Below are 72,089 nucleotides of genomic sequence, written 5' to 3'. Positions count from 1 at the left end.
CCAAAATGGGTGCTAGTGAGAGCCTATGTGCCAGGGAAAGCGTCATCAATTCCGTTTCGAAAGTGCGCTAGCCAAATAGCTGCCTGATCGGTGTCAAAACCAATGTCAAAACGGCTAATCATCGATGCTTGAGGTTAATGCCAAGCTGATGCAAAACACTAAGAAGAACACTAAAGGCGGGCCGTTAAATGAGTGTCATAAACGGATGCCAATAGCCGGTGCTCAAAGCCGTAGAGGAGGAATGCCGAGAAAATCATCAAAATCGGTGTCAAAATTGATGCCGATGCCGCCTCCCGCCGGCGGGCGGGAGTCTCCAATGCTGAGGAGAATGTCGAGGAAATTGGGAAAATGCTAGAAATTCCTGCTTTCACTCTCTCTCCACTCACTCGCTCTCTCTCACAGCTTTCTATCTCTCAAACTCTCTCTCTCTCATAGCTCTTTCTCTCTCTCTCACAGCTTTCTATCTCTCTATCTCTATCAGGCTCTCTTGGCTTGTGTGTGTGAGAGCAGTGTGTGAGAGTCGAAGGGTCGGGCTGTTGGGGGTGGCGGGGGGGGGGGGTCGAGGGCCTTTGGCCACAAGAACAAGGTCTTGCACACAATAGCATGTTAAGTTCAATTTAAAATATTAAAAAAATGATTCCTACGCCCTCTGACGACTGTGGCCGAATTCTGCACTCACAATGCTTGCTGCTCAATGCCAACGCGTGTGTGTGTGTGTGGAAGCACCACACACTCAAGAAAACAAACTTTGCTTGCTCCTAATGCTTGATGTTGGTAGTGTCCACTCCTGTTGTGGCTGCCCACAGGTTCAAATTCTTACCTTATTGAGCAGCGAGTTGCTCAAGTGTGTGCTTTCCTTGTCACTATATGGCACGGCTCTAGCCAGGGGGGATCTAAGGCCCAAATTTGGCGGCGCGAGGCGGCTTTAATCTCGGCCGTCAGATCATGTAGTAAACTGGGGGTGAACTCGGGGTGAACTAGGGGTGAACTCGGGGCAAAAATGGCACCCCAAGTTCACTCCTAGTTCACCCCCCCTAGTTCACTCCTATTTCACCTGCCTCGCGGGGTGTGGGTCGAACCTAGGATGTCTCGGTTGCCGCACGAATGTCCTACCACCACGCTAGCGCGTCACTATCCATGTTGGCATGGCACATGATCGTATCATAGTTTAGGCGCCCCTAGTTCACCCCCAGTTCACCCACCCCTAGCTTACCCGCCCCTAGTTACCGTGAGTTCACCCTCAGTTCACCCACCCCTAGTTCACCCCTAGTTCACTGTGTGATCCGATGGCGGAGATTAAAGCCGCCTTGCCCCCCAAATTTGGGCCCTAGATCCCCTCTGACCCGGAGCCGTGCCATATAGTGACGAGGGTGTGCTTTGCCTACTTACTATCAAAAACTTGTTGCCAAAAATTCCTTGGCTTTTGGTCAACTACACAGAGCTTGCTTTGCCCCCAATTGCCTCCAAACTTGCTTGGCATTCAACTCAGTTGCCCGGTTCTTGGCCTTGTATCCTTGCTTCGACTTCAAGCTTTTGAAATTTGATGCTTGGCTTGGATCCCCAAATTGCCTGCATAGATTCTATTGCTTGCATAAGCACCTGCTGAGACCTGCCAAGGTTCTCTAACTGCCCCTTCTCTCAATGGATTCAATTCCTTCCTGACTCAAGCCAGAAATGCATGGCTTGATTGCCTAGTGGTGTCTTGCTTCAAGCCTTCAATGCTCCTGATCCTTTGTCAACTCTGTCTTGCCTTCGATTGCTTGCACCTCCAAGCCTTTGCACACAAGCATTGACTGTCTTGCCTCCAGAGCTTCCAGAATCTCCAAGATCCCCTTTTTGATGGAGTCATTACACACGCCATGTAATCGAGATCCACCCGATCTCCTCCGAGTGCTCGATGGGCTCCGATCCCGACGTTGTCTAGCCGTATCTGCTTTCGCCGAGCTCAAGCCGCCATGGTCAAGCTCTGTCGCTATCGTGTCTATCGTCGAGAAGCAATCGTGCGCACGTCGTTTGCCGTCGTCGCTCTGATACCACTTATGAGTGCGTGCGTCTGCGGTGAGTGCGAGGAAGGGGAGAAGCACGAGACCTTGTGTGGGTGGAGCAGTCTCTGAAACTTAGTGAGTGAGGTGCTCCTTATTCATATATGTATAATGAATAAGGGCATGTGCACACATGGCAGGTGGCTAGACATTGGACGTCCGGCTCGAGCAAAAGATCTTGCCTTTATCCCAACAAGGTTTCCAAGTAACATTGTGAGTGATCATGATTCCAAGTTTAACAGCCATTTTTGGAGGGTTGTGTTTAACGGATTGGGTACACAACTCAATATAAGTACTGCAAATCATCCTAAAATGGATGGTCAGACTGAATGGGTCAACCAAGTGCTAGAGGATATGCTACGAGCATACATTAGCAAGAAGCAGTTTGATTGGGAAGATTATCTTCCTATTCTTGAGTTTTCTTACAATAGTGCTAAGCATGTGACAACTGGTTTTAGTCCTTTCATGCTTATGTAAAGTTTTCGACCTAGGTCATTGATTACAATGGGGTTGGTGACTGAAAAGCTTCAATATGTCAAGGATTTCCTCCAAGACCATATGGAAATGCTGATACTGCTCATCAAAAAGTTTGACAAGCACATGATCGGTATAAAAAGTATGCTGATGAGAAATGCTGGCAAGTTAGCTTCACGAAAGAGAAAGAGGTTTTTTGTGTGTTCCACAACATTCAAAAAGTCTGAAGACTAGGCCAACACCTAAATTATCTCCAGGGTATTGTGGGCCTTTTAACATACTCAAGCGAGTTGGTGATATGTCCTACAGACTGTCATTATCTGCACTCTCTTGCATTATCCTATGTAAGTTGTTTCTGCAAATGCTTATGTAAGGATTACAATGTTATTGATCAACAAACTTTGGTTGAATTCATTGAATCTCCAACTTAGTCGCATGAACCTGAGTGTATTCCTGACTATCACAATCTACGTACATGTCATCGTGTACATCAATAAGCATTAGTCAGGCAGAAAGACAGACCTGAGGAAGGTGCCACTTGAGAAAACTTTAGTATTCTTAAGAAAAACTTTCCCACTTTTGTTTTTAAGGACAAAAACGCTTCTCCAAGGGGGGAGTAATGTTAGGCCAAGGGCCAATCTGAACGCAGCTCAAGGGGTGCCTATAAAGATTACAGTTGGGTGGGCAGGCTTCCTGTGGTCTCACACATAGTGCTCTTAGTTGGACTATTTCGTAAACCACAGAAAATCAAATGGTTGTCCATTTTTTCATACCAAGCATGAGAGGATTGCTTTAAACCATACAAAGCTTTATCACATCTGCACACTTTCTTTTACTATACTTTCTTCATGTAAGACAAAGGGAACTGGAACATGCTAATCTCCACCCAGCCATGCCCTATATAGACCCTTGGACTGCTAAATATAGGGACCCCCTTGACTGCATGTCCATCCTGGCCCTTGGCTGTGATTGGTCCTACCCTTGTCCTGCCATTACTCCCCCCTTGGAGAAGCGTTTTCGTCCACAAAAACACAAGTGATGATATCTTCATAAGAACACTAATGTCTTCTACCGTAACATCCCTCATAGATCCAACAGTTCATTTGAGCGGAACCCGATTCAGTAGGAGGTTCAAAGAAACCAAGAGTAACATCTTGATTTTCTACATTGTTGTCCATTTGTAACCATCTGATGGTACCGATTCCTATCCAAAGATAGTGTGTAGACTCCATTTAGAACGCTCATGAGCATGGTAAACGAGTTTATCACAACAAAGATGTACCAAAAAGAGTACCTCTTGTCACTTTCCATGAAAGTAACTTGCTGACATAACTCATCAGCCAAGTTTAAGTCCTTGACTCGTTCCCAATTTTCATCATCAGTAAACAACCCCACCCTAATGAGTGTTCAAGGTTGAGAACCTGACTTATACATGAAGAGACTACCTAGTCGCAACATGCATTAACTGGTAGTAAGTAAACTCCAAGAAGAGAAATAAATGCTTATGAATTGGATTGGTTGGTGCTAATGTATGCACTTTGCATATCCTTTTAGCCCAAGGTTACACTTTGTAATCTGCCAATCCCCTTGGATACTGACAGTACTATGGTGTGTTTCCCCCACGGTTTACAGACAGTCTTTCCAGACGACTGGTAAACGAGGAATCACAATAGCGTATAACATTGTTGAGGAATCAACAATGTCCGGAATAACTGTCATGGTTAACTTGAAAAATCCACAAACACCCAAACTGAGCCATGACCTCTATTGGTGATTAGTAGACCCAAAAGTAATCTCATAGACATAGTGCACATAGAGTGCAAAATGCTTCATAAGCAACAACCTGAGGAATATGCATGCCATTCCAAATCAACCTTTGCTAAACACTAGGGCCCATAACACCTAGTGTACATGCAATTAGCAAAAAGCATATCCGAACCTGTATATCCATGGTGATCCTTGCCAATACTTATGGAAAATGTGATGCGCTAGCACACATTAAAAAGGAATGTAAATAGTTTTGAAAAGAAAGTAAATACTTTCAGTTGCAATCTCTTGCAAGCCTTGCTGAAATGTCTGAATCACAATAGAAGGTGAAACATTGATCACTTCTTGGTACAGACAATGAAACTTTTTCATTAACAACTTATAGCCTTGCTATATGTATAAACAACTATCTGTAATGTTGTTTAGCAATACTTGTAGCTGACCAAGTCATTCTAAGTATCCAACAATTTCTGGCCACTGAAATTGCTCCTAATACGTCGTGCTAAAAAATGGTCTAGAAAACAGATTTGACCAGCACGTAGGGACTTTGTCGTGACACATATTTGAAATAGGGGGCGCTAGTGTCAGTCCCAGAGACTCATATTCGCCACATGTGGAATATGTCTCAACTAAGGATGTCTGAAAAAAGAACATCCTTCAAGTACAAGATATACTTGTGTGTGGAGGTAACTCTAAACACTCTGCGACAAGAGTGAGAGGGACCCTCATTCATTGCTCCACACTAGCTAAACCGAACTCCTTGAGTTCCTAGACCATGTTGTATCCCATGTGACAACATGTGCCAAATTGAACCCTACAAGTAGGTTCGTAACAGCATAAGGCAAAAAGATAGATTGGACACTTGGCCCAAAATACTTTGTGCCGACATGCCCTTGGCATGGCTCTGTAACATTCAAGCGTACTTATACGTCTTGAAAAACCAAGCAAAGCATACTAAAAATGGAATAACACCAAATCAATAGATGCGTCCCTGGAGATTTGAACGTAATGTTCACTTACCCATATTCAAATGGAGAGGAGCACGTCCCCTGCCTGAAAAAACAAATAGCATTGCACTGGGAACCCTCGGTGTTGCCTTTGCAATCCAAGCCCTTGGATTAGAATCTAGGTAGTCAAACCCCTTGGTAAGACTCTTTGTAGAAACTGCTCAACTAGCAGATAACGGTAACCAACATAGTCAACCGTGTACAGAATGATTGGAATCAACGTGAAAAGTGTGTTGGTCCACTACCGCGTGGGAGATTGTGGAATTCTTTCCTTGAAAGTATAAGTAGGGGAGATCAACTATGATCCTCAATGCAGATCAAACTGTGATCCTTAATGCCTATGGGGTGATGTAGCAATCACCCGCCGGGTCTTACCCCAAAACAGTATGTTCATAGACACTCCGTAGTGCTATAGTGAGAGCAGGAGACCCACACAAGTGAACTGCCAAGCTCTTATGGACAGCCATGTTGTCGCAACTGATTGCTGCATCTATACTTTCTTATAGAGATCAGCTGTTGTGAGTTGAAGATTATCAAAAACTCAACTTGAGTGTCGCACTGAAAACATGTAGTGCAAAAAATGATACCCTAAACATCCGTAATGACAAGACTCTTGCATGTCCATTAACGTCGATGTGTACTTCCTTGGGTAGATCTTGAAAACAATCACACAAAGAATCCCAATAGTTGGGTCCTACCCTTGGCCTGACAACGGCTCTTAGCCTGTTTGGCTCATAGCCCTTATGCAAAATAGTGTTCAATCGATGAACTGATGAAGAATAATTTGAGTAGCATCTTAACCACGTGCTGGGTGTGAGTTAGAGCACATTGGCTCAAGCTGACTCACGAGCAAAACATGTATCAAAAGCTTCTTAGAAGAGTTTCATTTTTTTCTTAGAGAGAGAGATAGAGAATGAAAAGAAGTGCATGCTAGGCTGAGGAACTTTCCTTAAATTTCTAGTGTGTGTGTGCCCATAATGTGTGCTCTTAGACATCTTATGCCTGACTGGCAGCTTATCCTATAAGCATGCAATAATCTGCCTATATAATGTTGTCATCAAGAGAGGAAAGAGAAAAAACAAGCCACATCTTGCCCCACTTACCATGTATGGGGTCGTGACTTTACAAAAATTACTTAATATGGCACTTCGCTTGTGAAATAAGTCGAAAGTTTAGGTTCATAACTTATCTTGTCCATGTCAAAGTGTCTGGTGTTATAGCGGAAGCTTATTGCATAAGGTGGTAAAATTGAATCTACCTAGCTATCATGTCGTGCATGCAGAAACGAAAGGCCTTGGCAAAAGTGATGGCCTCAAACATGAGAGCCAAAACCATAAGTTCCTTGCACATATGTATTGGTAGGGAGTGATATGCCATATTTTGGCAGTTCCCCAAACTTGTGTGCCACTGCCCGTGATGCCAAGTCATTGAGCAGTATCTTGGCACAAGGGAGAAGCCTTGCTTCGTATTAAATTGGCAAAGCACTTTGGTTTTCACAAAAACAATAATTTCCAAGTAAACATGGAAAAATAAGAAGAACTTAAAATTGGCTAACCTGGTCGTTGCAGTAACCAGTGGTCCAGAGATTTGGAAGGAAAAAAAACTCATTCCGAACCAGCTCTTAGCCATATCTGCTTTGCGAGAGATTGTTGCAAGAGAGTTATTGTATATACACATACACCCCTTTGTATCATATACGTCTGTCTTGTACATAATGAGACAACTTGCAAGCATATTATCAAATCCTTCCCAAGTGTCTATGCTCACAGCATATGCCCAAAGTGGGAAGGCTCAATGCAAAATGCAGAAATGGAAGCCTTGCTTCATGTAAGGAAGGATTAGTTAGCCAACAGATGTTGCTGTTGACGTACAGATATCATGGTAAACTTCATTTGACCTTGTCGATGGAAATTGGCTAGTGCTATGTGGCTAGCGTCTTTGCCGGTTTCTGAAAGTGGTGACAAGAAGTTGGCCACGCCGAGCCCTATGTACTTTTCATCAAATCAAGCCACATGTTGTTCCGATCTCCTTGAAAGTCCATTGGCACAAAAATGAACTGCTGATGATCTGTGCAGTAGATCAGTGTGGCAGGTACCCAATCCATGCTTGATTCGATTTCGCAAGCTCAACATTGAGGTGATTTCAACCATGAATGCCAAGAACACCCTACTAGGCGCACACCTTACTGGGTGTGGAGGTACCTCAACTACCACTTAGCACTTGAAGAGGCAATACAAGCCGTGCTTGTAAGAGACAATCAAGCCGTGCTTGTTACTTGTCAACAAACCATAATTAAAAAAAAATTTGATTGCATAACTAATTCAAAAAGTAATGCCAAAATGTAGTCAGATTTACCTGGAATCATGTCAAAAATCTATGAAGGCAGCACAGTACTGGAAGGCTCCTGCTCTTAGTCGATCATGCCAAACATCTTGACTGTCTTCATCAATCCTTGTTGGCATTTCTTTTGCTCTCGAAAGCTTTTTGCCACGAGCATAATCCTTGGTTGACGTGCAATCGTCGTTGATTTTGGAATAAAAGCACCCTTGGAAATCTCTTTCTGATGAGATGCGGGAGCACTTTGCTTCCTCGCTATTGCCATGGCCCCTTTGCCGATGATGAGATGCGGGAGCACTTTGCTTCCTTGCTATTGCCATGGCCCCTTTGCCAAGGCTTGAGCATGAGCATGCATGACACGTCATGCATACTTTGGAAAAGCCGCCTTTGCCTCCCTTCGAGGCAAAGCTCACATGTATCCTGGCAAACCGGGCAGGGCGTCCTTGAGTGGCCCTTACACCTTTTTGAGGCTCCTGCATCTCGGCAAGCTGAACAAGGAGTTCGTGAGCGGCCTTCCCGCCCCTTCAATCCTCGTATGCATCCAAGGTGGCCCAGTAGCCGGCTCTTGATGGGGCGGGCCGCTAGTATAACAAAAATTTGTTTTTGTTTTTTAATAAAAGAAATAAAAAATAAAAATTCACTTACTTTTTGTTGTTGTGAGCGATGGCGCTACGAGCAGAGCCGCCGAGAGGAGAAAAGAGAGAGAGAGAGAGAGAGAGAGAGGGTCCTCGTTCCTCGACTCGACCCGTCCTTGTGACGGCTTTTTCACAGCTCCCTTGCACGCTCCTTCTGAGTCCACCAGTGCACCGTTTTGTGTCGGCCAAAACTCATGCCTTCCCCTCGCTTAGGGTTGATGCCCACAGTCCTGCGGGATTTGATTTTACCTCCCCGACTTGGGACAACAGCACACGATGCTGCGTCTTCGGGTTCCATGCCTGCCTCGTCGGAGGAGAGCCATACAATCGCATGCAATTCCATGCACAAACGCCATGGCTATGAGAGAGATCAAGAGGGATGCCTTGCAAAAGAGATCGAGAAAGAAAGCGAGAACGAGAGGAATCAAACCGAGCCATGCCTCACCATGCGAGAACACCATCTCCGTGATCCTCCTCCATAGCTGCTTTCCTCCCCTAAGCTCTGATACCAGTGTAAGACAAAGGGAACTGGAACATGCTAATCTCCACCGAGCCATGCCCTATATAGACCCTTGACCTGCTAAATATAGGGACCCCCTTAACTGCATGTCCATCCTGGCCCTTGGCCGTGACTGGTCCTACCCTTGTTCTGGCACTTCACAAAACTAGAAGGGCACATTAGATACACTTCCTCATACAAGTCATACACTTATCACATCTACACACTTTATTTTACTATACTTTCTTCACAAAACTAGAAGGGCACATTAGATACACTTACTCATACAAGTCACCATACAAGAAAGCGGTTTTGATGTTACTAATGTACATCCCACCCAAAAGAAGTTTCCAATACACAAATGAAATGAATAGTTGTCATAGGAAAAGTGGGAGCAAAAAATTATTTATAATTAGTAGAGCATAACCTTTTGCAACAAGCCTGCCTTGCTTTGTAGCAATCAATACTACCATTCGGCTTGTATTTTAGCTTATAATCCCACTTTGTACCGATGGCCTTCATGCCAAGAAGCAAGTCACATAAAGACCAAGTATTATTCTTCATAAGTGTATCATATTCATTTTGCATAGTAGCCATCCAATTCTCTAATTTTTGAGCATCATCAAATATATTATCCTCGTCACACATACTTGACATAGCCAAAGTATACCAATCTGATGCATAAGAAGCATGAATAGAAGCTAAACAAGTATGACTAGACAAAGGTGCATCCAATTTGCTATCACGCAAAGTATGCCACATTCATTTTTTCATAGGTCTAGCTTCCCATTTTCAACCCTATCCTCATCAATTTATAATTGCATCATAAATATGTTGATCTATGACACCACTTGAAACTTGCGTAGCTGAATTGGGGCTGAATATTCACCTCATTTTGGATTGCATTTGTATTCCCACCTTTGGAAAGATGCAACAAGGTATCAAAAACGCCATGTTAGCTTACACATATCTCTTTAGTACATGACAATAAGGAGTGAATTGAATCTTCCACAAAAACAACATCTCAAAAAATCAAGATATGTTTTGATTGTGGATGATATAACTTGTAACCCTTGCTTTCAACACTCTAACTTCTTATTATGCCATTCCTCATATCGAGTCATAGACTGCAAAGATTTGGTGGGACGCACATTAAGTATGTAAGCAACACACATCTAGCAAAAAAACATAAGGGAAAGCTTGACTTTTGACCATACATCATGCCATTTCCCATTGCCTCATTTTTATTCTCAGCAGCACCCTTTTGCTTATCTGTGTAAGGCAATTTACATTGGTGTTTTATCCCACGACCAACCAGAAATGCATCAAATTCTTTTGATGTATACTCCTCCTCGATTAGAATGGTGGATACTTATGGTACAATAGGATACATTTTCAATCAAAAACAGTTTCTTTTTGAAGCACATAATCACGTAAATGGATATACCCATGTATTCCATGTGTAATTTTCAATGAAAGTCATGAAGTACAACTTATTCCTAAAAGAAGAAGTGTGCGTTGAGTCACAAACTGTGAACAAGCTGCAACTTGTAAGTAACCCACACTAAACCATTTGAAAACTTAGAATGCTACATTTATAGCCTTCATGAACATGCTTAGATGATGCCTTCAAAGGGGGCGATGAGGCAACCATATCAATTTTTTGCAAATGCATCAAACTGGCAATATTCAAATGTCCAAAACATGCATGCCATACTAAAACAACTTTATAAATTGTAATTGCATTTGAAATTTTTTCTTCACATGTGTCCTAAGAATTAAGCTTGTATAGCCAACGAGACAAGGTACCTAATGCCACGATAGTATCTTGAAGTAATATCATGAACAATGCATTTGCCATCCATAAACTTAACAACAAGATTAAGTCTTGCTAATGCAAAAACAAACAATTGATTCTTCTTGATCCAAGGCATAAAAGTACTTTAGAAACTGTGAAAAAGCTACCATTAATTGTAAAGACTCTTGAACTGGATAAGGGGCATTGTTGGCACAAGTGATCATTCCCATTGGGACATCAAGAGAAGTGAACAAGTCGCGATGAGATGTAATGTGCTTTGTAGCACTAGTGTCAAAATACCACACATATGAATCTATAGCCTCAATCATGCATGCATCATGGACAAAAGGTTCATATTGACCCTGCGCACTCAAATCCCGTTCTGGATGAACAACAAGATTTGCAGATTTTGCTGCATTAGAAGAAGATTCACTTTCTTTTTTACGTGCCTCTTTAGACTTTAGCTTTGGACATTGCTTTATCAAACGATCAATAGATCTATAATATCTAGAACACATTTTTATCTTTCCTTTGTTAGTAGATTTTCCATATGTACCACTATTATGGGAGGCATTTGTCGTGGATGATTTGCTGCTTGAAGAAAGAACATTGGAAGTAGCAGCATTGTTAGTGTGCTACCTCTTCTTTGTGCAACAACAAAAGCCTAATCACCAACATGTTGCTTAGCCGCATTTTTCCTTCACATAGCCTCTTGTAATAACAAATTTATCAACCCATCAAACTTAACAACATTATCGTATCCATGTGCAACCACCTCAAAGTTGAAGCAAAAGTCTAATACAAATCTGGTAATGCACTCAACATGGTCTGCACAAGTGAATGGTCGAAATGACCACGAGTAGCAATATGTTACTCATTGATATCCTTGATTTCATTGTAAAAATCTCCATTTCATCTTCCTTAATGCATGATCTGTGATTCTAGATGTTTGTGCAGATATGCTATTTTTGTCTCAGTATGAGTTGCATACCACCCAACTAGAATGTCCCAAGCATGGGTTGCTATCTTTGTTAAGCAAATGTAGGAATTAATGGTGTGCTTTACAAATAGCACAATCAATGCATGTGCCTATGCATCTCTATTTTCCTGTTATGTAACATTTAATGGTCTAAAAACTTATGTGTAGCGGAAATTAGCATGAACATAGTGGGCATTTCATTAGAATAGATTCCTGATGAGAATTACAAGAGTGCTTGGGTGGAGAGAGCAACAAAAATCATAACACCTAGTTAGATAGAATCAACAATACTTTCAAAAGAGAGAGAAATTAAGCTATTGACAACAGTTGAGGACCGGATTTGCATGGAGCCGGTCCCCCCTCCAAAAGGCTTTGTATTATGGTTTCTCCCATCAAGAGAGACATTTTACAATACAATTCTTTGTGTTCCTTCAAGACTAGCTAGTGCAATGAAGATGAAAGCTTCATGCACTAAGCAAAACACTTAGTAAACACAACTTTAATTATCCTCGTTCTCAGACCCAAGACCTCACACACCTTCGAAGATGGTGAGAGCTAGCAGGGTATGAGAGTAGATTGAGAGGAAGAAGGAGTATCTTACGAGAAAGATGTACATCTCCTCACATAATCACTCATATTAGCATAGCTTAGCTTAGTAATTAGCTTGGTAGAGGAGATGAGCATGCATTGAAGCTTGGCTCTTGGTTGGATTTGCATCCACATGCCAAGAGTGTGTTGATGTAGGCTTCTATCTCACAAGCTTGGAGTAGGTGATGAGCTCTCCATTAAAGCTTGGGAAGAGATAGTCTTCTCTTTCTTCACACATGAGATTGTATGAGTGTGTGTGTGATAATGCCTTGCAAAAATCAGCCCCCTCTCTCTCTTGGGCGAGCCCTCTTGCTATTTGCTCTTGCAGGCTCCCCATTGGACCTCCCCAAGTCAAGCCAATGGCTATTAAGCAGCATAAGTGATAGCCTTCTGACAGGTGTCCCCGTTTCCCCTTTTGTGAGAGCTTTAGGTAATTTAATAATTAAACTAAACTCTCATTGGACCCCTTTGCCTCCTGGCCAATAGGAATCAGGCAAGCCATTGGGCTCCTGAATGCTCATTGGACCCCTTGGGAGACTGTCCAATAGTCTTCTAGGAGCTTAATTCTCATTGGTTCTTTTATTAAGTGTTTTTAAATTAATTAAACTAGATTTACTCTAGCCTAATTCTCATTGGTCCACCTCCAAGGCCATCCAATAGGAATTGGGCACACCTTGTGGGCATCTGGGCTAGGGAGCTGACATGTGTCCCTAATTCCCTTTGTGTAAAGGGGGCCTCTCTGTGTGTGTGTGTGTGTGTGTGTGTGTGTGTGTGTGTGTGTGTGTGTGTGTGTGTGTGTGTGTGTGACTTTCTCTCTCATCCCCTAGAAGAAAGGCTCGCCCCCTCCCATGTAGGGATATGCAAAGGCTTTTTAGTTACACACAAAGCATCCAATTTCCCCTAGGGTTGACCTTTGGACACAACCTTTGAATTTTGGAACCTTAGTATTTTGGAAGTCTTAATGGGCTGAACCTTAGGGTCTTTTTAGCCCATTGTTGCACATTGCTCTTTTGCATATGGCCCCCCCTTTGGATCCCTATTTAAGCCGGTCTGCTAGCTTAACCAATATTCTAGCTTTTTCTCCCCTGGCACTTCCCCACATTAAATGATCAGTTTAATATGAGAAAATCATTTAGGAGAATTAGATATTGATTATTATGACATGTTACCATATACATGTGGTAGTGATGTGTGTGACACACTAGGACCGCCGGGACATTTTTTCCCCCTTTAGGAGGTCTTTTCCCTGTGCATTATATATACACCCATCACTCTAGGGCTTTCCATCTTTCTGTTACACACTAAGTAACACACTCTCTGTTGTGTAACTTGAGCTTCCTTCATCTTCTCCAAGCTATGTGCATTTCTTTGCAACCCTAATTCCAACAATTGGTATCAGAGTAGGTTGCGTCCTCCCGGGCTTAGTCGCCAGCTGCTCCAGCACACGCCTGCTCACTTTCTCCCATTTTAGTGAGCTTTGGCAAGCGTTTGTAGGTGGACAATAATTTTGGGGTAGCTCGTAGAGCTTAGTCCCCTCAGATTTCTGCATAAAAGGTGCCTTACAGCCTTCTGCGGTTTGTGCTATATAGCACGTGTTGTTCCCGCTTCCTTTCTCCCCTTTTCAGGCAGTTTTCACATCAAGTGCAGCATTTACCATGGCTGACAACAACGCAGAAAGTGTGTTCAAGATGTTTGCTGTTGAGGACAGGTTGGATGGGGACAATTACCCTATGTGGGCTTACATGATGCAACATGTTCTTGTGTCAAAGGGCGTTTGGCATATTGTGCAGGGTAGTGATGTACATCCTGGTTCTGAGGATGCAGGCGATGTTGAGGATGTTGCAGGTCTTGCCGCAAGGATTGTTGTTATTAGAATTGTTTTGTCTACGGTAGAACAATCTAGTTGGGATGTAAAGGATGCGTAGGCTCATGCATTGATAGCGTTGTCTGTGAAGCGCACCATTGTTCCTCACATTCGTTCAACAAAATCTACAAAACAAGCTTGGGATATATTGGCTGGTCTTTATGCAAGTCGTAATGAGGCTAAAATTGCTTTGCTGCATAAAGAGCTGGAGTCGAAGATTATGCATAAGGAAGATGATATGGACACTTTCCTTGCTGGTGTCAAGGATATCAATGAGCAACTAATTTCTGCAGGTGAAGTCATTTCAGATAGTTCCCTTGTGCAAACTGTTCTTGATGCCTTACGAGATTCATACCAGACTTTTGCTAGTACTTGCAGACTGATGACCCAAGGAAATCCTAAAGTTGTCAAGTTTGATGCATTATGCACATTGCTGTTGCAAGAGTCACTTTCCAGAAGAAACAAGACTAGGCAGCGTGCAGTTGAACAGGCTTTTATTTCTTCTCAAAGAAAGGGTGATAATAGCAATGCAGCCACTTCTTATGGTTCTACTGCGAGTGGCAAAACTTTTGTTCCTAATGCTTCTGCTGGAAGCAATTTGTCTGTAAATTTTGGTGATAAGGGCAAAAAGAAGATGCGTTGCCGTTATTGTAAAGCTAATGATCACTTGATCAAGCAGTGTCCTAAGTTGAAGGCCAAAGAGGCTAAGAAGAAAGAGGGTGCTTCCACTGCAAATGCTAGTTCCACTACAAATGCATCCATTGTTGAGTCTTCTATGAAAGGAGACTGTGATGCTGATGTTCATGCAGAATCGGATTTTAGCACAGAGTGTACTTACAATCTTGCTTCCCATAATGCATGCTTGTCAGTTGCTGCAGATTCACATGTGTGGTGTTTCGACAGTGGTGCTACAAAACACATTACCTCACATTGTGAATTGTTCACCTCTCTCGAGTCTGTCCCTCATGGGAACTTAGTTGCTTGTGCAACAATGCCTCTTATCCGGTTACGAATGTCGGAAATATTGTGCTTACTGCTGCAAATGGCAGTTCTTTCACACTTGTTGATGCACTTTATGTACCTGGGATCAAGAAGAATCTTTTGTCTGTATCTGCACTTGCTAGACTTGGACTTGTAGTCAAATTTGTGGATGATAGATGTACAGTTCATGATCTTAGTTTTGGTGATGAAATTGTTGCATCTGGGCTTTTGTGCCGTGGGCTATATAATCTCACTTTGTATGACAAGTGTGGACAAAATCTTGCAAATGCAGTTGCAGATTCAAGGGCTATTTCAGATGCAAAACTTTGGCATGCACATTTTGGTCATCTGAATTTTGCCAATTTGCTGCGTTTGCAGAAATTTGATATGGTTTCTTCTTTTCCGCCTCTTGAAGCACCTGTCAAACATGTTTGTGAAGGTTGTATTTTGGGTAAAATGCAGTGTTCTAAGTTTCCAAAGGATGGTTCACTTAGGGCCACATGCAAGTTGCAGCTTGTGCATAGTGATGTTTGTGGGCCCATGCAAACTCCGTCCTTGGGCAATTACGTGTACTTCGTGAATTTCATTGATGATTACTGCAGGCATGCATGGGATTTCCGCTTAAAGCGAAGTGCAAAGTTTTTATGTGCTTCAAACAATTTTTGGCTATGGCTGAAAATGTATACAAATGTAGTATAGGCACCCTCCATTCCGATCGAAGGGGGGAGTATATGTCTCATGAATTTAATGCATTTCTGGGTAGTCGTGGGATAAAACACCAATGAACATTGCCTTATACACCTCAGCAAAACGGTGTTGCTAAGAGGAGAAACAGGCCACTTACGGAAATGGCACGATGTATGGTCAAAAGTCAAGCTTTGCCGCATTCTTTTTGGCTTGAGGCCATCTTGTGCGCCACTTATGTACTTAACAGGTGTCTTACGAAAGATTTGCAGTCTATTACTCCATATGAAGCATGGCATGATAGAAAGCCTTCTATTGAGCAGATGCGTGTTTTTGGTTGTTTCGCATATGCTTTGGTGCCACAAACACAACACAAAAATTTGGATGATAAGGCTGTCAAATGTATTTTTGTTGGTTATAGTGCTGAAAGCAAAGGTTACAGGTTGTATCATCCGCAAACAAAGCGTATTTTGGTTTTTACAAGATGTAGTGTTTGTGGAAGATTCTGTTTAGCCCTTGCTGTCATGTACTAGAGACAATAATGTAAGCTCACAGAACATTTATGACACTTTGTTGCCTCTTTTCAGTGGTGGGAATACGAATGTAAATTCCAATGAGGCAAATGTACAGCCTATGGGCGTTTCAAAAAATGTTATAGATTAGCCTATTACTTATGCAGATGCACATGATGTACTTGATGAGGAAAGGGCTGAAAATGAGCAGGCTAGAGGTATGCCAAGATGGTTGGTTCATACATCACATGACTGTAAATTGGATGCACCTTTGTCTAGTCGTACTCGTTCAGGCTCTCGCCATGCATCTTATGCATCAGATTGTTATGCTTTGGCCGTGTCTAGCTTACATGATGTTGAGGAACCTCTGTCTTTTGATGAAGCACAAAATTCGGAAGATTGGATGGCTGCCATGCAATCAAAATATGATGCACTTATGAAAAATGACACATGGAATTTATGTGATTTTCCTCCTGGCAAAAAGTCCATTGGTACAAAGTGGGTTTACAAGTTGAAACGCAAGGCAGGTGGTGAGATCGATTGCCACAAGGCTCGACTTGTTGTAGAGGGTTATGCATAGCAAAAAGGCATAGATTAGGAAGAGCCTTTTTCTCCCACTTGTCGTATGACTACTGTGCGTTTTCTATGTGCATTGGCAACTCATTTTGGTTGGGATGTACATCAATCAGACATTGTTACTGCTTTCTTCAATGGTGACATATTTGAGGAAGTTTATGTAACACAGCCTTGCAGTTTTGTCAAGAAAGTACAAGAGGACAAAGTGTGCAGGTGTAAGAAGGCTTTGTATGGGTTGAAGCAATCTCCTCGTGCTTGGTATGAGAAAGATGACACTCATGGTCAAACCAGGATTTCGTAACAGTCCAACAGAAAGCGCATTGTATGTAAAGCATGAGGGTGATGTACTTGTCATTGTGGTTCTTTATGTCGATGATTTGCTGATCACTGGACCAAATGAGAGACATATTGCTGAATTTAAGGCTGATTTGAATGCTACTTTCAAGATGAAAGATTTGGGGTTGTTGCATCATTACTTGGGTATATAGTTTAAGCAGTGTGATGGTGGTATTGCCTTGTGTCAGAAAAGTTACATAGAGACATTGCTATGTAAGTTTGGACTTGAGGATTGCAAACCTATTGCCACTCCCATGGACACAGGTTTGAAGTTGATTCTACATGATGCTGGTGATCTTGCTGATGTCACTCTTTACCAAACTACTATTGGCTGCCTCATATACATATGCAACACGAGGTCAGATATTCAGTTTGCAGTCTCACAGGTCAGCAGATTTATGCATAGCCCAGGGTCTAAGCATTGGCAGGCTGTCAAGAGGATTTTCTGCTACCTTAGTGGCACTTTACATATTGGCTTGTTTTATCCCAAGGGGGGATCATTGCCGCCGAAATTACATGCTTTTTCAAACTCAGATTGGGCTGGTTGTTTTGACATGCGATGTCCACAAACGATTTTTGTTTCATGATTGGCAGTTCATGTATATCATGGTTGAGCAAGAAGCAACCTACTGTGGCCACTTTGAGTTGTGAGGCTGAGTACAGGGCAGTCTTCACAGCTACGGTTGAGTGTGTATGGCTCAGACGCCTTATGGCTGATTTGGGTGTTGGACAGGACACTACCAACACTATCTACACTGACAGTTAGAGCGCATTGGAAGTTGCGAGGAACCCAATTTTTCATGCTCGCACAAAGCACATTGAGGTGCATTACCACTATGTCAGGGAGAGGCTCTCAACAAGAGAGATCAGCTTGGCTTATGTGCCAACACAGGACAACCTTGCAGATCTTTTCACAAAGGCATTGTCTCGTGAGAAGCTTGAAGCTTTCCACAAAGCTTTAGGCTTACTCCCCTTTGTGGACTAATCATGTCCTTAGGGCATGGCACTTCCCTTTACTCATGTGCCAGCTCTCGTTCACCGCATCACTCCAGGGGGGATTTGTTACCATATACATGTGGTAGTGATGTGTGTGAACACACTAGGACCGCCGGGGCATTTTTTCCCTCTTTAGGAGGTTTTTTTCCCCCGTGCATAATATATACGCCCATCACTCTAGGGCTATCCATCTTTCCATTACACACTAAGTAACACACTCTCTATTGTGTGCCTTGAGCTTCCTTCGTCTTCTCCAAGCCGTGTGCATTTCCTTGCAACCCTAATTCCAACATATCCCAATCAACAAGCCTGTTCATAAAGCAATATGAGCAGAACCGCTAGAACCTACAATATCCTCCACAAAACGTGGGAGTACAAAACATTTAGCAATGGTCCATACATCCTTGGAAATAAGTACATGCTGCATCATGTAAGCCCACAACGGATAGTTGTCTCCATCCGATTTTTCATCAGCAAACAACATCTTGAAAACGTCATTTCTCTCAACCATAGTGAAAGACTAAACTTGATGTAGAAAATGCCCAAACTAAGTAGAAACTTAAGGGAAATTTCTTGTGCTATACATATATATATATAGCACAAACCACAATAGATTTCCAAAGACTTGTTATGCAAAAATTTAGAATGGACAGAATTCTGCACAAAGGATGAAATAGCTTGTGGAGTACCCGTAGTAGTTGAAACAGAGGCCAAGACAAGTCCAAATCAAAATTCTAAGGACACCCAGATCTATGAGCTATCCAAAACTATTTATCAACCTACTGACACTCACCAAAGCTCACCCAAAGCAAATAAAGTGAGGGAATGCTGGAAAAGCTAGCAAGTATGCCTGAGGGATGCAATCTACACTGATACTAATTGTTGGAATTAGGGTTGCAAGAATGCACACATAGCTTGGACACAGAGAAGAAGCTCAAGGCACACAATAGAGAGTGTATTACTAAGTGTGTGAATACATAATAAAATAGCCCTAGAGTGATGAGCATATATAAAAAGCACAAGGGAAAAAAAACTCCTAGTGAGGGTATGATCCTAGAGATCTATAAAGCAATGCAAATAGAGTTTTAATTTAAAGATTTTTTTCTATCTTGACTTTCTCTTTATCTTTATATATCTGTATCAACACTCTCTCTCTCTCTCTCTCTCTCTCTCTCTCTCTCTCTCTCTCTCTCTCTCTCTCTCTCTCTCTCTCCGCCTACAACTTGCGGAGCTCTAAAAGATAATAGGAGGAATATATGTTGCATAGATGGAAGAGTGAGCACAAACTTATAGGAGGAATAGATGGAAGAGTGAGCACAAGGACAAGAACTATTCCTTCTCTTACCTTATTCTTTTGAAGTGAAGAATATCAAATTTATCCCCACTATAGCAGACATGGTAGCAAAATGGACCCCCTTAGATTTGACTCTATGTCCAAGAGAAAGAGTACCTTGAATGACTCAAGGTAACCATGTGTAAACCTTCACAAAAGTGGGTTGATAAGAGTATAGCACCCAAAAAACATAGTGAAACCGTGAAAGAAGACTCTAAAAATTGGAGAAAAAGACAACTGGGCCAAAGTGAAGAAAAGTAATACTAGAGTGCAAAGGAGATTAGGGGCTACATGTGTGTGAAGTAAAAATATAGTGCCCAAAAATATAGTGATTTTTGGGCTCATCTATTGTAAGCATATTTAGGGTTATAGCATATTTTGGATAGAGGATCCTTTGATAAAGTTATCCTATGAAGAAAATGAATCAAAATGATCTAAAACTCGAATTGAAGCTTAAACTGAAGAAAAAGCTTTTTGTTTGTTGAGTTTGGGTTCTTCGTAAAATTCAGTTGAGGTAAAGGAACTTTGCATTTGCATATTCTTCAAAGAATTGACTAACCAATAGTTCTTAAGGGACTAAGCGTTGGGAACTTCTCAAGAGTTGTTTTGTAAGGATGGAGTTGGTCGATTGCTTGGAGAATGTGTCGCAATCTAGGTAATGGGTTGGAATACTGTTGAGCTTGAACAAAAAAAACCATTGGTAGCATGAGCATCGAGTGGGGGTCTACTTAAAATTAGTAATATGCCCCTCATTTGATCCAAAGATCAACATGTCATCAACACACAACAGAACAATTATAAATAGATCATCTGCACACTTGACACACAAAGTTCTTGGAATTGAACTATTTTCAAAACCATATGCACCCAGACTAAGCATGTATATTAATTTTAATACCAAGCATGTGGAGCTTGCTTCAAACCATAGAATTCCTTTTTAAGTCTGTTGTAAAGCCCTAAGGAATTTCCCATATGAATCCTCCTCCCTACCTCCCTATTTATAGGTCCTTGGCCTTGTAGGATTCCATGCTCATTACTAGTTGCCTCTTGGTCAGGTCTGTGACCCCCTAGGGTTGCCCTTGGCATGACATTACTCCCTCCTTGGAGAAGTGTTTTCGTCCACAAAAACAAAAGTGGTTTTATCTTCATAAAACACTAATGTTTTCCATAGTGGCATCCTTCATGGATCCAGTTGTTCATTTGACCGGAACATGGTTCAATAGGAAGTTCAATGAAATCAAGAATATTATCTTGATTTTCTACATTTTTGTTCCTTTGCAACCGTTTTGTGTAGTTGGCCCATATCCAACATAGCATGTAGACTCTATTTAGAACTCACGTGAGTATGATAAACAAGTTATCACAACTAAGATGTACCCAAAAGAGTACCTCTTTTCACTTTCCATGAAAGTAATTGGCTGACGTAACTCATCAGCAAACTATAAGTCTTTGACTTGTTATAAATTTTCATCAGTAATGAGAGTTTGTAAGCTCAATCACCAACTTGCTTGAGTATCTTGAAAGGCCCACAGTATCTCAGAGAGAGTTAGGTGTCGGCCCAGTCTTCAAACTTTTTGAATGCTCTAGCACACACAAAATTACCTCTTTCCCCTCCATGAAGGTAACCTCCTGACGTTTCTCATCAACGTACTTATATCGATCGTGCACTTTTTGGACATTTTGATGAGCCAATTTCACCATATCCATATGGTCTTGGATAAAATCCTTGACCTGTTGGAGTTTTTCAGGCGCCAATCCCACCATAACTAGTGTGACTTGGTTGAAAACCATACATTAGCATGAAAGGATTTACATGCTTAGCACTGTTATAAGAAAACTCAAGAAGAGGTAGATAATCTTCCCATTTTGATTGCTTCTTGCTAATGTATGCTCGTAGCATATCCTCTAGCACTTGATTGACTCTTTCAGCATGACCATCTGTTTCAGGATGATTTTCTATACTTAGGTTGAGTTATGTGCCCAATTGTTTAAACACAACCCTCCAGAAATGACAGTTGAATTTGGGATCACAATCACTCACAGTGTTACTTGGAAATCCATACAACCTGTACAAATTGTCCACAAATAGCTTAGCTAACTCTGGAGTCTTAATGGTTGACTTGGTTGGAATAAACGTGCATAGTCTAGTCAATTGGTCTACAACCACCCATACCGAGTCATGACCTCGTACAGTGGTTGGTAAACCCATAGTAAATATCATAGAGATACTGCACCTGTGGTGCAAAATTCTTTGTAATCTATCAACTTCATGAATTTGCATGCCGCTTGAAGTAAGTCTTTGCTAAACACTAGGGCCCATAACACCTAGTGTGCATGTCTTTAGCAAAAATGTACTCAAACTTGCATTTTCATGATTTTAATTGCCAATGCATATGGTGAATGTTATTCTTATAGCACAATGGATAAATAACCCATTGTAATCACTTGAAAGCCTTGCTAAACCATTGGACCATAATAGACTATGAAAAATAACCACATCTAGGTACCAAGCATGAAACATTTTCATTAATAGAGCATAACCTTGCTATAAGTGTAAACAATCATCCGTCAATGTTGTTTACAATATCTGTAACCTCAACAAGTTTGTACTTAGTAGTCGACAATTTCTGGCCATTGAAATTGTTTCTAATATTGTGTGCTCAAAATGGTCAAACCAATGGATGTGATCAAAACCTAGGGACTCTGTCATGACACATCATTAGTAAATAGGGTCAGTGTCAGTCCCAGAGACTCATATTCCCCACATGTGGAATATGTCTCCCAAGATGATGTCAGAAAAGTGATATCTAGCAAGTACGAGATATACTAGTGTGTGGAGATAATTGCAAACACTCAGCAACATGAATGAGAGGGACCCTTATATATTGTGCACCACACTGGCTAAACCAAAGTGCATGAGTTTCTGGACCATATTGCACACCTTGTGACTAACAACATGTGTCAAATAGAACGCTACCATGTAGATCTGTAACTTTTCATTAGAAGATGAATTCGTCATGATATCCTTACGAACTAATAAGAGAGAAATTCACACTACTTTCTCAAAATGCTATGCTCTTACATGACCTTGTCATGTAACTGAAGAGAAAATTGGAATAAAATTACTAAAAAACACATCCCACTTGTAGAATGTAACCAAACTGAACCAAATCAGATGCGTATGATGAGGTTGAAATAGGTTATATTTACCCTGATGGCCATTGCATCTTTCCACTTGGAAGGATATATCACCAAAATTCCTTTAACTTGTTAAACACAAAAAATAGATATTAGTGAAGATAAAGAAATTTAAACTGTTTATCGTGGATGTTGCCTCAACAATTCCAAACCCCTTGGCTGGATCTTGGTAATCCAAATCCCTGGGTGAGGGTTTGGAAGAAACTTATGAACTACCCCTTGGTAGATTTTAAACCCCTTTCCTTGAAATTACAGTTGTAAAGAGGCGAATAAATGACCAACAACACATATAAAGTCATTTATAAATCACAAGGTCATAACCCCTGGAAACGGTGCTCCTAGAGATACATTTAGTGCCTAGAAACACGAGATCCTTTCAAGTTGGAATCATATTCACAACTGGATATGTACTAGACATAAAAGTATATACCCTTGGGTTCTTGTGGACAGTCGTGCTGTTTGAAACACTTATCGCATCCATACATCGTGGTATAGAGAAGCATGTACAATTTCTAAATTATCAAAAACTCAGCTTGATCTTCGCACTTAAAGTACGTGGTGCAAAAGTGACACCTAGAACATTATTAATGGAAAGACACTTGCCTATCCATTAGAAGCGATGGAAATCAATTGGGTAGATCTTGCCAAAATTTAAAACAATCTCTGATGGATTACAAGCAAATGGCTCTCATCCATTCCAAAATAGATAGCTCGTAGCCCTTCAAAAATAGATGGATCTTAGCTTTTGTGGCTCTTATCCTTTAAGTCAATTTGAAATTAGTATTCAATCTACTGACCAATGAATACTTATTTTTATGGCATCATTGCCGCTTTCTTGCCGAGAGTTAGCCTACACCTTGGCTCATAACTACGCAAAGCCAAAACATGCATCAAAATCCTACCTGGAAATGATGTTGTGCATTGTATGCCTCGTTAGTAGCTTATCCTATAAGTATATCATAGGCTACTTGTACGACGCTCTCATAGAAAGAGGAAATGTAAGTCACATCCCGATCCACCTACCTTGTATGTGGTCGTGACTGTACAAGGGTGACTCAAGTATGGTACTTTGCCTGTGAATTACGTCCCTGATTTAGGTTCCTTATAGGGTTGTTGTTTATTGACAACCACATAATAAACATAAATTAAAAATGTTTTAAGACATCATTAAATTACCTCGTCTTGCAGTGTTAGAGCGGAAGCGTAAACAGTAATGAGATGGAATTATGTCTACCTCACTAGCATGTCGTGCACGCAGAGATGAAAGCCCTTGGCGACAATGACGCCCCCTATAGATTGAGCTGATACCAAAAGTTCCTTGCACAATCAGGCATGGATACATCGCAATTCTTTGTTGTCATACGTAAATGGTGAGCCTATATCCTCACTTTGCTAAATTTCCACAAATGTGTACCAACTTTTGTTGATTCAAAGTCAACGATAGGATCTTGGCACTTGTTAGAAGCCTTGCTTCTCATGAATGTTGTCAAAGCACTTTGCTTTGTACAATAGGCAATCCTTGCCAACTTAAATCCTTGCTTCTTATGAATGTTGTCAAAGCACTTTGCTTTGTACAATAGGCAATCCTTAAAGGTTAAAATGTAGAAAAAAGGAAAAAATACCATGTTAGAGAGTTTAAAACTTTAGAGCAATTTGGGAATCACCAATGTTTTGAAGATTTGGCCATATGGAAAAATCTCAAACTAGTTTTAAGGCCAAAACCCCCTTCACAAGATAGTACTTGAAAATCTCTTTCGAGCCATGCTCTCTAATTTTTTTTCATATGGTCAAATCTTAAGATAATCTGTAAAGTGGGAATTGGGACATTCCCAAATTCACTAATATGGTGTTAAAACTTAAAATTTTCTAGCCTGGTTTCTCTACTTTGGCCTTGTCTTGAGTTTTCAAAATAAAAACTTGCATGAATCTGGTTCATAGTCATATGTGCTGCTAAAGTAAGAACTGATGTATGATACGCCTTCTTGGCACTGATTATACTAACCTACAAACGTCTTCAAAGTTTCCCATGTTTGTATGCTCATAGCATATTCCCAACTTGGGAACGTCAAGGCAATATCCTAAATTGAAGCCTTGCTTCACATAAGTAATTTTGTGCTCATAGCTATCAGATACGTTTGTCAACATATATATGTCATGACAAAATATAATCGACCTTGTCGAGTAGTTATTGCCAATTGACTTTGTCAAGTTGTACACCTTGTTGCCCTTCATAAAGGTAGCTTAAGATGCCCAACATGGAAAGGAGATAGTTCACAAGATGTGACTATCCACTGCATCTAACTGTCAAATCGTTCTTAAATGAAGCAACATTTGCTTGCCAAGCGACAAGTTGGAACCAATGCCCATGGATTTGGAATCCATATTGTGTTTTTGTATACCCACCTTGATGGGTATGTAGGCCCCTTGATCTCAGAAGGCCCTTGCACAAGCCTTGCTTGAAGGAATTAAAATGCCAACCTTATGGCCATTTTGCGGTCGATATACTCAACAGGATGTCAAGCATAACCGCTAGTTGTCCCACCCTTTCAACTTCGTGTGGGTACGGAGCTATTGCGTGTCTTACGCTTATACCAAACCGGTGACAATATTGAAACACGTAAACTCAAAAATTTCAATATCATGATGCTTACTAGTCAATGGAAATCCTCCTCTTGAATTCCCGCAAGACTCTTCTTGAATTCCCGCTTGCCAAATAATTGTTGAGAATTTTTGAGATTTACAAAAATTAGGCAAGTAGAAAACCTCTTTTTCTCCGTCGTATGCTCACCCTAATTAGGCGGCTTTCCGTGGTGCCGAGAACCGAGGTCAAATGGGTGAAAGCCCCGTCTTTGCCCATGGGCACCCTCCCAACAGTGGGAAAGAAGAAGCTCTATTGAGTTATGGCATCGAGACAACGGCATCGCATGAGAGAAAGAGAGAGAGAGAGAGCACCCAGCATGGTGGGTTTTGGCATGCGCGTCAGTAAACGAGAATTACCTCCATCACCAATGATGGCCCACAAGTAGTCCCTACATTGTGGCTTGATGTGGACAACCTTGCACTCATATTGTTAGAGAAAATCTTGAAACTCTAAATGATAAAGAACAAGAAGAGATAACACAACATACCAACAATCTCTCCAAGACCAGGATAGTCATGCACAGTCCACATAAGGATACCCCTCACAATGGCCTCTCTCCTCTACTTTGGAAGTGAAACATTGACAACCAAGATGCCCCTCCATAACTCCTCCAACTCCTTGATGAGAGGCTCAAGGTAGACATCAATATTTTCTACTTTGTATCTCCTTGGCACAAGCAAAGAAAGAAGTATATTGCCCTTCTTTGTTGTCTCGCATGGTGGAATATTGTAGTGGATGATCACCACAAACCAATTGCTCCATGATGTAAACTTGGTGCCAAAGGGATTGACACCATCATTTTCCAACCCAATCCTCAAGTGACAAGGCTCTAGCCAAAACTTTGGCCACTGAGTCTTGATGTGCCTCCATGTAGGTGAATCAACAGGGACACACGTCATTCCATCATTTGAGCGGTGGTTGGTATGCCATGTGAGAAGCCAAAGTTGCAATGTGCATGTAGCCCTTACTGAAACATCCTTTGGAAACTTCATCTTATCCAAAATACAACCTTCACAAACATGCTTAACGGGTGCTTCAAGAGGCGGCAAAGAAGCAACCATATCAGATTTTTGCAAACGCAGCAAACTGGCAAAATTAAGATGCCCACCAAAACATGCATGCCAAAGTTTTCATCTGAAACAACCTTTGAATCCACAACTGCATTTGTAAAATTTTTCCCACACTTGCATACAAAGTGAGTTTATACAGCTCAAGACACAAAATACTAGATGCAACAATTGTATCACCAAAACTAAGATCATGAATTGTACATTTGTCATCCACTATTTTCACAACAAGATCAAGTCTAGTAAGTGTAGATACAAACAAATGGTTCTTCTTGATTCAAGGTACATAAAGTGCATCAACAAGTATGAAAGAACTCACATTTGCAAAGCAGTCAACACAATCTTTCCAACTCCCTTGACTAGATATAAGAGGCATTGTTGGCACAAGTGTTTGTATTTCCATGAGGGACATCCTTGAGAGAGATAACAAGTCATGATGAGAGGTAATGTGCATTGTAGCACCACTATCAAAGTACCACACATGAATCTGCAGCATCTGACATACATGCATCATGGAAAGAAGGATCATAAGTGCATTCAACACTAAATGACCACTCTTCATCTACATCAACATCACAATCTCCTTTCACAAAAGATTCTACAATAGCTGCACTTGTAGTGGAACTAGCCTCTTTCTTCTTGGTCTCTTTTCCCTTCAATTTAGGACACTTCTTGATCAAGTGATCATTTTCTTTACAATAATGGCAACGCATCTTCTTTTTGGCCTTTTCACCAGAATTCCCAGACGAGGTGCTACTAGCAGAATCATTAGGAACATGTGATTTGCCACTCGTTGAAGAACCATGAGAAGTGGCTACATTGTTGTTACCACCTTTTCTTTAAGCAGTAATAAAAGCCTGCTCAAATGGAGGAACCCCAAGTTGCAAGCACATATTCTCGAGCAAAGGAAAAAGCGAGGAAGTGCCAACGCTTACAAATAGTCCTCTTAATAGAATAAACCTCTAATATCATTTTGTCCCCCGTAGTCTATCTTGACATTCTAAAACATAGAAAGTAATAAATAATTACATTAAAAAGGTGAAATTGATATCAATTTTCCAAATCTGTGATCTGAGATCAAACTATTCTATCTACTTAGATTGAGCATCAAACCACGAAGTGCCTGAAATAACTCCCTCTTGCACATTATTGTCCAAGCCTAGGATCTGAAGAGAAATATGGTAGATATGTTTGCATGGCACATATATAAGGTGCTTCCCAATCTAAAAAATACTCATAGGTTCAATGAGGCCAATTCTTCATTCTGACAAACTATGTCACTTCTTCCGCAATGGAATCTTTCTGTGCTCACATATAAGATATGTCTTCCATTGTACACCACAATTGCTTCTTTCACAACTTATATAGCCGTGCTTTTGCCAAGATCTTCTATTCTACAATGGAATTATTTGGTTATTTTTTATCTCCACACCACAAGCTTTCCATCTCTATACCTTGGTGGGAAGGAACTAGCTACCCTATACTTATGTTGAGATGGCACTGTCTACATATGGCTATTATGCCTTAGCTCCATTTCGTACGTTTTGTATGTGGTACATGAATGTTGTTACTCAAAAGCTATGTAGCCATCATAGTGCACATGCATTTTTCCAACGTACACAATCCTTGTTCCATGTCCTAGAGCCACACCCAAGTTACCTTACCTTTGGCTTATTTTGGATAAAACTATGAACATTGGGAAGTTTGGAGTTAATCTGTTGCTCGTGTTTTTTTTTTGGGTCACCTAGCTCCCCCTTGTTGATAAGTGACACAGACACAACTCATGGGATCAACGGCACGGGCAGGATCAGTCATTGATCGCATGTCTAGGTAAATAAAAAATCTACGATCTCCTGCTACGCATCCGGCCCTTCAAACCCACGACCTCCCGCTCCGCAGCCTACAGCCTTAACCACCTGCGCTATCGCTCGTTGTTGATAGCTATGCGAATTTGCGCAATGAAAAACCTGCCCCCCCCCTCTGCGTCGATCCGACGGCCCAAATCGCATGCCCGGTCGTTAATTTGCCCCTGCCGTAGATCCCGCGAGTCAGACCCTTGTCACTTATAAACGAGGCTAGCTCCCCTCCTTTTAGTGCCCCTGTTGCAAGTGCAAACTTTGAAGAAGAAATGCATTTCATGATTCAAGACATAAGCATCCCCTTTTTTCTACCAACGGTCCCATTTTCACCTATTCGCCCATCAAACATAAAGATGAAGTGTGAACACATCAATTAGATCTGTGATGTCTCTTGGGGTTGTTCCTTCGACATTAGAATTTCTCTTCTTCTTCTTCTTCTTCTTCTTCTTCTTCTTCATTTTGGTTCACGTCTTCTTTGTGATCCCAAATGTGACGATCTCCTCTCCCCCGATTTCCATACAGTCATGCACGTCTCGGTTCATAAAGGTGGGAGAACAGCTAAATGCATTGCACAACATTATTGTCGTTTTGCAACTTTCTAGCCCCTATATCTTTTCCACAACAATGCCGACAACCTCTACACCTAATGTGCGGTGCTTATGTGTGAACTTAGTACGTGCATTCAATTGCTTATGTGTGAACTTAGTACGTGCATTCAACTGCTTGAATTGCCTCCTTGATGAGGGTGTGCATGTGCCCCCACTATGTCAATCATCCACAAGTGGCCCTGCATAAGATGAGTCTCAATCAATGCCGCTATCACAAGAAACTAGTACGGCCGGTCGCCTTCGACGGCCTCTCTCTCTTTTTCTTTCTCTCTCTTTATCGCGTGCACATGGGCTCTCTCAGTTTTGGAGTTTGACCTTTATTTCGCAGATTTCGACACGTGTAAAAGTCTCCCCCTTTCGCCATATTATGTTCGTCTAGATAGGAAGAAACAAAGCGTGCCAATAAAATATTAACTTGCCATGTGACACTAACTGACAAGCTTAACCGGACGGTCTACAATTGCTCCTAACTTCTCATTGTTTGGGAAAATCCATTATCCTAAACATATAGAAATCCTTTCAGCCAAGCTTTAGCATCAATTTGGCAAATTAAAATGCATCTTTAGCTATATTTACACCAAAAGCTAAGAGGAATTTTTCCTTTTCTCTCCTCTCAAGTGGCTATCTTGAACTAAGTTGAGACACACTTTCCCCAAAGGAACGCCTAAGAGTTCAATACTATACTAAGGCATTTTTAAACGCCAAAACCTTAGGTATTTAGAACACCACTAGAGTGGAAACAAGGTGGAGAATCACGATGACCTGTTAAGGAAATATAATGCAAAAGTAGATGAAAGTTGTGTTTGTAAAATTTATTTTTTTGCAACAAATATTTTGAAAGTTGTAGACAGAGTATAAATTATAAAGTGACTAATAGATATATGACAAAATGTGACCAATAAGTCAAGTTATTTCAGTGGTAAACATGGAGAAATTGCTTGTTGATCAAATTTTACTAAGATTGAAAGTTTAGTTTGTTGTTTTTTGAAATAAATGTTAAACCAATATGATTATTTCAATATAAGCTAGATTTTAGAGTTAATATCGATATTATAATGACATCGAAATATGATCACATGACATAGATCATTGGATTATAGAAACATTTCGAAAAAATGATGGGCCTAAGTAATTGTGTGAAAATTTAAATTAATAATAGTAATATTCCATAAAAATGACACTTATTAATGCCATATTTTTTCTTGCAACATTCTCTTGATGAAATGTTGCTTGTGATATGTATACATGAAGTTTTTGTTTGAAATGTATTTTATCAATACTAAGAATGTGTAAACTTAACCCCTAATAATATATATGTGGCACTAAAGTAACAATGTAACATTTTCACATTAAAATCAAAAGTTGAAAAAAAAAATCTTAGTTGTGAAAAATTCTTTCATTTAAGGAAAATTTACAAATTTTTAATTATAAATTGTGTATAAACAAAAAAAAAAGTTACAATTAAAAAATATGTTTTAAATGAAAAGGTTCAAAAGGAAGTCATTCGATTTTTAAATTAAAGGACTCATTTACAAATTAAACAAAGACAAAAAAAAAAAAAGGGAAGTCAAATGAGCATTAAATCAAGGACCAAGTTTCAATGATGGAAAGACCATTAACATTATAAAAAGAGGATATAATCTTTATAAACTTTTCTTAAAGAAGAAAACAAGTAACTCAAGTGAGTATTAAAAGAAGAGACCAAAATACAATGATGGAAAGACTTGTTTACATTATAAAAGAAAGATATAATCTTTATAAAACCCTTCTTTTTAACAAAAAAGGATACGTGTCCACCATCGGCAACCTCTACATAAACGGTTGAAAATTGCACCATTTTTTCGCAGTGCTATGGCCTTATACAGGCCAGAAATCACATTGAGTCAACATGCGTGGGGACCATCATAATGCTTTATGTTGATTACGTAGTCACACCCCTTTTCGTACTAGCTATGAGATGGTTGCTCACCACCTAGAAGGGGCCACCTTGCGATGGGCGACACCCTTCACCCAGTGCACACGCCTACCTTGCCCTTGTCGTGGGAGCAGCTCGGGTTGCAGGCAGCCTCTCATGTCAAATCGCAAGCCCCCCTAGACCCAGCTCTCTCACAACCAGTCCTTTTACCCTAAGTTAGGGATCCATTTTGTTGGCTTCCCTTACCTACATTGTTTTATCGACAGGGTGCACTGAACATAAGTAGACCAAGCAGCAATAAAGTCCTCACTGTAATACCAATGATGGATTAAGATGAAATCCCTTTCTCAGAGGATTGGCAAGAAGAGAGAATAAGGTTGTGGTATTGAAGCTCTGTCGATGCAATGTGTAGCAATAAGCTTTCTATCCAAGTTGTGGACACCCTAACCTTCTACACGCATCTAGTACAGTAAGCCATACTACAAAATCCGGATGGCAGGGTAAGCCCTTAATCCTGAACATGGCCTGATGTAAATTACCCATCCGGGCAAATAGGTCAATCATGCATGTGTGGTGCTGGTAAGTTGGGACGATGCCAAAATCCTTGCTCATGGATTCAAAAAACAGCTCGCCTCTCTTCACCAACGTTGCCTGACTACGCGCATAAGAAATAATCCCAAACGTACTTGAATCTGGAGTTTGACCCTCTCTTCTCATTTTATCAAGGAGGACAAATGCTCCTTCATTATCTCCCAATTGCGCATGTCCTGATATCAAGACATTCCATGATATTACATCAAGATCATTAAATATTTCTTCAGCTTTGCAAAGCCAGCCACACTTTGCATACATGTCCATCAAAGCATTGCACACTGTAATGTCTGCTTTGAGTAAACCTCTCCTAGCTATTTCCACATGTAAGTCTTCACCCTTGTCAATTGCACCTGCACTGCCGCAAGCCTTCAAGCTGCTAACAAAGGTTGGAAGGATTCCTTCTTCTTGCATGTGTTGCAACCAGTCTAGAGCATCTTCATTGTGTTCCTGCTGTGCAAATCCTGAGATTAGAGCATTCCAGGAGATATTGTTGGGAGTAGGAAGACTGTAAGAGCTTTTGAAAACCAACCTAACTTTGCATATATATTCACCAAGGTGCTGCTAAGCAAGAGATTGCCTCCAAAAGATTTGACATCTGAATACAAAATTTCCTCGACCTGGAGTAATGCACGAACATTAAAAGAGACTCTCAAATTGCAGAGTAATGTGATTACATCTGGCTGTATACCCTCTAATCTCATCTCCTCAACACAATTCAACACCTCCTTGCGACGTTCATACTTGGTGTAACCTGCAATCAAAGTGTTCCATGGTACAAGATCCCGTCTTACAAGGAATGCCATTTGTGCTTCTTTAAGAAGACCACAATTGGCATATATATCGACCAATGCACTGCCAGCAACGGGATCTTTTTCAAAGAACCCAGTCTCTGCAAATTTTGTGTGCAGTGACTTGCCCTGTTGTGCTGCTCCAATACTACCACAAGCTTTCAAGGAGCAAGCCAACAGAACGCCATCAGGAAAAGTCCCCTCAAGTTGCATCTGCTCAAGGCACATCAGTGCTTCTTCACCAAAGCCAATGTCATTATACCCCATGATTAAGGCAGTCCATGGAACTAAATCATGGACCAAAACCTTGTCAAACACTTCCTGCGCTAACATCATTAAACCACACTTGGCATACATGTCCACCAATGCAAATCCAAGAAGATTGTCAGAATTTGGCAACCCTTTTCGAGAGATCTCTGCATAAAGGTCACAACCCTTTTCAGACATTCTCAAAATGCCACACACCTTCAAGCAACAAGCATATGTAATAGAATTTGGAGAGATCCTTTCCCTGTGCATTTGCTCTAGGCAATTCAATGCTTCCCTGCCACACTCATGGTCAACATAGCCTGTAATCAAGGCGTTCCATGAGACAAGATCTCGAGTTAGAAGGCCGTCAAACACTTCTTGAGCATGGATGAGCCAGCCACAGTTGGCATACATGTCAAGCAATGCAGTGGAAACAACGAGATTTTTTAGAGTCGGCCCTCTTCTTTCAATCTCAGAATGTATATCTTTGCCCTTTATTGCATTTCCCATGCTGCCACAAGCCTTTATGCTTGACGCATATGTGACCGCATCTAGAACAACACCACAATGTTGCATTTTCTCTAAACATTTCATTGCGTGCTCACCATATTCAAGCTCGGGATACCCTGAGATCATCGCATTCCAGGAGTTTACATCTCTTACAGAAAGCTTGTCAAACACCTCTCGAGATTTCGTAATCAAGCCCCACTTGGCATACATATCTACAAGTGAATTACCAATCACAAGGTTCTTTTGAAGTAAAGCGTGTCTGCTAATATGAGCATGGATCTCTTGACCTTTGATTATCGCTCTAGTGAGTCCACAAGCTTTCACAATACAAACAAATGTGACAGCATTTGGAGAGACATCATCCCGTTGCATTTCTTGGTAACACTGCAATGCCTTATCGCCTTGTTCATCTTTGAGATGGTATCTCGAACTTCCAAAGTGTCAAACACTTCTTGCGCTTTTGATGGAAATCCACACTTGGCATACATATCTAATAGTGCGTTTCCAACAATAAGATTCCTTTTCAACAAGCCTTTATTGGCAATGTCAGCATGTAAATTTCTACCCTTGTCCACAGCTCCAATACGACGACAAGCTTGTAGCATACACACGTAAGTGATTGCATCTGGAGACAATCCTTCGACTTGCATGTGTTCATACCACTCCAGTGCTGCCTCGGCGCACTCATGCTTGACAAGGCCTCCAAGGAGTACATTCCAAGAGACAACATCTCGAATTCAAAGCTCATCAAATATTTCTTGTGCTTTCTCAAAAACCCACATTTTGCATACATGTTGATTAGGTTGTTGCCAATCAAGAGGTGTTGCCCTAATAACCCTCTTTCTGCAATCTGTGCATGAATATTGCTGCCCCTAACCACGTCTTTTAAGTCAGTGCAAGCCTTCAGTAAGGCTAAAAAAGTACCTTCATCTATAGGCAGGGATTCCTCAGACAATTTTTGATACATGGTAAAAGCATGCTGAAAGTCGCCATGGAGAAGTGGCCATTGACAACAGTGTGGAGGATCCTCCAAGCCTTGGACCTGCAGCCAAGCCCATTAAGTAGTAAGTAGAAGCTCCCAATCTAGTGTATACCATTGGCCTATTCAATGATGCGAGTTCAATGAAGGAGGCAATTATATGACTAGTTGAGTCACCTCTGCATGTGATGATGAGGCTCCATTCCTGCACAGACACAAACATAGGTGCATGCAAGCCTGTTTGTACCCCTTTCCTTCTTTACTGTTTGTTCCGATTGCTCACAACCGCAATGAAGGTGGCCTCAATGCTTTCAAAGGCCTCAACAGTCATTCTTTCATCTCTCTCTCTCTCTCTCTCTCTCTCTCTCTCTCTCGTCTCAGGCAATTGAGGATTTGAGGGAGGGTACTCGCAGGACACAGCCCGCATTTTGATGAAGTAGAGGCACAGCCAGTAGGGAGGGTACTCGCATTTGAGTTAAGGTACACAACCAGTAGGGAGGGTACTTGCATTTTGATGAAGTGCAGGACTCGCACGTATGCTCAGATGCTAGAGCTTTGACAAGCCCCAGCCCGTCTGCGTTCCGCCTCGCGACTCTCGAGTGGGCGTGCTTACTCTCTTCATCTGCAACTATGAGACGGCTCCAAACAAAGTTTCACACGCCTTCTCACCTCGAAAAATGATGGCCGTCCACGTGGACGCCATTGGTGAAAGGTCGCCTAACCCAGCCCGATACTAAGGCCTTTCCTTAGCAGGCGTGCTTACTCTCTTCAGCTGCAACTATGAGACGGCTCCAAACAAAGTTTCACACGCCTTCTCACCTCGAAAAATGATGGCCGTCCACGTGGACGCCATTGGTGAAAGGTCGCCTAACCCAGCCCGATACTAAGGCCTTTCCTTAGCAGGCCAAAAAAATAGTGAAGGGCCAAAGAGGAGATGAGAGGAGAGTGAAGAAGATGGCAAAGGAGATGATGGCACAGGTCTACTTCTTATAGTACAACACCAGTCTTGCTCTGTGGATGCCCCACAAGGTAGACCTCTCTCTCTCTCTCTCTCTCTCTCTCTCTCTCTCTCTCTCTCACACACGCACGCACACATTCATCTCTAGTGTTTGGGAAAAATCATTTTTGCAACCATAATCAATTCATTTTTATAAATTTTGTGACAAAAATTAGAGATATCAAGCTAAGTTTTTTTTTCTCAAAATTAAGATGGGATTTTCCCTTTTACTCTTCCTCTCAATTAGCATTTTTTAATTTCACAGGGCACAAGTATAATCTGAGACACTTTTCCCAAACACTAATGCTCTCTCTCTCTCTCTCTCTCTCTCTCTCTCTCTCATAATAGGTCTTGAGTTCAACTCTCCTCGTAGAATAGATATTTGAGGTCTCTTGGGATAGTTTCCTACAACGTTAAAATTCTCTTCTTCTTCTTCTTCTTCTTCTCTCTCTCTCTCTCTCTCTCTCTCTCTCTCTCTCTCTCTCTCACATACCACCTGTTTTTGCATCACCAAATAATGGCTATTTGCACAATGATGTGGCTCTCTTGCTCGGGGAGCGTTTAGAAACTTCCTTATTGCTTAAGAAAAGCTAGTTGAAATTGCCAGAAGAGCAACGATTGCATTTTCATAAGCTCATGAGTTTTGTCAAAGACATCTATACTATATATGAAGGAGCTTAAATTTTTAAGGAAGGAGAGACCCTCCATGTGTCACTCACTGCTTCACTTAAGAGAAAACCTTTCAAAACAAAAGTGAAGGGTTATATTTTTAAATCCAAAAGTAAAGGGTAAGATTATAAGAAGTGAGATGCTTTGTAGAATGTAAAGTCAATAGATTTTCTACTTTCTACTTTGCATAGAATAAATGTTTCAATTTAGATGCACATAGCAAAAAAGGGATAATTTTAGTGAAGATTTTATTATTTAAAAAGAATCTAATTTTTGAATATATATATTTGGCTTTATATTTTCAAGGGATTTTTTTCAAAACCAGTATTGACATTTCCCAGAGATTTCTAAAAGTTTGTCTTTTTTGAAGAGATCAAGAAAAAAAAAAGCTCGCCTCACGTGGACTTGGTGATATCTTGCTTTGAGGACATGCATGCAAATAAAGAGGTCGATCCACGTTATTGGCTAAGAGAGAGAGAGAGAGAGAGAGAGAGAGAGAGAGAGAGAGAGAGAGAGATCTTGCTTTGAGAACATGCATGCAAACAAAGAGGTTGATCCACGTTATTGGCTATGAGTGAGAGAGAGAGAGAGAGAGAGAGAGAGAGAGAGAGATTTAATTATTGTCCACGGAGGTCAGATATGACCCATGGGACCAAAACAAAACATTACATCTGTTCTTTCGGTGGAAGCGTTAGATACATATCAGTTAGGGACTGAGGGTCCATCAGGGGTAAAGGAAAAGGAAAGGATACGGACAAAAACAAAACCTAGAGGGGGTCAGGTAGAGGGGGAGCTGGCTTGGGAGTTCGAAACTCTTGAATGATGGCTTTACCGCCACGATAGACTGCCCATTTACCTTGTTTATGAGCTTCATGCATCTTTTTGAGCTGGCTTGCTTTGTGCTTCAGTTGGTTTGTAGTCAATTCCTCGGCAATCCAAAGCTTTGTCCCCTTGAGGTGATAAGATTGGCGTAGCAACCGCGTCCGTTCTTCTTTGTTCTTGAAAGTGAGGATGCATTGGCCAAGAGGCACACGCCTATGTGTGTCGTTGATCCACGAGACAGTGTCGGGCTCGACATTGATTGGTTGAAGAATTTCATTGAGCTTGACGATGGATTTTTCGAGGGAATCCTCCTCGGTGCACCATGGTGAGGAGAGTCCTCCAATCCTAATTTTGAGGGCAAGGGATTCTTGTATCCGGCATTCTTGTAAGGCTGTTTGTATGTCGTTCTCAATCTTCTTATGCGATGCCTCATTGGCTTCTTTCTGAGTTATCTTGACAGTCTCGATGAGAGAAGCTTCAACAATGAGGGACACATGTCAATTCCCTAGCCCAGATGCCCACAAGGTGTACTCAATTCCTATTGGATGGCCTTGGAGGTAGACCAATGAGAATTGAGCTAGAGTAAATCTAGTTTAATTAATTTAAAAACACTTAATAAAAGTACCAATAAGAATTAAGCTCTCTAGAAGACTATTGGCCAGTCTCTCAAGGGGTCCAATGAGCATTCGGCAGCCCAATGGCTTGCCTGATTCCTATTGGCCAAGAGGCAAAGGGGTCCAATGAGAGTTTAGTTGAATTAAGTAATTACCTAAAGCTCTCACAAAAGGGGAAGGGAACACATGTCAGAAGACTATCACTTATGCTGCTTAATTTCCATTGGCTAAGCCTGGGGAGATCCAATGAGGTGTGAGGATCAGCAAATAGCAAGAGGGGTCGACCAAGAGAGAGAGGGGGCTGATTTCTGCAAGGCATTAACACACACACACTCACACAATCTCATGTGTGAAGCAAAGAAGACTCTCTCTCCTTCTCAAGCTTTAATGGAAAGCTTACCACCTACTCTAAGCTTGTGACAAGGGAGGCCTACACCAACAACTCTTGGCTTTGTGATGCAAATCCAACCAAGAGCCAAGCTTCAATGCATGCTCATCTCCTCTACCATGCTAATTACTAAGCTAAGCTATGCTAATATGACTGAATATGTGAGGAGATGTACATCTTTCTCGTAGGAATACTCCTTCTTCCTCTCAATCTACTCTCATACCCCACTAGCTCTCACCATCTTCGAAGGTGTGTGAGGTCTTGGGTCTGAGACCGTGAGGGAATTGATGTTGTGTTTGATAAGTGTTTTGCTTAGAGCATGAAGTTTCCATCTTCATTGCACTAGCTAGTACTGAAGGAACACAAAGAATTGTATTGTAAAATGTCTCTCTTGATGGGAGAAACCATAATACAAAGCCTTTTGGAGAGGGGACCGGCTCAAAGGAAATCCGGTTCTCAATTGTTGTCAATTGCTTAATTTCTCTCTCTTTTGAAGTATTGTTCATGCTATCTAACTAGGTGTTATACTTTTTGTTGCTCTCTCCACCCAAGCACTCTTGTTATTCTCAATTTGAAGCTATTCTAATGAAATGCTTACTATGTTCATACTATTTTCCGCTACACACAAGTTACTAGACCATTAAATCTTACAAAGTATCTGTCTTTTATTTGGTGAGATTGTTTTTGTTTTTGCTTAGTTTACAGGGAAAACTCTGCTATATTTTTCACAAATTCTTGCCATGGTTTTATGTGTATCCGCAGTTTGCTCTCTGATGGTTTAGTGGTCGAGCGTGACTCCCACTTTTGACAGGTTTTGTCAATTTGGACACGGTTTGGTGTTCTTGTACCCACTCTTGCAGTAAGAGTGAGGATTGCATATGCTTGTGTGGCTACAGATAGACAGTCACACATTACACAGGTTTTTGCAGACAGTTTCTCTTGTGGGATGCGTTTTGAGCTAGTTTGCTCTCTACTTGCGTATATGGTTATGCGCTTTATGCTCGGTTAAGCAGTTTGTCCCAAGTTGTGTGCTTGCAGATAGCAAATTGTGGAGTTGTTTTATGCATATGTGAGCATCAGTTTCGATGTGATTGATCATGGTTTTCATGATTGTGTAGTGGTCGATATATTCCCACTTTTGTTGTCATTTTGGCATTCACTTATGGCAGCATACGTGTGTGACAGTGAGAGACGACGGTCTCATTTTTGTTGATACTTGCGTTGTTGGCATTGTGGTCACACAGGGCGCATTAGGTGTCGTTGTGTCAGGCATATGAGACAGCAGCGGAGATCTATACATGGTGCACATGAGGTTTTGACACATGCTAGAGCAGTGGCTTCATATGCCAGTGACAGTGATGTCACATTTGCCTTTAGCGTTCCTCCTTATTACATGTCTTTGAGGAGTGATAGTTCTCTATGTTGGTTGCTAAATGAGGATGCAGTTTTCCATGTCATGCCACATCGTGATGGTTTAGCACCTTCTCTAGTGGGAGTTTTGGTTGTCTACACTTGGCCGATGGTTCGTCATTTGGCATAGAGGGTGCAGGAGATGTTTGTTTGTCTTTGCCTGGTGGTGCATCATACACGCTATGACATGTGCGTTATGACATACTTTGGTTGTCAGATACTACTTAGAGAGCAGTCTTTCCAGATGCATTGTGGCTCATTAGTGATTACCAAAGGAGCCCGCAACGGCCTGGTATATCCTATGCATGTGTATGAGGTACGAGACGACATTAGGAAAATTTTGAACTCATTTTTGGGCCTTTTAAGAGTGCCACATCATCAAAGTTGTACAAAAGAAAGCAACCCGGTAGACCCCTCTAAATATTGCTTAGAACCCCATGATATGACCTATCATTGGAAAGTTCTTGAAAAATGGATTCTAAAGAACCAAGGTCCGAAAAGTTTGGATGACTTCTATGAAAGTTATGCCATTTTTTTTCAATCAGCCAGGTTTTGTTACCGTTACGGTAATCTAAAATCACCTTTTTCTATATCTACATGAAGGCAATGTCCGATACATGCATGCTATATATCAATAGATAGCATTTGAAGAGTAGATTCTAAATATCCAACCTCCGACAAGTTTGGATCTTATTTGCAAAAAATTTACCGATCCCCACTTTTTGAAAGCTATGCCACATCAACAATTCTTACAAGGCCCATTTTTGAGTCCAAACTTTTCCTAATGTGTAGTCTTGGTTTTGTTACTGGCATGCTTTGAGCGAGAGACGAGACGTGTCATTTAGCTGTGCATTTAGCTGTGCAGGTCATGCCAGTAGACTCTGTAGAGACAGAGATAGAGAGGCAGTGCTCTAGTGAAACACAACAGGTGTTGTTAGAGTTTGTGCAAGCAGAGGTAGAGCAGGTATGCTCCCTAGAGACACACACATAGATGACATACATGGTGTTCTTTGATATGCTCATGTTAGAGGCTGATGAGTTGGTGCCAGGACGCACAATTTTTCCTATGGGTGATAGGGACATAGGTTTCCCAGTGTCGGTGTTGACACATCCATACGCGATGGGTAGTCTTGATGATGCAGTGGTTGCAAATAGTGCAAGGGAGGTGATTACAACCAGGTTTTGGCAGATTTTGTCAGAGTTCGGGCGTCTCATGTTCGACTTGTTAGTGTCAAGACCCGATCTAGCAAGCTGTAGTGGGAGCATTTGCAGCAAGGGTTGTCAGTCATGCAATGGCTGACACTAGCATGATGCATAGTGGAGTTTTGCAGACCATACAGAGTAGTCTACAGGATTTACATGCAGGCTCTAGCGTATGTACGCACACTCGCCTACCACCAGAGCCGATATGGTTGCATATAGATTGACAGAGTGAGCGAGTGGGCATAGGTTGAGAGAGTCTCTCACCTAGTTTCTTGTACATACTAGTAGTTTAGCTAGTAGGTCTCACTTATCGGTGCATCGCCTTCAAGTGGGAGATTGTTGGAGTAAAGGCGCGAGACGCTTTTGCCCGGGCCGAACGTTTGGTGTCCGATCGCCCGTCCACATGTGTACATGCCCTTATTCATTATACATATATGAATAAGGAGCACCTCACTCACTAGTTCCAGAGACTGCTCCATCCACACACAGTCTCGTGCTTCTCCCCTTCCCCGCACGCACCACACATGCACGCATGCATCCGTGCACACACGCAATCACAAACCCATACAGCCTATGTAGATTGTCCACAAATAACTTAGCTAACTCTGGAGTTTTGAACTGTGGATTTTGTTGGAATAAACTTGCAAAGGTTAGTCAACCAATCTATGAGTGCTTCAACACATTCTCTAGTGGGAGCTTTGGTTGTGTGCACTTGGCCGATGGTTGGGCGTTTGACATTCAGGTGTAGGAGATGTTTTCTTGTGATGCATCATATATGCTACGACATGTGTGCTATGTTCTTCAGCTGAGATAGAGCTTGATCTAAATGAGACACCTAGCAGATTGTTGGTGTGAGACATTGCGGATTGCCAAGGGAGCCCACAACGGCTTGGTTTACCCTATGCATGTATCTAAGGTTCAAGATAACATAGTCTCGGTTTTGTTACTAGCATGCATTGAGCGAGAGACGAGACATGTCTCCTTCATGGGTGAGCTCCATCATGCTCACGAACAAAGCATTTAGCTACGCAGGGCATGTCAGTAGAGTCTGCAGAGATAGAAGTAGAGTGACAGTGCTCTAGTGATACACATCACGTGTTGTCAAAGTCTATGCAAGCAGAGGTAGGTTGTGTCTTCTCCCTAGAAACACATGAAGAGATGACATACATGGAGTTCTTTGATATGCTCATGCTAGAGGCTGATGAGTTGATGCCAAGACACACAGTTCCACCTACGGTGAGAGGGATGTAGCCATCCCAGTGTCGATGATTTATATGTGATGATTAGTCCTGATGGTGCAGTGCATGCAGATAGTGTAGGGGAGGCTAGGACATCCAAGTTTGCACAGATTTTTGTCAGCATTCAAGCATCTCATGTATGACCTACTAGTGTCGAGGCCCGACCTAGCAACTGCAGTGGGAGCATTTGCAACAGAGATTGTCAGTCGTACGGTGATTGGCACTAGCATGATGCACTGTGGAGCTTTGCAACATATAGAGTTGTCTGCGGGATATACATGCAAGCTCTAGTGTGGATACGCATGCTCGCCTATCCCTAGAGCAAATACGGCTCCATGTAGATTGGCTGAGTGAGCCAGTGGGCATAGGTTCAGAGAGTCTCTCACTAGTTTCTTTCTACATACTAGTAGTTTAGCTAGTAGCACTCACTTATCAGCGCATCCCCTTTGAGTGGGAGTTTGTTGAGGTAAAGGCACTGGCCTTTTCCCGGGGTCGAACGTCCGGTGTTCGACTACCAACGGTGTTTACATACACGTTCCTTATTCTTGATATACACAAAGAATAAGAAGCCCTTCACACGCATTCCTTAAGGCTTTCTCCACCCACATAGTGTGTCTTTCACTCTTCTCCTCCCTCGCACTCCGCATGCACCGTGCTCGTTTCCGCCCTAGCACTCTCATAACAACATTTGATCTATGGCTTTGTAATTTTCATCCATTTGATCCCTCCTCTTGATGAGCGCTTGTACATGTGCTACATATTCCTCAGCGTCTACTGGCTCTGTTACTCCTAGATAAAGCACTGGGTAGAGCCTCAAGAGGGGGTGGTATGGCATATAGCACTGCCAGGTTGTCTGGGAGATTTTCTATGCAGGTATCCAAGAAATGCACATGTTCTTTAGTCAGATTATGCCATGTTTACAAGAGAGTTATGATTTCAATCAAACAAACTTCTTATAGCGCTATTTTGCTTGTCCCTCAATATTCTACTGCTCTTTTTCCAAGTCTATTATTCTGATTTTGGCTTGCATTTTGATCTCTTGAATGTCCCATCAACAGTCCTCCATACATTCACACTTAAGCATGTTCCCCAAAAATAGCTCTACCTATATTGCCAGGCTTTGCAAGTTGAATGTTGTCCATCTAGGTCTTGGCCCCATTTCTTCTGTTATCATCACTTCAGGGGGACTTTCTAGTACCTGGATGCATGTTGGATGAGGTGCCCCCTGACATCTATTTTTGTTGTGCGGGCATTGGCCAAGCTATTTGCTAAGGAAGCTCTTGATTATTTGTTTCAACTCCTTCAACATATCTTCATATGTGATGCCCTCTCTAGTGAGCTGATTGATTTTAAAGTCCCTTTTGATCCTTTTCAATTCCATGTGCTCTTCAATCAGTTTCTTGATCATCTTGACAACCAGGGGCTTTTTCTCAAGCCAGACATCTGCCTAAGCCCTCTTGAGTTGATCGGTTGTTTGCTTTGGTCATTTTGAACACTCCGGGTTCCCTCTTGAGATGTTCTTTCCTCCCTCTTCCTATTTTTCTGGTTCCTCTTTTGACTTTGCCCCTTCTGCTTGTTGACTCCCTACTCCTCCTAACCATCCTCGTCATTGTCCTTGCTAGAGTCTGTCTCGTTTTTTTCATCATCCTCATCTTCATTCTCACCGTCCTCCTGATCCTCTTCCTTCTCAGGCTGCCTGAGTGGTGACTCAATTGTCTTCCAGCTGAGTTATTGTAGGGGTTCGTGGCTATGTTGGTTTATCAGCTCCAAGGAGTTTTCCATGGGACCCTGCAATTGGTCACCATTCACCCAGATTCCTTCCTCAAGGAGTGCCTTGAAGCTTTCTAGTACTTGGAGTAGTACCGCCAAATTGAAATGTTGTATACAGTCCTTGACCTTGGCAGTCTCCTTCTATGCTGCCCCTTTCTGCCTCTCTGCATCCTTTTCAGCCTAGGCCACTTGTTTCTTCAGCTCCCTTTTGGTCTTGGCCCACTTCTTCTTCTTCTTGACCTCCCAAATCTTCTTATTGATTGAATGTGAGTTGTTCCTTCAGTTTTGCTCTCTATTAGTCCAATTGTTTGTGTCTTTGTGCCAGTTCCTCCATTTCTTCTGTAACATTTAATGCACTAGTAACTTGTGTGTAGCGGAAATTGATAACATACTGAGCATTTCATTAAGAGCAAGTTCTTAATGAGCATAGATAGAGTACTTAATTTGAGAAAGCAACCTAGTAATTTACACCTAGCTAATTTGGCATTGACAATACTTGAAAAGAGAGAGAAATTGAACAATTAACAACAGTTGAGGACCGGATTTACATGGAGCCAGTCCTCCCTCCATAAAGGCTTTGTATTATAGCTTCTCCCATCAAAGGAGACTTTTGTACAATACAATTCTTGTGTTCCTTGATAGAACTCGTTGGTACAATGAAGATGGAAGCTTCATGCACCAAATTATGCTTGAAAAACACACCTAGTGTCCCTAGCCTCAGTCCCAAGACCTCACACACCTTCAAAAATGGTGAGAGCTAGAAGTGAATGAGGAAAGATTGAGAGGAAGAAGGTGTATCTTACGAGAAAGAAGTATTCTCCTCACATAATCACTCGAATAGCATAGCTTAGCTTAGTAATTAGCATGGTAGAGGAGATGAGCATGCCATTGAAGGTTGGCTCTTGGTTGGATTTGCATTCCATAGCAAGAGTTGTTGGTGTAAGCCTCTACTTCTCAATGCTTGGACAAGGAGATGGAGTTCTTCTTGCACACATGAGTTGTGTGTGTGTGTGTAGCATTGTGTTAGAGTAAAATGCATCCCTCTCTCTCATCCTGGTCGACCCCTCTTGCTATTTGCTCATGCTGGCCTCCCATTGGCTCTTGTAAAGCTTAGCCAATTACAAATTAGAAGCATAATTGATAGCCTTTTGACAAATGTCCCCCTTTTCCCTTTTGTGAGAGCTTTAGGTAATTAGATAATTCAATTAAACTCTTATTAGACCTCTTAGTCTTCTGGCCAACAGGAATCAGGCAACCAATTAGGCTGCTGGATGCTCACTGAACCCCTTGGTAGACTGTCTAATAGTCTTCTAGGGAGCTTAATTTCTATTGGTTCTTTTATCAAGAATTTTGTTAAATTGATTAGACTAACTTTACTCTAGCCTAATTCTCATTGGTCCACCTTTATGGCCATCCAATAGAATTTGAGGGGAGATTGGGAGCAACTAGGCTAGGAGCCTGACATGTGTCCAGTATTCCCTTTGTGTAAAGGGGGAGCTTTGGTGTGTGTGTGTGTGTGTGTGTGTGTGTGTGTGTGTGTGTGTGTGTGTGTGTGTTTTTCTCTCTCATCCCCTACTAAAAGGGCTCGCCCCCTCCTTCCTAGGGATGTGGGAAGACTTTTTAGTCTTCCCATGACCATCCAATTTTCCCTTTGCTTTGGCCATTGGATAAATGAGTTAATTTTTGGAACCTTAGCCTATGGAAGTCTTGATGGAGTTGAATCTTAGGTCTTTTAAGCCCCATTGAAGCACATTTCTCTTTTGCAGATTGTCCCCCTTTGGATCCCTATTTTCCCTCCTTTGGATCCTTGATAGAGATGGCAGCCTTGTCAATATTCTAGCTTTTACTCTCCTGGTACTTCCCCATATTAAATGGTCAGTTTAACATGAGAAATCATTTGGGAGTATTAGATATTAATTTTTATGACATCTTCCTTAAACTTGTCACCCGAAGATCCTTTAGTGGCTGCTTCACTTGGAAGGTTAATGTGTTTATGGCCACCATGCTTGCCCTGAGCCTTGCATCTAATGCCCTGGCTAAGTCAGTTTCCTCTTCTTTGAGGGTCATTATAGGAAACCTATCAAAGTTAATCCATAAGGCTCTTCCAATGCTTTGCTTCTTAAAGTTGCAGTTGGCTGCGGTATTTGTGCTTGATGTTCTTCCCATGTTTTCATTGGCCTCATTTCATTTTGTTCCAACTAATGCCCTTGCTTCATTTTCTCTAAGTGGCTTGGTTGTTTTTGTGATGCACCAAGGGGAGTCATGATCTTTTTTATCAGGTCCTTCAGAGTATATTTAGCAGTCTGTTTGAGCTAGCTCGTCCCATCCATCTTCAGGTTTTGTAATATTGTTAGTGCTCCCTTATGAGCACTAACCTAGATGTACTTTTGGTCTCCTGGATCATGCTTGACCCTAAAGGCTTCACCGCAGCCTATGTGTGGCTTGTCTTTGTTGCTCCCATCTTTGCCTTTTTGGACTTTGATCGTGAGCTTCTCTTTGCATCTTTGAGACTACGAGGCCTCTTATGGTCTATCTCACTTTTCTTCATCTGGATGTAGAGTTCTTGCCAGATGGGAGCATATGTGTACAGTTTCTAGCCCTTGTCCTTAATGGATACCATGTGATTGTTTGTGGCCTTTGCCAATATTCTGGTCCAATCATACTTTCCCTACTGAAAACCCTTAGAGCTTCCTTGAACACATGCTCAGATAGATACATGTCATCTTTCTTTGAGCACACTGCCTAGGCCACAAACTTCATCAATTTGGCATGTTCCTTGATTGTTGTGTAGGAACACTCTGAGCACCTTGCTTTCTCTGGTCACATCCTCCTTTGTCTCTCCTAGGCATTGGGACAACATTTTAGGTGTTCAAAATTTTCGTATTACTTCCACCGTCAGGCCCAAGTGATGGCTTAAGGACTCCTTATTGGTTTTTCACAATTTATCGTTTGCTATAGGTCTTTGTCATAGTTTTGCACTACCTCTTTAGCTATAATATCATTCACTTATTGCTGCATGATACAATACAAACCCATTAGCCTTGCTGCTTCAAACTCTGCTTGCTCTTCTACCTCAAGCTCGACTATCTTGATGCATGTGGCTTTAGGGCTTCTTGATGAAGATGCCACGGTGCAGCTTTGTAAAATCAAACTTGTAGCAAACACCGAGGAAGAGTATTGCAAGGAGTGTAGAGAAGACAATGTGTGCTATGAATGTAGAGAAGGACAATGTTTAGAAATGCTAGGACGGTTATACTCCCTTTGTTGGTCACTTTGGTTAGCATATTTTCCCTTTGCCATCGATGCTCGTGTCAAGAATCATGTTGCTGTCAATAAAATCATTAGTGTGATGATGCATGAGTAGTGGTTCTTAACTTCTAGCCTCCTTCCTTTTAATTCCCCATCTCTCTTTATTCCAACCATTTGTAGGCTTGCCACATCAACATTCCCGTGTGAACCTTTTGTTTCTTGGTTGGTCTTTTTTTGCCGATGCTAAGCCCCGGTCATTACACCCTCTCTTAGCATGTCCATGTGTGGCCTTCCCTGGTCTACTTCTCATGGGGCTTGCCTTAGCCCTTGGTCTTCTTGTAAGTTCTGGTCTAGATTATCATGGTCTTATGCTTCAGTCACTTCTTGATTGTGGGGTCTGGTGTAATACTTTCCAAGTTTTGCCACATTTACTCATTCAGGAAGTTCCAGTCCGTGAAGACCCCTAAGCCTGGTTGAACCATTCTCATGCAGTCTAAACAACCCATAGGGTCTAGCCCAGCTCATGGTAAGATTTTTCTTTTTTTCATTCTTTTTCCCATGGAACCATATCACCATGTCACCTTCTTTGAACCTTATCCTCTTTATTTTTTTTATCATGGCAAACTTTCATTTGTTTTTAGGCTACCTCTTGTTCCCATAGAGCCCTTTGGCACTGTTCGTGTAGGTTCTCTAGCTCTAGCAGCTTTCTCTGAAGATTTGCTTCTAGATTGAGTTGATGTACATAGTGTTGGGATGGTGAACTCAAATGGCTCAATGAGATCTTGACCAAATTCCACGTAAAAGGGTGTCTGCTTGGTGGTGACTTTGAATGCCATCATGTATGCTCATAATGCTGTGTAAATGCATATCCTAGGATCCCGTGTCATTTGCGCCATTTTGGTAAGTATGACCTTTCAGTGTTTTGTTGGTGCTTTTTCCTTGACCATTGCATTTTGGGCAATAGGTATCGCTTTTCAATGTTTGATGCGGAACACCTCTGATAATGCCTCTACAATTGCATTCAAAAAATGGGTACCCTAGTCGCTAACTAACTTGAGCGAGCAACCATACCTAGAAATAATGTATGTAAGATGATCCAGATGGGATGGCAGGTCAAGTTGTCCGAAATGCCAAGTCAGTGTCCTAAAATGTAGTGTTCAGTGTGCTCTAGAAGCCGGTCCAGACGGCTCGTCAAATGGAGCTCGGATGTGCAAGATATGGCCAGTTGAAGTGGGATGTGTTTGCAGATCCTCGCCGGATTGGGCGGGCACAGGTGGTTGGTCAAGGCGGGTGTGATATCATACACGGGAAGTGCTCGAGTTGTGGAGCATGCCGGTCTTTTCGGTTCGCCATTCGGAGCTCAAATGGGCAAGTTATGGGCCGACGAACATTTGCTGGGGGGTAGTTTTGGTGTGGTTTGACCGTCTTGGTGGACGTGCCATGTGGAGGTCTCTTATCCTTGCGAGAGTTCTAGAAATTTGCATGCGATATGGGAAGTCGACCGGAGTTTACGGCTCGCTGATCAGAGTTATGGACATCGGGATACGTCCTAGCCAAGCTCGCGGACAACTGAGGAAAAAGGCGGGTCGGGTTTTTCCCAAAGTTATGGGTTGTCGTTCAAAGATAAGAGGCGGCTGAAAGGTGATGGGGTTCTTACGAAAGCGCTTCGACGAGATGAAATTCGGTTTGGCAAGGCCGAGCTGAAACCTGATGAATGTGTGTGTTTTTTGAGCACCGATGGCATGCGAAATGGAGGCTTAGTAATCAAGGTTTTTGATTGTAAGTTCAAAATATAAAAGGTGACCCTTAGGCCAAGATGAGAACTTTGAGGACAAAAAAAAAAACAAAAGAAAGCTTGGCGCTACTGCCTAAAACAAGATGAGGACTCAGGATGGCCTGTTGAAGGTAAGGGGGGAGGAAAGATTTATGCAAGAGGGAAATGGCATAACCGATCTACCACACTTGGGTGATAGAAAGGTTATACCATTTTCCTCTTGAATAATAGGTCTTGAGTTCAACTCTCCTCGTCGGCTAGATCTCTAAGGTCTCTTGGGATAGTTTCCTACGACGTTAAAATTCTCTTCTTCTTCTTCTTCTTCTCTCTCTCTCTCTCCCCCCCCCCCCTCCCCCACACACACTCACATGCACACACACATATACATGGAACCTGTCTCTACTCTCTTCTTCTCGTTGATAAGTGCCCTTTTAATCTCTCTCTTTCTCTCTCTCTCTCTCTCTCTCTCCACACTCACTCACACACACACGTATACACAAATACATAAGCATATATGCACGTGTTGAAATTGACCTATCTACCATCCCAAAAGCTGATTTACACAAGAAGATGTACTCTTGCTAAATCTAATAGTGGGTTGTCCACAAAATTCCTCTCTTTGTCAACTCTCTCTCTCTCTCTCTCTCTCTCTCTCTCTCTCTCTCTCTCTCCGGTTACATACTTGAGTTGCATCGAGATCTACCCCATGGATGTCCGAGCTTAGTCATAAGCAGGCAAGCCCTCCTCTCTTTATAAAATATACTCAATGTTTGAGTTTTTGTTAATGTCTCTGTCATGTGCATGTACATACATACATGCACTCACTATAATAACCGATAAATTGAGAGAGAAGGGACACAACACAGGTGCCCAATGCCAACAATTTTTCAAGCACTTTCAGAAAGAGTATAGAAGTGTCTCTTTATAGTTATTTTTAAAATTTTGAAAATACACTTGTTTGTTTCCAAAATACACGGATGCCGTTGTGGCAAAGTACTGTAAGTAAAAGTTTGTTAGTATAGTACACCTAATTTGTTCTTGGTAGCCTCTGGGAGAGAACAAATGTGTAATCTTCAGCACCTCAAGGCTCGGCTAAGCTTGAGGTCTTTTTGTAATTTCTTTGAGATTTAAATACATTCACTTACTATTGTGATTTTGGCCAAATTTTTTTATTTGAAAATACACTTTCACAAATTGTTAAGAGATATCAATATTGGTCTTTAAAAAAACCCTTTGAAAAAACAAAGGCAATTTTATCTTTAAAAATTAAGTTCTCATAAAACAATAAAATATCCACAACAATTGTCATTGTTTTGTTATGTGCACTTAAGCTGGAATATTTACTTTATGTAAAGTAGAAAGGCTTTTGACTTTACATTTTCCAAAGTCTTTTTGCTATGTGTACTTAAATGGTTCAGTTACTTTGTGCAAAGTAGAAAGCCTTTGATTTTCAATTCCTAAAAGTCTTTCCATTTGTTGCAATTTTACTATTCACTTTTGCATTTTAAATCTTCCTACTTTTGCATTTTAAATCTTCCTACCTTTGAGTTTTGCATTTAAAATAGAGGTTTTATAAGGTTTTCTCTTGAATGAAGCAGTGAGTGACACATGGAGGGTCTTTCCTTCCTTAAAAAATTTAAACTGCTTCATATATAGTATAGAAATATAGAAGTCATTTTCAAGCATGCAAACAAAGTAAATGTTGCCTTAGTTTAAGCTTTCTATTCACAAGACTTTTGAATCCCTTAGGGACACTTGTCTCTCAAAGAAAGTGATGTAAGGAAACAAAAGGGACAACAAAGATATTTTATAAAGAACCTTGCCATGTGGCGTTTATCTAGCCAAAGAATCCAACGGTCTCAGTTTTGCAACAACTTTGCACACTTAACCCTATAGCCTTCCACATGCCAAAAAGAAGGTTATTATTTGGCCTTATTTTGCCTTGAAAAGAAACAAAGGAAAAAAGGAAGGGGAAATCCTTTGGACGAGTTTCTTCGGCTGGAGTTTTTGGGCTTGGAAAGAAAGGGCAAAAGGAAGGAGTTGAAGGAGGAGGAGAATGGAGAAATGAGAAAGGAGAGACTTCGTGCGCTCGGCAATCGAGGTCGCCATGCATGGTTCATGAAAAGGCTTGGAAGGCCACGAGCTTTGCAGGAGAAAAATCTAGCGAGGGCTACCAAGACGCGGAACTGCGGCCGAAGTGAAGCCAAAGGTGAATTTTCCCGTCGAGACGTGTGCCGACGGATTTGGTTGGTCGAGGGAGGTGTGTGCCCCTCTGTATGAAGCAGCGATGGCCATGGTGTAGCCTTGAGCACAGTTCGTGGAGTTTGTACATGGTTTCTGGTTTGAAGGAGAAGCTGTCATTGTCGATTTTTTGGTGTCGTCTTTCCTCCCTTCCCCCCTTTCTTCTTTGCTCGTTCCCAAGGTGTATGGTGCCGGTGTGTGTGAGCGTTTGCGTCCCCCGGGCCCCCTGTGTGTGTGAGAGAGAAATAGAGAGAGGTGTTGAGTTGTGGAAGAGCTGAAAGCGGGCCAGATCGGTGTGGTAGCTGTCTGAGGATTGTGCAACGCGTGTGTGCATTGGGCGAAGCGCAGGCGAGGCCCTGCTAGTGTGAATCGTCTCTTTTGAAGGTGTTTTCGAGAGGACAAGGGTGTTGTGAATACCCTGAGCTATATAGGGGCCATTGCGTGTGTGTCGGGTGTGTTCCCCATTCCCCCTCTCCATCTTCTGGTGCCCCCACGGAGGAGCGCACTAATGCTCTTATTTGAAGACAAAGCGATGATTTTGGTGATGCCAAAGGTGCGGCCTTTGAAGAGCAGGTGTTGCTAGAGAAGTAATGGCTTGGACGGGATTTCCCATTTTCACTGGGGTCGAAGATGCGGGAACCTGGCTCCAAGACTATGGGTTGTTCGTGCTAGAAAGCGGTTTGTCGAGGGAAGAAGGTGCGGTACAGGTGTTTCCTCTCCTGGTTCGTGGTAAAGCGAGGCTATGGTTCGATGGCCTGCCTAATGAGGAAAAGGTGGATCATGAAGCACTGGAAGCAGCTTTTCGAAGCAAATATGTATCAAATACGCAGTTGGATGAAGTAAAGAGAAGGCTGGACAATTTGAATCAAGGCTTGGAAGCGGATTTTCAAGCGTTCCTATGGGAGGAGTTTGAGGTCCTTTGGGGAAAGCTGATAAAGGTAACTGCTGCTGAGAATGTTGGGTTTTTAAAGTTGAGCAAATTCATGGATTGCATGCATGAGGAAGTGCGTGATAAGGTGGAGGTTGATGACCCGGTGTCATACGAAGAGGTTGTAGCTCTAGCGAGAGGGCGGACCAAAAAGATGTTGAAGAAGCGCGAAGCGAGGGAGGGTTTGCAAGGCACTGTGATGAAAAGACAGTGTGATGCGGTGGTGGTCGAGCCAAGGATGGTACAAAGAGAAGTGCATGTGCAAGAGGAACCAAGGGTTTTGTGGTTGCAGAGAGATAGGGTGGTTCCTATGCCGAGGATGCTAGCTAGAGCGGCTCCAATTGTAGAAGATATGCAGGTGGTTCCCGATCAGGCAAAGGATGTGTTGCCAAGTCGAGGTATGGCGGTAGGAGCTCCATCAGAGGGTGGTAAAGGTCAAAGGGTTCAGTTTGTAGATGAGATCGATTGGTGTAGGCCTCCCTTCTCACAAGCTTGGAGTAGGTGATAAGCTTTCCATTAAAGCTTGAGAAGAGAGAGAGAGAGAGAGAGAGAGAGAGAGAGAGAGAGAGAGAGAGTCTTCTTACTCCACACATAGACTAGTGTGAATGTGTAATGCAATAATTCCTTGAGAAAATCAGCCCCCTCTCTCTCTCTCTCTTGGTCGACCCCTCTTACTATTTGCTCATGCAGACACCCCATTGGACCTCCCCACGCTTAGCCAATAGGATTTCAGGAGCATAAGTGATAGCCTTCTGACATGTGCCCCCCTTTTCCCTTTTGTGAGAGCTTTAGGTAATTAATAAATGGAACTAAACTCTCATTGGACCCCTTTGCCTCCTGGCCAATAGGAATCAGGCAAGTCATTGGGCTGCTGAATGCTCATTGGACCCCTTGGGAGACTGTCCAATAGTCTTCTAGAGAGCTTAATTCTTATTGGTTCTTTTATTAAGTGTTTTAAAATTGATTAAACTAGATTTACTCTAGCCTAATTCTCATTGGTCCACCTCCATGGCCATCCAATAGGATTTGAGTACACCTTGTGGGTATCTGGGCTAGGGAGCTGACATGTGTCCCTCATTCCCTTTGTGTAAAGGTAGCTTGTGTGTGTGTGTGTGTTGAGTTTCTCTCTCATCCCCTACTTCTTGGGCTCGCCCCCTCGTATGTAGGACTTGAGAAGACTTTTTGGGACACACACAAAGCATCCAATTTCCCTAGAGTTTGACCTTTAGACACAGTGAATTTTGGAACCTTAGCATTTTGGAAGTCTTAATGGGCTGAACATTAGGGTCTTTTAAGCCCAGTGTTGCACATTGCTCTTTTGCAGATGGCCCCCCTTTTGGATCCCTATTTTCCCTCCTTTGGATCCCTACTGTGGCCGGTCTGCTAGCTAAACCAATATTCAAGCTTTTTCTCCCCTGGCACTTTATTAAATGATCAGTTTAACATGAGAAAATCATTTTGGAGAATTAGATATTAGTTATTATGGCATTACCTCTCTCTTGAAATCATAGTCGTCCTCGACTATGGGGTAGAGAAGATAAAGCATATTCATTAGTCCTTTTTCCTGGCGGGTAGAGGATCCCTATGTTACCCTACGACATCATTCCATAATGGATGACTAGTCCATTTGGTTCTTGAGAGCCTAAGATGTCGCAAGCATGTCTGCACATTAGTCCTATCAATCTTCCATAGTAGAGTGACAAGCTCTACTTGGTGTTCGGGAGACGTCGTCTCCGCAAACTTGATCTAAGCATGCATACTATTTCATTTTTGTGCACAATAAATAAAAAGAGAGTCTTATAAGACAAAAACTTTGTTCATTTTTAACATTAGTACATTTGCTTACTCTTGGGAAGCATTGTAAGCATTGACAAGGTTTAGGTTAATATCCTTTAATTGTATGCCTTGCATCCATCTAGCATCTTCAAAAGGAAAATTCTTAAACTTAATAAGATATCATCGAATAGTCTTACCGCCTCTTAGTACCTTGTCTTCATGTTAGAGAATGGACCCGCGCTATAGCACCTCTTCTTGGTCCTCCATATCCGGTGGGTCTTCAATAGTTGGTTCTTGAGGTGGCTCTCCTTTGTAAGGCTTTAGTAGGCTCACATGGAAAGCACTGTGTATGAGCCAATGACTGGGCAACTTGAGTTGATAGGCCATCTCATTGATTGGCCTAAGAATCTGGAAGGGACCATAGGACCTTTTTGCTAACTTAGCATAGTACCTTTGGTGTCCCGTAGGATTCTTGCCCGCCTTAATCGAGCCTTGGGAAATTTGAGTAAGACCCAATCATTTTCTTTAAAGGCTTGGGCTCTTTTGTGCTTGTCAGCAGCAACAGCCTTTTGTCTTTGCTGTGAGATAGAGATAGCATCCTTTATTTTTTGGAAAGATTCTTGTAGGTCTGGGCTATACTCATGTAGAGCGAAGATCTTCTCATGTACCTTAAGTAGCAGGGGACTTTTTGATCTTCCCTCAATTACCTCAAAAGGTGCTTTTCCCGTGGAAGTATGTACAATGTTATTGTAGGCATACTCCACTAAGGGTAAGTACTTCTCCCATTGGGATCTTTGATCTACTTCCATTACATAGGCTTTTAGTAGATCAAGGATTGTTAGGTTGGCTATTTCACTTTGGCCATCCGTTTGCAGGTGATAGGCCGAAGAGAAGTTTAGCCTTGTCCCTAAATTCTCAAAGAGACCCTTCCAAAAATTACTGGTCATTCTAGGATCTCTATCCGACACTATGAACATTGGCAAGCCATGGTACTTGAAGATTTGTGATATGAAGAGGGTTGCCATTTGATGGGCTTTGATAGTCTTTTTGACAGGTATAAAATGAGCTTGTTTACTAGACCTGTCCACTATCGTCCATATTCCTGTATTCCCATGGATAGACTTTGGCAATCCAAAGATAAAATCCATGGATATGCTCTCCCATGGTGAATTAGGGATTGGCAAAGATTGAAGCAATCCACAAGGTTGCTTCCCTCTATCAAACTTCATCTTTTGGCATACTACACATTTAGAAACATACTCTTGTATGTTTGCTTTCATGGTAGGCCAATAGAAATATGTTTCAATCCCTTTTAGGGTAGACTGAATCCCTCTATGCCCTGCATAAGGAGGAGCATGAAATTCATACATTACTTTCTCACGTAGTGAGCTAGTAACACATAGTCTATTGCTGTAAGGTCTCTGACCCCGACAAAAAAAAAAAGCACCATTGTACCTTGAAATGATCATAATAGAAAAAGTTACTATTTTTAGCAGTTTTCCGAATTCTGTCAATGCCATGATGTTTAGAATGCTATAAAGCTTCGAAATGTGAATTAAAATAATTTTTGTGAAAATTTTCCAAATATAGTAAGTTTTTGGTCACCCGACCCGTTTAGTTTTGATCGTCTCGAAAATCTGCACCCGTACCCCAATTTGAAATAAATGCATTTTCGGACCCCGGGGGCTGCTATATATATCAGGTACTCAGACCCGTACGTCTTAGTTAGAGCTTAGTATAGCAATTTACGGCATCAAAATCCGACTCGTATGGCCCGTTTTAGCCTAAAACCAATTTTTCACAAAATTGTCCGGGAGGCACCGGGGGCCCGAGGCTGTGTGGGAAATGGTCCCAGCCCACTCCAGACCTGCTTTAGCAGCTAGGGGGCGCCCTCTTGCTTTGTGGGAGTCTTGGGGAAGCTGCCAAGCCTGCAACTCAGTGTGAGAGTCAGTTTACTGAACCAACTGGACACTTGGTGGGTAGGCAACTGGACTTGCCATGCAAGGACTGAGTGCTCATCCAAATGGTCCCAGCCCACTCCAGACTTGCTTTAGCAGCTAGGGGGCGCCCTCTTGCTTTGTGGGAGTCTTGGGGAAGCTGCCAAGCCTGCAACTCAGTGTGAGAGTCAGTTTACTGAGCCAACTGGACACTTGGTGGGTAGGCAACTGGACTTGCCATGCAAGGACTGAGTGCTCATCCAGATGCAATTAGCAGCACAAATCGATTTTCAGCCTGTAGGAGCCTATTTAAAGGCCTACACACACACACACAGACATATATGCTCACACACACACATTGCATACTCACACACCTACACACTGGGAAGGTGCTGTCGGCACACACACAGCTTTTGAAGGAGAAGCAAGGAGGGAGGTGCTGCCGAAATTCCCATCTTGAGGATTCATTGCATCAGAAATTTAAGAGGATTCTCAGCCCTAATCACGGTAATTATGGTTTAATTACTGCTCTTCTTAATCTCATCATTAACCACTCATAATTCTTGTCTACTATGCCTACTTTTAGCTATAATTCTCTATAGCTGCTCTTTAAGTTTTCATAGCTATACTTCATTACATAATTATCATTCATTTAGTTAATTTATTCAGCCATTCATCATCCTTAATCAAGGATTAATGCATGATTAGGAAAGATTCTCTCTCTAGGAGGTATAGTCAATAAATTGTCAGCTAGTAATAGTGTAGATTGTCAGAATTCAATCTTTCACTACTCAATAGAGTTGTAATTAAATTATACTTAATCTTCTCCCACATTTAGATGTGATTAAGGCTGAAAATTAATCCGTCATTAGTCCAATAAGAAGAAGGTTTTTCCATCACACATGCCTGCGGTCACTCTGCACCTTCATATTGCTCTAGGAAAATGAATGAGCTTGCTTACTTCATATCTTTCGTGAATCAATTAGAAAAACTCTGAATTTCTTAATCATCTAAGCCAAGTAATTAACCTTAGAGTCGTTTCCCATAAGGTGGATACAGAATTACCCTTAAAATTGCTAGGGCAAAAAGGGAAAAATCTAACCTCGTGCATAAGGAGGAGTCTTTAATAAATCTAATTTGCCGATTGGTTTGTCATGTTACTCTCGGACCTTAGCTCTTTTTTTTTCAAGTCTATCATTTAAGTAGTGAGAAAAATGGCCCCGGTTAAGAGAACTCGCTTCGGTGGAGCCCACGACCACGAGGCGGGAACAAGCAATGTCAACGGAAAAGGAAAGGCTCCCATGGACGAGCAAATACCGGCCCTCTCACGGGCTATTGACGATGAAATGGAAGAGGTAGGTCCCAACTTCTATTCAAGTTGTTTAATTAACATTGCATACGATTAGTTAGGAATGAACATATCCCCGAACATGTTGGAGAAATCCGACAGAAACCTCGGCATTGAATGCATAGTACATTTAAATATAAAGTAGGAAAGAAATGATTGATGGGTATGCTGTTTGTAAGAGGAAAGAATGTCTGCTAGGGAAAATTTAGCTCGACATGTTCATTTTATTTCCAATGTTGAATCAGTCCTGACCCCCCTACTGATCACAGGGGGTAGAGTTCTTGGTTAAGGGCTCTTGAATCCACGACTGCTGGTTAAGCGGTGGATACCCACGACTGCTGGTTAAGCGGTGGGAACCCACGTCTGCTGGTTAAGCGGTGGGAATGTCCATGTCGTGCTTTCTATGCGGTGGACATACCTAGTTGTATGGGCAGCTAGGCGACAACGGGAGGAGTAAACTCTCCCTGGAGGGGGAATGTTGTACCTCTAGAACATTGGAATTTTAATGAATAAGTTTGAGTAGAATTTTTACTAGAATACTGTCTTGATGCCGCTTTGCAATACTGATTGAAGGGTTGTCTTAACGAACAATGTGATTCGAAATTAATCAAGGAATGTTTATGTTGAAAAATCATTGTGGTAGTAATTAGGTCACACAAGGAAGTGTGAGTGTGGGGGTGGAAAGTGGGGGCTTGGCTCAGGTTGCCAATGCTTATGAGATGGGTGGTCCCGATTGGTCGGAAACTCTCTGTCCCCATAGTGCTTACTCGATATTAGTATTACTCATTGCCCCTAGAGCGGCGAATCCTCGAGAGTACGTGCCTCTAAAACATGGGGAAAAAGGCACTCGGGTTTTCTCTCCTCTTGGAAGGTGGGTCTTAGGATCGCTAGATAGTTAAGTACCCTTCCCCTGCGAGGTGGAGCTAGATCTCGTTGCTAGTAGGCTCGAACTCGACTCACTTTGTGATGAGAGATCGTCCGCTAGTTGAACCCTGAACCATTTTGTTTGCTTCCGCTATAGATCTAGTGGCCACCAGGTTTACCATCAGATCCGTTGTTGATACGACGGGGTGGGGACCTCACAATTGCCATAGAGAATATAATTATCTTGTAAAGTAAATGGTTCCTCTTTCTTCCCTAATGCAAGGGCTGAAATCGCATCTCTAAAATTGAGATCAATAGCATACTCATCTATCATAGAAGATAGGTCATTGTGAGTTGCTATGGAAACCGCATTCACTCTCGGCCGTCTTGAGAGTGCATCGGCTACTTGATTATGCTTGCCAGTGATGTGAGCAATATGAAAATGAAATTGCGAAAGTAAATTTTCCTACCTCATTTGTTTGTCAGAGAGCTTGGTCTATGTCATGAAGTACTTAAAACTTTGGTGATCCGTTTGCAGAATGAAAGGAGTCCCCATTAAATAGTGCTTCCATGAGTCTAAGGCATGTAGAACTGTGAGGATTCCTTTTCATATATGCCTAGAGCTTGCTCAACAAGGTCAAGCCTTCGACTTTCATAGCCTATGGCATGCCCTTCTTGGAGCAAAACAGCTCCAAGGCAATCACCACAAGCATCACGTTGGACCTCAAATGGCTTTGAGAGATCCGGTAGTGTATGCACAGGTTGAGAGATAAGCTTTTCTTTAAGCTTTTCGAAAGCATTGTTCTCCTTAGTAGACCATGTATACCTAACGTTTTTCTTTGTTAGGTCATATAATGGTCCTGCTATTAGTGAGAACTTTTCTATGAAGCATCTATAGTATGCACACATACCTATAAAGCTTCTTAGTTCATGAAGATTCCTTGGTTTAGGCCATCCTTTTATTACCTCTAATTTTGATGGATCCATTTGGATTCCTTCTTGAGAGATAATGTGACCTAAATACTGAATCTCTTGTAAGAAAAATTCACTTTTCTTTCGATTAACATAAAGTTTATTCTCTCTTAGAACTTGAAATATTACTTGGAGGTGTTGCTTATGTTCATCTAATGAATTAGAGTAGATGATGATATCATCAATGAACACTCTAGTAAAGGTTCGGTGAGGCCTGAATCGTTTCTCCATCAAGTGATTGAATGTGGCTGGTGCATTGGTCAAGCCAAAAGGCACGACAATATATTCGTAAAGACCAAACGTAGTGCGAAATGTCGTCTTTACAATGTCTTGATCAACTATCCTTATTTGATGATAGCCACTTTTTAGGTCAATCCTACTGAAGTAGGTGGACCCTTGTAGCTTATCAAATAGGTCTTCTCCCCGTGGAACGGGAAACCTATTCTTGATAGTGATCCTATTTAGTGCTCTATAGTCGACACACATACGATATGTGCCGTCTTTCTTTTGCATTAATAGCATAGGAGAACAAAATGGAGATGAGCTAGGCCTAACCATGCCCTTCTCAACTAACTCATGCACTTGCCGCATAATCTCCTCTTATTGAGCTTGAGAAACTCTATAAGGAGGTTTGTTAGGCGGTGAGCTTCCTGGAAGAAGTTCAATTGCATGGTCATCATTGCCTCGTTTAGGAGGTAGCTCACAAGGGATGTTGTCAATAAAGACATCTTGAAACCCCTTGAGAAAATTGGATAACTCTAATTCCTTGTGAGTGTGTTTATTTTTTTTGTTCAAACATTAGGTTCATTTTGAGAATCTTTAACAAAAATCATCTACACGGAAATAGAGCTCTTTATTGACTTATTGAAAGCTTGTGTATGTACAATGGGTTTGGTGTTACCCATTTGCTTGGCATCTATGTACATATCTTTTTCCCTGAACCAAAAGTAGATTCTTCTTTTAGGGAATTTAACATTGGCAGCCATGCGATCAAACCATGGTGCCCCTAGGATTACATCCTCATGCTTGAGAGGAGAGATAAAGAAGTCCTCTTTGTCCACATAGCTTTGGACATGGAGCCTGAATTTCTCGATTAAGGGAGTGACTGAAGCTTCTTGCCCCTTGAAAGCACCATCTGCGGGTAGGACATCTCCCATCTCATAAGCTTGTATGCCTAGGTTGGTGGCCAACTCTATGGATATGAAATTCTGAGTAGAACCAGGGTCAAAGAGAATAAAAGCATCATGTTCTCTTACTTTTCCAGCATGGCATAGAGGAGATCCTTTGTGGTGAGTTTCCTCCTCTTAAATTTCGACCAAGGTAGCTCTAGGAGGTTCATGGCGGGTGTACTTTTGGGGACAAGCATGGTACGCATGCCCTTGCTCGCCGTACTCGAAACAGCGGTTATCCTTGCGGTAACGCTCAAGCTCTTCAAGAGAGAGTTTATTTTTGCTTTTGTAAACTCCCTTCTCCCTAGCTTTGTTGGAGTTTCCCTTAGGATACTTTTGGACATTGTCCTTCCCCTTAGGCTCATTGGAACCCTTGATTTTCGTGGCTTAGAATTTCTTTAAGCCCCTATTTGGAAATTGATTCGAGAAGCCACGATAGTATGGTGTATAACCGCCAATATGGTCCGTGGCCTTTGGGAGTTGACATACTCCGCCATTTCTTCAGTTAAGCCCGCACAAAATTGTTGCTTTTGCTCTCCAAAATCCAACTTTTTGAAGACAGTGGTTTTGAGTTGTAGGTCCCAAAACTTGTCTACATATTTGTGAATGGATTCATAGGGAGAGAGCTTCAAGCTTCGCCATTCGGTGAGTACTTTGTCTTTGGCATCGGTGGCCAAAAACTGCTTCATGATGGAAGCTCTTAAAGATTTCCATGTTCGTGGAGCTTCACTGTTGGCCCCTAGGCTAGACCACCATTGTCTAGTGGACTTTTGAAAGTGCATAGCTACATGGCGTAGCTTAGAGGACTCTGTGAAGCCCTCATCTCCAAACGCCGCATTGAATTGTTGGATAAAGGCCAAGACTTTGTTCGTAGCACCAAAGGTGCCATCGTAGGTAAGAAAAGAGATGCTCTTCCCTCTCTCTTTAAACTTCTTGAACTTGGATGACCTCTTCCACTCGGCATAGGATTTCCTATGGCCTCTTCTTATTGATGGTTCAAAGGTTGCACCATCACTTTCTTCAGAAGATGAAGAATTTGAGGAAGATGGAGAAGAGAGTGACCTATTTCTCCCCTTTTTCTGGCCTTGATCTTCTTTGTCTTCACCATCACTTCCATAAGAGGAAGAGGATGAAGAAGATGGAGAAGAGGGTGTCCTCTTCTCGCCTTTTTCTTCTCTTGCTTTTTGTCATCCCTCTTTGAATTATGGTGTGGAGAAGTGTGCGATAGTCTTCTTCTTATAGGAGGTGATGGAGAGCATTTAGCCCACCATCTTCATGGAGCCATTTCTGCCGAGGTGGCAAGAGACTCACTTCTTTCTCATTCCTTCGGTGAGGCTCTTGAATTCTCCTTTGGGAAGGAGATGCATCATCAAGAAGCAAATTTTTGATGCCTTCGTATGGATCCTCTTCTTCTTCCTGAATCGGAGAGAGGCCTCTTTGGAAGTCTCGCAAGGAGGCTTCCTAGGTGCTCTCTCATCATGGTGGGGAGCTTGGAGAATCCCATGAGCACGAAGCTGCCATTGCACTTCACTTTGGAGGGATGGATTGGCCATGGCTTGTTGAAGCCTAGAAACAAGATAGTTAACAAGCATCGGGGCATCATTAATAGCTTGCTCATTAGCAAAATCAAAGTTATCAACATTAATTTCACTTTCTTTACTATTGTGAGCCATTCTAACAACTTTTAGGTGTAAACTTTTAGGTGTACTTTGGCACTTCAAGCCCTAGTTGCTACTCCTGTTTACCCCTTTAGAAAAAAGCACTCAAGCTACTATACCTGTGGCTCGAATACCATTAATTGCAAGGAATAGAATAGAGGGTCATTCAACACCAAAACAACACCGGCTCCTGTCAAGCTTCTAATAGCTCAACAGTGGTTAAGCCGTAGGCAAGCCCCATAGGACTCCACTATTAAGACCATAGCTCTCGACGGTGATGCCCCATTAACTGCACAAAGGCAGGCGCAACTGCAAGGCTGAAAAAACCCTATTCTACTTACTCACATCGATTAATAATACCAACCAATTATAGCTAGCTTGAGGACCTCCCTTCTTGAGCAAGAAAAGAGAAACCTTGTGCTCTGATACCAATGTAACATTTAATGGTCTAGTAACTTATGTGTAGCGAAAAATAGCATGAACGTAGTGAGCATTTCATTAGAATAGATTCCTAATGAGAATAACAAGAGTGCTTGGGTGGAGAGAGCAACAAAAAGCATAACACCTAGTTAGACAGCATGAACAATTCTTCAAAAGAGAGAAATTAAGCAATTGACAACAGTTGAGGACCGAATTTGCATGGAGCCGATCCCCCCTCCAAAAGGCTTTGTATAATGGTTTCTCCCATCAAGAGAGATATTTTACAATACAATTCTTTGTGTTCCTTCAATACTAGCTAGTGCGATGAAGATGAAAACTTCAAGCACTAAGCAAAACACGTATCAAACACAACATCAATTCCCTCATGGTCTCAGACCCAAGACCTCCCACACCTTCAAAGATGGTGAGAGTTAGCGGGGTATGAGAGTAGATTGAGAGGAAGAAGGAGTAGTCTTACGAGAAAGATGTACATATCCTCACATAATCACTCATACTAGCATAGCTTAGCTTAGTAATTAGCATGGTAGAGGAGATGAGCATGCATTGAAGCTGGATCTTGGTTGGATTTGCATCACAATGCCAAGAGTTGTTGGTGTAGGCCTCCCTTCTCACAAGCTTGGAGTAGGTGATAAGCTTTCCATTAAAGCTTGAGAAGAGAGAGAGAGACAGTCTTCTTACTCCACACATAGACTAGTGTGAGTGTGTAATGCAATAATGTTTTGAGAAAATCAGCCCCCTCTCTCTCTTGGTCGACCCCTCTTGCTATTTGCTCATGCAGACACCCCATTGGACCTCCCCACGCTTAGCCAATAGGATTTAAGGAGCATAAGTGATAGCCTTTTGACATGTGTCCCCCTTTTCCCTTTTGTGAGAGCTTTAGGTAATTAATAAATGCAACTAAACTCTCATTGGACCCCTTTGCCTCCTGGCCAATAGGAATCAGGCAAGCCATTGGGCTGCTGAATGCTCATTGGACCCCTTGGGAGACTGTCCAATAGTCTTCTAGAGAGCTTAATTCTTATTGGTTCTTTTATTAAGTGTTTTTAAGTTGATTAAGCTAGATTTACTCTAGCCTAATTCTCATTGGTCCACCTCCATGGCCATCCAATAGTATTTGAGTACACCTTGTGGGCATCTAGGCTAGGGAGTTGACATGTGTCCCTCATTCCCTTTGTGTAAAGGTAGCTTGTGTGTGTGTGTGTGTGAGTTTCTCTCTCATCCCTTACTTCTTGGGCTCGTCCCCTCCTATGTAGGACTTGAGCAGACTTTTTGGGACACACACAAAGCATCCAATTTCCCTAGAGCTTGACCTTTGGACACAACCTTTGAATTTTGGAACCTTAGCATTTTGGAAGTCTTAATGGCCTGAACCTTAGGGTCTTTTAAGCCCATTGTTGCACATTGCTCTTTTGCAGATGGCCCCCCTTTTGTATCCCTATTTTCCCTCCTTTGGATCCCTATTGTGGCCGGTCTGCTAGCTTAACCAATATTCTAGCTTTTTCTCCCCTGGCACTTCCCCATAGTAAATAATCAGTTTAACATGAGAAAATCATTTAGGAGAATTAGATATTAGTTATTATGACACGTGGCACCCAGCATTTGAAGGAGGAGGTACTGATTTATTGAAATTGCTTGGTTGAATGGAATCTTCGCGGATTCCATCTAGGAGAAAATGTGGTGAAACTCTTTTTTGAGGTCTACGCTTCCTATGAATGTCCCTCTTGAATAACAAGTCTTGAACTCTCCTCGTGCGATAGATTTTTAAGGTCTCTTGGGATAGTTTCCTACGACGTTAAAAATCCTCTTCTTCTTCTTCTTTCTATATATCTCTATCAATGAGGCAATAGGTGGAAGGTAACACACCTAGGGCTATGGTGGATTGTTGGCGCCCACAACAAGAGCGTGCTAGCTTCGCACCGGATGGCATGGCGCATCTACTCTCATGATCTTTATCTCTTTCTCTCTCGCAATCTCAAGGTCTCTCTCTCCCCCACTTTCTTGTCAGCAAAGGCACACATCCCACAATTGGCAACGCTTATGCCACTCTACGAACTTGAGAAAGGTTGAGCAAAGAGCTATTGTTGTTGCTCTACAAAATGGGGTGAGGCGGGGACGAGTGGCACAAAGAGCACACTAGAGGGGATTGTTTTCAATCATCAAGAGTGAAAGAAATGGACCCCCAAAGCCATTTGTGCCTCACAATCACACGTTGAAGGAAAGAAAGGTAAGCCTTTAAAGTGAGAGAGAGTGAAAGGGATATAGTTCTCAAAAGATGTGCAACATATGATAAATAAGATGTTCAATCGATTAGGAGATTAAATTTTTAATGATATGGAGCCCATGCTCTTAAATGAAGGAACTATTTTACAAACTAAAATAACAAAAAAAGGTGGAAGAGGACGAAAAAGATTGTGTGTCACCAAATTTTTAATGGTCCTCTTTAAAGAAAGAAGTACACAATTGTCAACACCTTCCACAAAAAACCTTAAAAATAAATAAAAAACTAGAATGCATCGTTAGCCGCATTTGTATTGAAGGCCATAGACATCGTAAGTTGTGCATTGGCATTGTCTTCATTCTTGTCATTTGTGTGGGTATGGCTGTGTCATTTGAAGATTCAACAAGAGGCTTTGTCGAAAGAGAAGCCTTCACCTCACTTGCTGATCTGAAATGTCTCTCATGGGCAGGAGGTCAGACAATATTCATCTCGATGGTGATACACCATTCACATAAATCTTGTAGTATCATTTTTCCATACTTTCGAGAACCTTCTCATGTCTTGTATTCTTGCCACATCCTTTTCCATGCCTACACTGGCATAGATGCCAGACATTAATATATAAGCAGTTGCACAACCGCCTCCCAACCGCCTTTATCGAGCACTCAATCGAAGCAACGTTCTCCTAATGTCACATAGTTATGTGTATTACAAGAGGCCTCCGATAATATCCAAAAAAATGGTATATTTTTCATTAGCTCCTCTGTCTACTTTAAAAGTCCTACTTTACTAAGGAAATCCACCATAGAATTATAGTGACCTAAGATAGGTTCTAAGTTATGGTCCTACCGTATGGACTTGAAATGTCATAATGCCTCCGCAACCTCGCCTACATGACTACAAGCGGAGAACAAACTGGTAAAAGTCGCATCATTTGGCTTGAGCACCGAATCTAGCATGCTCTAAAAATAATCGGAAGCCAATAAAAGTTGCTATGTAGAGCATAACCAAAAAAAATTGCACTCTAGGTAACAACATTTCTTACTAGCAACCGCTGCAATAGCATGTGAGCATCCTCTAGACTCCCGCACTTCGAGGTGGAAGCATAGGTGATTGCAATTAGAGACAAGCCTTTCCTTCACATCTAGCAAAAATAGCCCAGGTTGACCATATCCTACAATCACTCAAAGAGATGATAGCCTAGAGAGGATCCCCATCAAAAAATTCTCATGCTATCGTGACGGCACCATATTTGACATACATATAGATCAAAACACCATCAAGCATGGTATCTTGCTCCGATAGCCCCTAGCTAGCAATCTTATTGTGAATTAAGAAATCATACATGTAAAGGTATTGCGTAAGGCCACAAGCCTTCGAGGTGGAATCATAGGTGATTCCAATTAGAGAGAGGCGTTCCCTTCACATCTTGTAAAATCAGCTCACAGCTAGGCTTGCCACAACCATGTTGAGTATATATTGTAATCACTCTGGTCTAAAAAGCATAACCCATTGCCTTTAACCCCTCATCACACCCCGCTTCTCTATGGCTAACTTGTGTTTTGAATATTGCTTGTTCTCTAGATTTACTAACTAAAAATCGAGAAAACAAATTGTGTTTGAAGATCTCGTATAAGGCCACAAGCTTTCAAGGTGGAAGCGTACATGATTGAAATTAGGGACAAGCCTTTCCTTCGCATCTAGTAAAAATAACCCAAAGCTTTCTTGTCACAAGCAGGTTGGATATATCTTGGAATCAATCCAGTTAGAAAAGAAAAACCCATTCCTTTTAACTCCTCATCATGCTTTGCTTGTCTATGCTTGACTTGTGTTCCAAATATTGCTTGTTGCCTAGATTTTGTTAGTGAAAAACTGAGAAAATGAATTGTGTTTGAAGATCTCATATAAGGCCACAAGCCTTTGCGGTGGAAGCGTAGATGAGTGCAATTAAAGAGAGAAAATTTTCATCAAAGGGTGTTACAATTTTTTAGACAAAATAGAGAGCAAGAGAGAGGGAGAGAGATTTTTCATCAAAGCATGTTATATTTTTTTACTTGAAAGTGTGTTTGGGATACCGATCGTCGTGGTTTAGAGGTGCACCTCATAAAAATCGGATACTAATCGCAGTGCTTCAGAGGGGTACCTCGCAGAAAACCACAAGGAGGGTTAGAGTCTTATCAAGCTCAATGTTTTTGATCATACAAGATGTCAATGTTATTAATTGTTTGTTGTTCCATTTTTATGTTTCAAAGAAAAGAAAACATACAAGTCTCCTTGCATGGGGGAGTTTGCACAGTCCTCCCCAATTTTTATAATACGAGGGAACGTGCCATTCCCACGACAATGTGCAATTTTCAGTGCGTTCATTAATTGCGTTCTCAGTGTCAAGAATAAAAAACTGATACTGCTTACTCACCGCACGATTGAATGTCTATCATCGATGCACTTCCTTACATCAACAATGTTAGACATCTTCTGCACTTAACCTCCTACAAGAGATGACATGTTAGGGAGGATGTCCTTCAATAAGTTTTTGTGCTATTGTAAGGACACTAGATTTGGTATACATATTGATCAAACTATCGCCAAGCATGACATAGTACTCCCAACAACCCCTGACTAGCAATCACATCGTGAATTCTAATACCCATGTGAAAGTCTTCCATAAGGCCACAAGCCTTCAAGGTGTAAGCATAGGTGAATGTATTTGGAGAAAGAGGTTCCGTAAAAACAATCAAGAGATTTCTTGCGACAAGCATATTAGCACCCAATACGTTGCAGGTGATGACATTCAAGAGAGAATGCCAATCAAGAACTTTTAGTCTTTTTATGCTTTCGTGACAATACTACACATATCAACCAAGCATGGCCAAGTATGACATCCTTCACCAACAGCGCCGTACCAGGTATCTTCTCATTGATTTTGTCACCCATGTCAATGGCTTGCATAAGGCCATTGGCCTTCAAGATGCAAGCATAGATAATGCATTTGGAGAAAAGCCTTCTGTTTGCATCTGCTTCCTGAGCTACCCTAGCACAATGAAGTTGGGCATATCCAACAATCAATGCATTTGAGGTGATGACATTCTGCAGGGAAAGCCCACCAAGATTTTTTTTTTCTTTCATGAGGGAACCACATTTGACATACTAAGTAGACGAAAGCACAACCAAGTACAATATTTTTTCACCACCAATCCGCTATCAAAAATCTCAATGTGAGAAACCCTCTCTTTGCATTTGTTTAAAGCAACCTAGGGCCATAAGAGCACTCCAAGAGACTTTGTATGGCGAGCATCGCTCACTTCGCCTCTTGTAAAAGAAGACTTTTTTTTTTTTGCCATATCCATGTTGCACATATCTTGCAATCTATCAGCCCCTGCCTAGCAATCACACCATGAATTTTGATACCCATGTGCCAAGCACATCTTTTTTCAATAAACTTTGACTGACAATATAATTGTGAATTTTTGTGCCCATATCAACATCTTTCTTAGAGGCACATGCCTTCAAGATGCGTGCATAGGTGATCGCATCTGGAGAGAGGACCTCGCTTCACATCTACTGTGGGACAAACCCTGCAATCAATGCATTTCAAGAGGCCATGCTTTGAGATAGGAAATTGAAAAAGGCCTAGAGCTTTCTGGCCCTGCTCTTGTTTTGCGTATCCTGCGAGCAGTGCATTCCAAGAGACGCCATTTCAAGTGATCCTTACCCAAGGACATAGAGAGAGATTGCTTTGCATTTGCTAAAAATAGCCTACAGCTTTGTGGCCCTGCTCTTATTGTGCACATCCCACAATTGGTGCATCCAAGGGACAACATTCCGGACATGAAGCTCCGTAAGCACTTCTTGTGCTTTCTCAAGCGTACTGCATCTGGCATATATATTGACCAAGGTAGTGCTCACCGAGTGGAGAGATGGCCTTGATTTGCATCTTTTTTAAATAGCCCATGACTTTTGTCCATCTTTGCATCTTCCGAATTGCGAAGTGCCTTCAAGATGCAAGCCTAGGTGATTGCATCTAGAGAGATGTGCTCGTTTCATGTAGAGAGTTGCGCTCGCTTTGCATCACCTCAAAATATTCTAGAGCTTGCTTGTTTCTCTGATGTTCGGCACATCCCGCAATCAATGCATTCCAAGAGGCGAGATTCCGGACAAAAAGCTCCTCAAGCACTTTTTGTGCTTTCTCAAGCGCATCACATTTGGCATATATATCGACCACGGCATTGCCAAGTACGACATATTTTTTCTTTTCAGCTGCCTCTGACTAACAATGTAATCATGAATTTTTGTGCCCATATCAACATCTTGCGTAGAGCCAGATGCCTTCAAGATGCATACGTAGGTGGTAGCATCTGGAGAAGGCTTTCAAAGTGTTTGCAGGTCTTTGCTTTGAATCTTGTGAAAGGAACCCAAAGCTTCCTTGCCACAACCATGCTAAGCATATCCTGCAATCAACACCACATTCAGCATACATATGGAGAATACATACTTTTATCCATGTCAATGTCTTTTAAAAGGGTATATTCAACCCCTGTTGCAATATCACTACCAGAATTGAGCACCGTCCTTGATACATTCAATGACTTCGTGTATGAGGAAATGATATCGCCAACGTTGATGCCAACATAGTTATCATTGAGATGCCAACATAGCTGTCTTGGCCAATATATATGCCAACTATTGTGTGCCCAGCAAGGGTTGGCTCTGTTCTAGAGAGAGAGCTCCTTTATGCTTTCTCTCACCCCGGGGAAGGCTCGTACCAAGTATCTTCTCATTGATTTTGTCACCCATGTCAATGGCTTGCATAAGACCATTGGCCTTCAAGATGCAAGCATAGATAATGCATTTGGAGAAAAGCCTTCCGTTTGCATCTGCTTCTTGAGCTACCCTAGCACAATGAAGTTGGGCATATCCAGCAATCAATGTGTTTGAGGTGATGACATTCTGCAAGGAAATCCCATCAAGATGTTTTCTTTCTTTCATGAGGGAACCACATTTGACATAGAAGTAGACCAAAGCATAGCCAAGCACAATATTTTTTCACCACCAATCCGCTATAAACAATCTCAATGTGAGAAACCCTCTCTTTGCATTTGTTTAAAGCAACCTAGGGCCATAAGAGCACGCCAAGAGGCTTTGTATGGCAAGCATCCCTCACTTCTCCTCTCTTAAAAGAAGACCATGTTTTTTTTGCCATATCCATGTTTCACATATCTTGAAATCAACAGCCCTTGCCTAGTAATCACACCATGAATTTTGATACCCATGTGCCAAGCACATCTTTCCTCAATAAACTTTGACTGACAGTATAATTGTGATTTTTTGTGCCCATATCAACACTTTTTTGCCATATCAACCTTCCATGGAGAGCTTCCCACATGCACAGAAAACACTTATTCTTGCAATCCGGACTATGTCCCCACGCCGTGAGATTTGTCAATCAAAAACACTGGAGAGGCTCAAACCATACATATATCTTGCCGAGCTCTTTAAGTGATGCAGCGCCGCATGGCAGAAGTCTCATTGTGGGTTGTCGGCAAGGAACTTTGATGTATGTTTTTGTCCAACCAAAGAAACCTACCTTCCAGGATAGGGCTTTGTCCCAGAGCGGGGTGGCATGCCGCGGAATAGGTTTGTGAACCCAAAAAAGCTCAACTTCCCATCACTATGTCTAATCCAATCATGTAGAACTACGTGCGTTGGTACAGACGAAGGAATGCCAAGCTCCTGCCCAAAAAACATATTGAAAATGAATCAGAATCCTTGATTTAGAGTGCTTATAGCGATTGCCTTAATTGTTTAGGAGTCCCACATGACTGCCTGAATCTTTAAAGCTACAACTGAAACTTAGCTCACCCTCCATCTACTTACTAATTTATGCTTGTGTGTGTGGATGTGGTGTGTAAGTGAATTATATAGAATGGCACTCAAGACCTTAACGGCTTCAAAAAATTAAAATTCATCACACATAGTGGAAACTCTAACAATTGCATGCAAGCGAGGCTATATATAGAGTAAAAAATCATTTGACTTCCATTGTCATGAGGCTTTCCATGTCCTACTCCCTTATCCTTCACTTGTCGATTTTAGATGTTTTGAAAGGTTATCTAATTTTCTAAGATCATGTGGACCTAATGGGAATGTCTTAGTATATATGCATGATGAGCTGCAATGATAGCATCTTCTGGATCAATAGCTACTGCAATTTGATTACTTGCCCTTGACGATACACGTGAGTTTTGAGCTTTCCAAAAATCATCTATGTACCTTCACACACAGATACATGGACTTCCATAATATTGTGGTCAAACTTAGGTCGATCAATGAGTTTTACCCGCGCAAGATCCTCAATCACTACCACCTGATTAGCTTCCCTTTCAAAAATCTGATATGCTGTGCAGGCTTGCCTCTCCCAATTTTTGAGAGCCTCTAGCTGGGTAACACTGCAGGCTGCTGCACAAAACTCTTCGAAGTCCATCTTCTTGAATTGCAATGCATCTATCTGTTGAATTAAGTATATATACATATGAGAATGCAACTCCTCTGTGTATCATGACTAACTACACACGTACAAAGGTAGAGCAAATACCGCCACAATCATATCAAACATTTGGGACTCCTTCATTGCCTCTGTGGTATGTTTTGTCAATGCCTGGGTACACATGGCAAGCAAAAAGCTAGTCACCAAACTTGCAAATCGTAGCTGAATTGAAATAACAATAACGCTCTGTCAAAAGTCTGAGGAATACTGATTTGAAATTTTCCAGCAATAATCGACCATTCTTTGAGGGCTCCAAAAGAAGAGACTGGGCCCGAAGATAAAATAAATCATCCTCTAACAAATTTTTTGCAAGTGCCTGCAACAATTATGAAAGATCAAAACACTTGGACCCTCAAGTAAGTATTTAATCACCAGAAAAATGCTTTGAGGAATTAAAGTACATGCATTGGCTTTACATATGACTCTCACACAAAAGTATCCTAGAAAGTAAGAAACAATGTAAGTATTTTGATATGTTATATTGCATATTCTAACGAGGCTTTGATGTTAAGCATCAGGATTCACCCTTAACTTGCCCTATAAGGCAACACATCACAAAAATTTCACAAGATTTCCATTGACCCTCACAAAGAACAGGCGCTTATTAGAGAACAAAGCCATAGGCCCCTGTAGTAACAAAAAGTCATTCAAAAATATATTGAATCATAGTCAGACAAAGAATATAGACTCACCTTTAATGCTGCTCGCCTTAGGGAGGATGATCTGAGGTACAGCTTGACCTGTTGGTAGACAAGAATATCCAGAGGAATACTCTGCTCCCCACGTATCCAAGGACCATTGCAGGTGAGCCGTGACGCAGGCTGAGATTAGATTAAAGAGTAGACAGGGTGGAGGTAGCACCCTCGATTTGCACCTGGATTCTGCCTGGAGCCGCATGCCTTCAAGATGCCTGTGTAGGAGACTCCTCGCTCTTTTTTGCCTGTGTTAAAAAAAGCTTACGAATGCCAGTCACGTGGACAAACGTGCTTCCAGATTTGCGATTTTGCCTTTTACGCTAACGAAGTAACAAGCAAATTGTACACATGTCCTCCATCCGACCGACTTGCATCCACGGCCCAAAATTTGCACCAAAAATCCACCCACCCCACTATGGCCTTTTGCAGGCCAAAAATGCTTGAAAATACAACTCAACCTCTTTTCTATTTTAGTCAACAAAAAGAGAAGGCATCTCTATAGCCTTTGCCCTTTGGGCAGGCCAAAAAGAAAAGGGACCTAATAAAAGCTACTACAAAAGCTATTGGCTCGTTTCTTATTTTATTGGTTGAAATCTTTTAAGATTCCACTTAATGTATTCAAAGAATGCACGGCAGGCAATGTCTCCAAAATCCTTAGCTTATGCATGGCCAAAAACTCCACGAGCAATTTTTATTAAAAAACAGGAGCTTCCCCAACCTGACTTGACTCCCTCCCAAGCCTGCATCATGCCAGAGCTTGAAGCCGCCCTGGCTGGCTTCGCCTCTAATTGCCTCCTGTCTAGTGCTTTTTGCTCCTCGTGTCGTCATGCACCTTTGCCTTCGCAGCATCTTCAAAAGATTCTAATTAATTCGAGAAGGTCTATCTGGGATGACGTTTAAAAAAAAAGTTACTTAAAAAGATTCCCCTCTCCAACCTATCAACGTCTCTGTTGCGCTCCACCTTTGTTGAGTCCATGCTTCTCTCCTCTTCTCTGCATCTAGCATAGAGTCTCTGCGATCTTCAACACGGATGCCATAGCATTCACGTGATCTGTAGGCCTTTCATCCAACATGGAAGCCACAACCACAAGGAAATTCCATCTCTCTTCTCCACCCTAATGTGTGCTAAGCTTCTCTCTCTCTCTCTCTCTCTCTCTCTCGTGTGCCTCCTAGTATTCCTGTAGATATGCTGCCACAGATTGCCTATCACATGCTACTTGATGAGGCTTCCGAGGGTATGCGGAGAACTCACATATTCTTGCTAACGAGGTAACTTGTGCGGAGGAGAGAGAGAGAGAGAGAGAGAGAGAGAGAGAGAGAGAGAGAGAGAGAGAGAGAGAGAGAGAGA

At 41.8% G+C, this 72,089-nt stretch overlaps 1 protein-coding gene and 1 pseudogene across 2 annotated transcripts; both read right to left on the bottom strand.

The window, feature by feature from the left end:
* Nucleotides 1-30,988: 30,988 nt before the first annotated feature.
* On the bottom strand, nt 30,989-34,375 carry LOC147442688 (pentatricopeptide repeat-containing protein At4g18520, chloroplastic-like; annotated as a pseudogene). Its single transcript, XR_015190208.1, has 2 exons — nt 33,994-34,375; nt 30,989-33,879 (listed from the first exon to the last, which is right to left on the bottom strand). The product of XR_015190208.1 is annotated as a pentatricopeptide repeat-containing protein At4g18520, chloroplastic-like (transcript).
* Nucleotides 34,376-66,310: 31,935 nt separating this feature from the next.
* Nucleotides 66,311-70,943, bottom strand: LOC147442687 (CDPK-related protein kinase-like). The gene is made up of 7 exons (XM_086529409.1): nt 70,932-70,943; nt 70,739-70,867; nt 70,255-70,362; nt 70,095-70,157; nt 69,840-70,007; nt 69,087-69,232; nt 66,311-66,533 (listed from the first exon to the last, which is right to left on the bottom strand). The coding sequence occupies exons 1-7, from the start codon at nt 70,941-70,943 to the stop codon at nt 66,311-66,313; spliced, it is 849 nt and encodes a 282-aa protein (XP_086385535.1).
* Between the last annotated feature and the right edge of the window lie 1,146 nt (nt 70,944-72,089).

This window comes from Adiantum capillus-veneris, chromosome 14 (genome assembly GCF_014529385.1).
Source record: "Adiantum capillus-veneris isolate H3 chromosome 14, ASM1452938v2, whole genome shotgun sequence".
NCBI classification, from domain to species: Eukaryota; Viridiplantae; Streptophyta; class Polypodiopsida; order Polypodiales; family Pteridaceae; genus Adiantum; species Adiantum capillus-veneris.
Note: the sequence above shows the minus strand (reverse complement) of the source record. Positions and strands in the feature narration are given on the sequence as shown.

What these genes read in the sequence shown, in the direction of transcription:
- LOC147442687 (XM_086529409.1), bottom strand. An exon ending in TAAGGCGAGCAGCATTAAAG is followed by an intron (nt 70,363 to 70,738) that starts GTGAGTCTATAT and finishes TAATTGTTGCAG; the next exon opens with GCACTTGCAAAAAATTTGTT. An exon ending in TGTTTGATATGATTGTGGCG is followed by an intron (nt 70,008 to 70,094) that starts GTATTTGCTCTA and finishes TTAATTCAACAG; the next exon opens with ATAGATGCATTGCAATTCAA.